Below are 63,359 nucleotides of genomic sequence, written 5' to 3' on the forward strand. Positions count from 1 at the left end.
CCTACCAGTGCGCTGCGCCCTGAGCCCTGGGCACCCCTCTCCATACCCAGGCCTCTTCCTCACCTCTTTCCTACCACAGCGAGCAGGCCTAGCGCTCTGAACGTACGGGGAGCACCCTCAGCTCCAGCCGTGCCTGGAGCGCCCCACCAAAATCTTCAGGCCCCTCTGCTCCTCAGTTCTTCTGTATGATCATCAACATCCCCAGAATGGAGCTCTGCGGACTCCGCACTCTCAAATCTGCAGCATCTGTTCCATTCTTGAACCCTGTCTCCCAAACACACCATGTCTGAAGCCCCCTCTCTCAGACCTCCATATCTGGACCTCATCTCTCCGAACCTCCATCTCTGAATCCCCATCTCACTAATCCTCATCTCTCTGGACCATCTCTACATCCTAGTCTCGCTGGATCCTCACGACTGCACCTCCATTTCCGACTCCCCACCTCACTAGCCCCCTCCATTGGACCCCCATATGTGGACCCCCATCTCTCTGAATCGCATCCCTCTTAATCACTTATCTCAGACCCCTCCCCCTCTGGATTCCCATTCCCCGGGCCCTCCCCATCCACAGACCCCGCCCCCCTTCCGCCGGGGCGAGACCTCCGCAGCATCTGGGGCGCGGCCGGCCCCGCCCCTACCCGCTGCTGACTCAGCGCCTCCGCCCCCCAACTTCTTTCCCGCCTGGGGCCCCGACGTGTGTTCCGCTACACGGTGCGACTTGCAGCCCCGGGAGTCCCGGGAGCCCCCGGGAGCCTCGGCTAACCCGGCGGAGGAGGGAGGGTGGAAGGGGAGGCGGCGGCCCCGCCCGGCCCCACCCGGCCAGCGGGCAGCTCAGGGTCCTCTGTGCGCAGGAGAAGCGGCGGCTACAAGAGGAGATACGCGCGGCGCGCCGCGAGCTGGAGGAAGAGAAACTCCGCGTGGAGCGGCTCAAGGTTGGGGGCGGGCGGGGGCGCCTGCTTAGCCCGGGCAATGAAGTGGGGGTGTCTATGAGAGTCAGTTCTGGGAACCAAAGGAGTCTCTCTTTAGACATGGGGTTGGGGGAGTTGGTTCCAGCTTCGGGGATGGGCGTCTTCCCCAGTTTGGAAAGAGTGGTTGTTCCACCTTTGGGAAGATCTTGGGAACGTGTTTGTTCCGCTTTGGGGTAGAAAGGGGCTAAGAGGGACGTTGATTTCCCCTTTGGGGGTGTCTGTCCCATTCTGGAAAAGTTGGGGAGATTGATGGGTGTTTCTTCCAGCGTGGGAAAGCTGTCGGCTGGGAACGGGGTGGCTTCCCACCTGGCATTATTAGGGCACGTATCCCAGCCTGAGGCAGAAATGTCTGTCCGTCCACATGCCCCTTCCCATGGCCAGAGGAAGTCTCTCCGGGAACGCTGGCTAATGGACGGGGCAGCTGAGGAGCCAGAGCGGCCCCAGGACCCCACCTCACAGGACCCCCAGTCGCCTGAAGACCAAGCTCAGGCCCGCATCCGGAACCTGGAAGACAGCTTGTTCACGTGAGTAGAGCCCCCTGCCTGGTGGCTTTGCCCCTCTGACTAGGCCGGGCCCCTCTGCCTACTTCACTGAGACTTCCGGTGGGGTGGCCCATTGAGCCTTGGGTCCAGGCTCCCAGCAGCCCCTTCTCTTCCCCAGACTCCAATCCCAGCTGCAGCTGCTGCAGAGTGCGTCCACAGGTGCCCAGCACAAGCCCTCAGGCAGGCCCACCTGGCGACGACAGGTGAGGAACTAGGGGATGTGACCAGCAGAGCTCAAAGCAATACCTCTCCAAGCACAGTTGTTGTGTTTTTTTGTGACCCTGCCATGTGGCTGTCTTAATTCCCTGACCAGGGATCGAACCTGTGCTTCCTGCAGTGGAAGTGCAGGTACTTAACCACTGGACCACCAAAGAAGTACCCAAGCACAGTTTAGATCCTGGGTACTCTTGTGGTCTTGGGCAAATTGCTTTCCATGCCTAAGCCTCAGTTTCCCCATCTCTAAAATGGGGATATATAACAATAGCACACCGCCTGGAAGAGGCGTGAGAGAAAGTCAATGAGATCATAGCTTGGTACCGGAAGCCGGCACAACGGAATGTTTTGATATGTTGTTGTGCTGTGTTAATCGCTCAGTCGTGTTCGACTCTTTGCGACCCTATGGACTGTAGCCTGCCAGGCTCCTCTGTTCATGGAATTCTCCAGGCAAGAATACTAGAGTTGCTATTTCCTTCTCCAGGGGATCTTCCTGATCCAGGGATTGAACTAGGATCTCCTGCATTGCAGGCAGATTTTTTATCATTTGAGCCACCAGGGAAGCCCTATTTTGATATTTGATTGCCAATATGACCTAAATGAGGAAAGTAGTCAGAAAATGTTGTGGGGCAGGGTTGGGGCTGGGGGGCTGGGGCTGGGAGTTTCCTGGCGGTTAGGACTTGGTGCTTTCACTATAGTGGTCTGGGTTCAATCCCTGGTTGGGATTACTAAAATGATCCCACAAGCCGCACAGTTTGGCCAAAAAAAAAAGAAAAGAAAATGTGGGGATGTGTTCTCAGAATTCAGCCCCCAAAATGGGAAAAGGATCCCCATGAGATGGTCTAATGATTTGAGGCATCTCCATGATTTGAGGGGTTTGGGATTTTGTTTTGGTAATGCCTCTATTAAGATATAATCCACATGCCGTACAACATATGGGTCTTTGAAAACTAAGATGACTTTAGTTAAAATCTGGCTCTCTGGGTTGTCCTTGAAGTCCATACCATAGATCCAGTAACATTATCCAGTATCCATAGATCCAGTAACTGATGCACCTGGCCACAGTAAGCTGTGGGTTTTCCACAGCCCCCACCTCTCCTTGATGCCTTACTTTGGCTCCCAGGTGCCTGTCTCAGGACAGAAGGGGAGAGGAGACCTTTGGACAGAGGAGGGTAGGATTGAGACCTATGAGGAGATCTGTGGGGTTTGGTTAAGGTGGTTGCATGGCCAGGTCCCCAGCTCCCCTCCCTGAGCTCATCTTTCCCTCCATCCCTTCCTCAGTCCACTCCAGCCACCCTGACCCTTTTCTATCCCTTGAACTTGCCTAATTCATTATAGTCCCAGGGCTTTGCACTTGCCTTTCCCCTCTTCCTGGAATGCCCTTTCCCACCTCTTGACTCAAGGCTGGCTCTTCTCACCTTTCAGGCCTTTCAGGTTTAATGTCACCACCTCCAAGAGGCCCTCCTGCATCTTTTTTTTAAATACTTATTTGGCTGCATCAGATCTTAGTTGCAGCATGTGGGATCTAGTTCCTGACCAGGGGTCAAACCGGTGCCCCTGCATTGGGAGCATGGAGTCTTAGCCACTGGACCACCAGGGAAGTCCCCCTCCTGCATTTTATACCTACAGGAGGCACCCCATAACCTCCCAGGCATTTCTTAGCCCTTTCCCCCTGCTATTACAGCCCTTTGCACTTCCTGAGTTATAGATTTGTATTTTATGTTTATTACCTGCTTCCTCCCACTGGAATTTAAGTTCTAATAGCAAAAGTCTTACGTATCCCTTAAGTGGGATTTCCTAGGTGACTCAGTTGTAAAGAATCCGCCTGCTGGTGCAGGAGATGTGAGTTTGATCCCTGGGTTGGGAAGATCCCCTGGAGTAGGAAATGGCAACCTGATCTCATATTCTTGCCTGGAAAATTCCATGGGCAGAGGAGCCTGGCAGGCTACAGTTCACGGGGTCGCAAAGAGTCAGACACGACTGAGCACGTATGCATGTCCCTTAAGTAACCTCAGTAGTTGGCAGAGTAGATCCCCAATAGAGGGAGTGGCTGCATGGACACAGGATTGACTGGGTACATACGATGTGCAAGGCAGTGCAGCAGAGGGAGATAAGACAGCTGAGGAAGACTCATGGTTTGGTCCGAAGTAATGGGGAGCCATCAGGGGAGTTTGAGCAGAGTAGGGGTGCTGGCATGCTGGAGGCTGGAAGTGAGATGTGGGCTGCCCTGACCTTGTTTCTGCCATCCCTGCAGGGTCACCGTCCTCTCTCCCAGCCCAACGTGGAGTCAGGTCCTGCAGGTGGGTGTTTTGAGGTCTGGGGATCACAAGAGGAAGGGCCTGAATCTCACTCTGTTGCCCCATCTCTCCTCTTCCCTGACTCCCCCAGGCCAGACCAATCTAAACAAGAGAGCCTCCTTACCAGCTGGACCGGTGGGCGCATACCCGGAGTCCCCCTCCGAGCCCAGAACTGAGGCTGCCGGGGTTCCAGCAGCCCCGAGGCGGGTCCCTGGGGCAGCAGGGACCTCCTCAGAAGCCAATGGCCCCTGCTCTGGATCCAGCCCCACCCTGGAGCAGGAGCCGAGTCAGGGGGTAGTAGCACCTGAGGGGGCAGTGAATGAGGCCAAAGGAGGAGGCATGGTGAAGGTGGTGTGGGAGGGGCTGAGGCCCACAGAGGACTGTGCCATCGGGGCCACAGGCCTGGAGCTGGAGGCTAAGGTGGAGGAGATGGTGCTGGAGGCCATTGGGGACAGACAGGAAGCCAGCTGTCCAGACCTCCCCTCGTGGGTCAAGGAGGACAGGGCCATTGCGGAGGTGGTCTGGGAGGGGGTGGGGGGCACAGAAGGCAGTGACTTGGAGGCCATGGCAGAGGCAGGCAGGGGCCCAGAGGCCGTGCAGACCAGCTCCCTGGGGCTCCGGGAGGGATCGAGGGGAGCAGCTCCTGGAGAAGGTGCCCCCAGGAGCAGCCCTGATGGTGATGGGCAGGGGGTCTTTGGAGAGGAGGGGTCCTTCATCTGGGTGGAGAGAGTGACCCTCAGTGAGGAATGGGAGGAGCTGGAGGTGGAGGGGTTAGAAGGGCCAAAGGCACTGGGAAGGGAGGAAGAGGATGAGAGTCCATTGGGGGCGGAGGGCAGAAGTGAGGAGGAAATGTGGGAGGCGGAGAGGAGGCGGGTAGAGGGACCTGAAGGCGCAGAGAAGAGAGGCAGTGAGGGGAAGGCAGGCACGGAGCCAGAAGGAGCAGAGACGTCACTGGCGCTAGAGAGGAAAGGAAGCCCGGACTCCGTGGAGCCAGAGAGAAGAGGTGAGGAACGCGTGGAAACAGAGATGGCAGGAGGTGACGAACCATTGTCAGACGAAAGAAAAGAAGTTAAGGGACCTCTAGGGGCAGAGAGGGGAAGAGATGAGAAGCCATTGGGAGTAGAGCAGAAAGGAGGTGAGGAAAAGCTAGAGGCAATCCAAGAACCATTGGCAGCAGAGAGAGAAGAAGGGGAGGAGTCACTGGCGGCAGAGAGAATAGGAAGTGAGAAGCCATTGGATGAAAAGGGAAAAGGAGATGAGAAATCACAGAGGGTAGAGAGAATGGGAGATGAGGAGCCCTTGGAAGCAGAGAAAACAGGAGACGAGAAACCACAGAAGGAAGAGGAAACAGGAGGTGAAGAGCCACTGGAGGCAGAGAAGACAAGAGATGAGAAACCACAGAAGGTAGAGAGAACTGGAGGTGAGGAGCCATCAGAGGTAGAGAAAAATGAAGACGAGGACTCACTGAAGGTAGAGAGAATGGGAGGTGAAGAGCCATTGCAGACAGAGAAGACTCGGGGGGTTGAGGAAGAGCAGAGAGAGTCAGAAGAAGAAAAGGAATGTCAGGCAGAGGACGTGAGTGAGGCAGGGGCTCCCCCAGAAGCCAAGGAGGCGCCAAGGCCGGAGGATGAAGGACAGCAGCCCCAGGAGAAGCAGGAAGGCTCCCCAGAAGCAGAAGTGGAAGCAGTGAAGCCCCAAACTCCTGCTGAGGGCCAGGACCCCACTGGAGATGCCACCCCACTCCTGGCAGAGACGTCAGCTCAGGATCAGCCCGCTGAGTGCCAGCCACTGCTGCAGATGGAGGGGCCCAGGGCCAACCCCAGTGCCCGCCCCGTGCCCACCTATGCGCCTGCCCGGCAGCCGGAGCCATCTGCCCCTCCAGAAGGTGAAGAGGCAAGCGGCCCTAAGCAGAAGACGTGCCAGTGTTGTGCGGTTATGTGAGCCCGTGCCCTCCACCCAACTCCCAGCTCCTCTCACAGCTACCTCGGCCTCTTGGCATCCAGCAGGCAGTCCCAGGCGCAGATGGGGCACCAAGGGACTGACCATGGCACCTGGGAGCCAGTTGGTCTACACGTCCACCTCCACCTGGGCTTCCGGACCCCTCACCCGCTGCCTGTGACCCTGGCCCTCTTCTGTGACAAAGCCTTTTATACTTGAAAATAAAAGTTAAGCATTCGGACAGTGTGAGTGTGTGTGTTGCCGGCCCACAACCACCTCACCGTCTGCTGGTGGGAAGTGGAGGGCTTGACTCTGCTAGAAGCAAAGATTGAGTCAGTGAGAGTTAAATAGATGTGGCTGCTGTAACAAAAAGATCTCAAGCTAGAGTAGCTATCAAAAGAAAAAAATTTATTTCTTTGGACACTTCTATGGGATCACTTGGAAACTCTTGTTTTCCTTCTGTTTCTTGCGCTGCCTTCAGCTTGGGTGTGCTCAAAGCCTCATCACAGGGCACACCAATGCTCCAGCTCATCGGAAAGGGAAGGGAATGTGGAAGAGCCCCCACCCAGGCCCAGCGTTGGCACATGTCACCTCTGCTTATGTTTCACCAGTGAGAACTCAGTCCATGGTTACACCTAGCTGCAAGGGAGGCTGGGAGTGCATCCGACTACAGTTCTATTATAGCAGCAGGACAGATCTGGGGAGTAGCTGCCACTCTGGATATCACGTATTTTTCATTTGCTCCCTCATCCATCCACATTTTCCCAGTAGGGCCAGGCCCTTCTCTGTAGGGGTCCTTTAGTCTCAGCTCTTCCTTGGCTGGGTGTCCTCAGGCAAGTGACTCAGCTCTGAGCCTCTATGTCTTCATTTGTCAAAGGAGCTCCCCTCTCCCCTCCTGAGGTCAGTTCAGGCCGTAGCCTGGAGCCTGCAGTGGGGCTCAGAAGGCCCAGCTCTTCAGGTGTGGGCAGGAAGTGTTTCTCATACCCAGAGTCCAGTGGTGCCAAGGGCTGGAGGGGCTCCTTAACTGGAACCTGCTCTATTTCCTCCACTTCCAGGATGGGTGAGTCACCAGGGGGCTGGGCCTGGGGCACCTCCTGGGGAGAGAAGAGACAGAGATTGTTCCCCTTGTACCTGTGAGTGTGCGTGCTAAGTTGCTTCAGTCGTGTCCGACTCTGCAACCCTATGGACCGCCAGGCTCCTCTGTCCATGGGATTCTCCAGGCAAGAATACTGGAGTGGGTTGCCATGCCCTCCTCCAGGGATCTTCCCAACCCAGGGATCAAACCCACGTCTCCTGCATTGGCAGATGGATTCTTTACCACTAAATCCTGGGAAGCCCCTTCCCCTCATACCCCCCACCCTAATTCTCAACTATTCCCCACTGTCCAGCTTTCCCCAACCCCCTAGAGGGCCCCAAGAAGCCAGGCTTTTCACTCACCTTCATGTGTGGCAGGCTGAAGTTGCTATTGGCAGGGTCAGGAATCTTCTCCCAGACCCAGTGGGGCAGTACCTTGTGCTGCAGGTGGACACACCTGGCAAGCAGGTTAAGAGTCAGGGCAGGGAAGCCAGGTGGCGAGATACCCATGCCCAGATGGCAAGGTCCAGGAATGTCACAGAGCTCTGAAGCATCATCTCCTTATCCCCAAAGCCCCTGCCCCCCCCCCCCCCCACCAAGCCAAGCTCAGCGATGCCCAGCTGCCCTCCCCACCTGGGCAGAGACCTGTGTGTCTGACAGCCTTACCTTCCGCAGGTGGCCAGGCTCACACCACAGCCGGTCAGGAGCAAACCCCACAGCAGAAAGACAACTGACAGAACTTTCCAATTCAGGGTGTTATCTGGAGGGCAAGGGGGAGGGGCAGAAGAGCATTTGGACACCAAGAAGGCCGGGACAGCTCAGGGAAGGCTCATGGGTGGGGCAGGGCACAGGTAAGGAAGCGGATAAATGGGCAGGGCTCATGAATGGGTGAGGGCTTCTCAAGTGGCCCAGTGGTAAAGAATCTGCCTGCCAATGCAGGAGATGCAGAAGACTCGGTTTCAATCCCTGGATTGAGAAGATCCCCTGGAGAAGGAAATGACAACCCACTCCAGTATTCTTGTTGGAGAATCCCACGGACAGAGGAGCCTGGTGGGCTACAGTCCATGGGGTCACGAAGAGTCAGACATGACTCAGCGACTGAGCCTGCACACATGAATCGGTAGGGGGAGTCTCAGAGTGGGAGTGGGACTTGTGAGAAGGTCAAGGTCAGGGATGGGTGAAAGGGTCAAAGACACACATTGCCTGTTAATCCACAGCAGTATTTAGCAGCATCAAAATGCATCATCGACATCCCCAAGTCAAAAGGTTGTCTACCCAATGAAGTTCAGTAAGGATTATGTAACCCCTTCCAGTGGAACAGGGCCCCTTCCCATAGCAGTCCCACCCCAGACCTCTACCTGGTAGGTGAAACTGGAGGCTTGGACCAGGTGGGCCCTGTCCTGCGATGGTGGAGGCAGTCATCCACAGCTTGCAGGGACCCCAGTGAAGGTCAGGCAGGGTGATGGTTCGGGTACTGCTAGTCACTGAAGGACATACCCAGAGAGGTGAGGGAGGCAGTCAAGTCCTGCCTCAGGACCTTTGCACATGCCATGCCGTCTGCAACACTGTCTCCCAGATATCCACATGGTTCCCTCCTCCCCTCCTTCAGCTCTTTGCTCACAGGTCACCTATTTAGTGAGAACTTTCCTGACTGCCCCCCCAACCCCAACCAATTAAAACAGCGCTTGCTTCTCCATTCATCTTCCTTGCTTTATTCCTCTACCCAGCACTTACCATCATCTGACACACTGCACAGATAGTATTTCCTTTATCTATGCCTGCACGTCCCCCATGAGAAGTTAGGGCCACGAGGGCCATATTCCTAGAGTCGTGTCCAACTCTAGTCAGTGCCTGGCACATAGAAAGCACTAAAAAATGATGTACAGTTGACCTTTGAACAAGGCAGGGGTTAGGGGTGTCGACTCTTAACTCTGTTAAAAATCCAAGTACAGTATAATTTGTAGTCTGCCCTCCTTATCTGTGCTACTGCTGCTGCTGAGTCAAGTCTGAATCTTTGCGACCCCATGGACTGGAGCCCACCTGGTTCCTCTGTCCATGGAATTCTCCAGGCAAGAATACTGGAGTGGGTAGCCATTTCCTCCTCCAGGGGATCTTCCCGACCCACAGATTGAACTCGAACCTCCTGCATCCCTTGCACTGGCAGGCAGGTTCTTTACCACTGAGTCACCAGGGATGCCCTCCTTATCTGTGGTTCCTCAATAGGGGCTTCCCTGGTGGCTCAGATGGTAAAGAATCTGCTTGCAATGCAGGAGACCTGGATTTGGTCTCTGGGTGGGGAAGATCCCCTAGAGAAGGGAATAGCTACCCACTCCAGTATTCTTCCCTGGAGAATTCCATGGACAGAGAAGCCTGGTGGGCTACAGTCCAGGGTCGCAAAGAGTCAGACACAACTGAGCAACTAACACACACTCTGTAATTCCTAGTTCTACATCAGCAGATTCAACCAACCATAGATAGTACTGTTAAAATTTACTATGGAAAAAAGTCATGTATAACTAGACCTGCACAGTTCAAACCTGTGTTGTTCAAGGGTCAAGTGTGTATTGGAACAAATAAAAGAATGCATGAATATCATATCCCTCAGGATGCACAGGATCCAGTGAAGGGAAATTTGCTTCAGACCCGGGGAAGACATCTGCACCTCCCAGAACTGTTTTTGTTTACTTCTTTGACCGTGCCTTACAGTTGTGGGATTTTCGTTCCCCTACCAGGGATTGAACCCAGACCTTCAGCTCTAAGGGTCCTAACCACCTGTCCATCAACTATTATCAGTCATTGATAAAGGGCTGCAACTGAAGGGCCTTGATTCCCCAGCACTTCATAGCTGTTGAGGCAGGCAAAATGTTTCAGACCAGAAAAAGCCCTCAGGCCAGGAATGCAGGTGCCAGAGACTGGGAGATAAACTCTGGCCCTGATGCCACCCATCACAGAAAATAAGGCTCCTGAAATCCTTTCTCAAAATCTGTGGTGCCAGATAGCCTTCCCCAACTGTGAATTTTCCAGAATTGGGGCTCATCTTCTTTTGTCTATATGTACTCATGGTCTTGGGACTCCATCCTTAATCTCTCACTCAATGCCTTTCTCAGGCTGTCTCAAGTTCTTTACACCAAGGACAGACTGCAGTGTTAAATCTCAGCCTGGAACTTATTGCTAGATCTGAAACTTGAGTACCTGAACATCTCATGGACAATCCCATTTGGATGAGCATGTCACATGCAACAAATCCAAATGGGTCCCCCAAATTCTTCTCTAAAGTCCTTTCCACTGGACCGCCAGGGAATACCCTGGCGGTGTATGCTTTTTAACTGAATATGCCACATAAAGCTATCCAAGCTAAAACATCAAGTAGAAAAAGACAGCTGTAAAACATTAGTCATAAGCTTTAGGGGCCTATAACATGGTTCTCTTTTAATAATAATAATAGGTACATGTACTCATAAAAGGAGAAAGGGGAGCAGAGGATGAGACGGTTAGATGGTATCACCCACTCAACAGACATGAATCTGCACAAACTCCGGGAAATATGAAGGACAGGGGAGCCTGGCATGCTGCAGTCCATGGGGTTGCAAAGAATCAGACATAATTTAGCAACTTCTGCTGCTGCTGCTAAGTTGCTTCAGTCGTGTCCGACTCTGTGTGACCCCATAGACGGCAGCCCACCAGGCTTCCCCATCCCTGGGATTCTCCAGGCAAGAACATTGGAGTGGGTTGCCATTTCCTTCTCCAATGCATGAAAGTGAAAAGTGAAAGTGAAGTTGCTCAGTCGTGTCTGACTCCCAGAGACCCCATGGACTGCAGCCTACCAGGCTCCTTCATCCATGGGATTCTCCAGGCAAGAGTACTGGAGTGGGGTGCCATTGCCTTCTCCATTTAGTAACTGAACAACACATAAATATATATGATTTTTAACCCAGTGATATCTATGTACTCATGCAAAGTGCAGTTATGGCAAAGTAACTATGTTTTAAAAAAATAGGCTTTATCAGTTAGAGACAAAGGCAGAAGTACCAAATTATTGAAGGGTGAAATGACACCAAAGACACACTAGGTAAAAAGCATGGGGGATACACTGAACAAGAATGATTAAATGCAGTTAACTATTGAAACCGGAAGGTGGGTACACAAGGGTTTGCTACACTGTTTTTCCTACTTTCGCTTGAAATTTTCTATAGTAAAAATGTTTAATATTTTCAAACACCACAACTCAAAAACAACACAAAAAAACACAACTCCCATCTTTGTGTTAATGTACACAGGGCAAAATATGGAAGCTGCATGATCAGTATCATTGAAGTGATGAGAACGCTGATATATTACCAGTCCATTCTAAAGGAGATCAGCCTGGGATTTCTTTGGAAGGAATGATGCTAAAGCTGAAACTACAGTACTTTGGCTACCTCATGCGAAGAGTTGACTCATTGGAAAAGACTCTGATGCTGGGAGGGATTGGGGGCAGGAGGAGAAGGGGACGACAGAGGATGAGATGGCTGGATGGCATCACTGACTCGATGGACGTGAGTCTGAGTGAACTCCAGGAGTTGGTAATGGACAGGGAGGCCTGGCGTGCTGCGATTCATGGGGTCGTGAAGAGTCGGACACGACTGAGTGACTGAACTGAACTGAACTTTAATGTGTCAGTTTTTAAAATACTTTCATTTTTTTATTTTTGGCTGTGCTGGGTCTTTGTTGCTGAGCAGGTTTTCTCTAGTTGTGGCGAGCAGGGGCTACTCTCTAGTTGTGGAGCACAGACTTCTCATTGTGGTGGCTTCTCTTGTTTCGGAGCATGGGCTCTAGGTAATCGGGCTTCAGTAGTTGCAGTACGTGGGCTCAGTAGTTGAGGTTCTCTGGTTCTAGAGGACAGGCTCATAGTTGTGGCACGCAGACTGCGATGCTCCGAGGCATGTAGGATCTTCCTGGATCAGGGATCGAACCCTTGCCTCCTGCGTTGGCAGGTGGATTCTTCACCACTGAGCCACTAGGGAAGCCCCAGTGTGTCAGTTTTTAAAACAAGAACAGATAACTTTTATAATCAGAAGAAAAGAATATTTTGAATTTTTATTACTTTTTAAACTTTTTATGGTATGTATTGGAGAAGGCAATGGCACCCCACTCCAGTACTCTTGCCTGGAAAATCCCATGGACGGAGGAACCTGGTAGGCTGCAGTCTATGGGGTCGCAAAGAGTCAGACACGGCTGAGCGACTTCACTTTCACTTTCCACTTTCATGCATTGGAGAAGGAAATGGCAAGCCACTCCAGTGTTCTTGCTTGGAGAAACCCAGGGAGGGGGAGCCTGGTGGGCTGCCCTCTATGGGGTCACACAGAGTCAGACACGACTGAAGCGACTTAGCAGCAGCAGCATGGTATGTATGTGAGATGATGGATGTTAACGAAATTTATATGGGGAATCATTTCACAATGTTTATAAGTCAAACCATTACAATGTACACCTTAAACATACACAGTGTGCTTGTCAATTATATCTCAACGTGACTGTGGGGGAAAGGGTAATAAAGATAATTTAGGGACTTCCCTGGTGATCCAGTGGTTAAGAATCTGCCTGCCAAAGCAGGGGACACAGGTTTGATCCCTGGTCCAGGAAGATGCCACATGCTGCAGAGCAACTAAGGCCATGCACCACAACGACCGAAGCCTGAGCACCTTAGAGCCCGTGCTCCACAACAAAAGGAGCCACTGCGATGAGAAGCCCGTGAACTGCCGCAACTAGAGAAAGCTAGCAAGCAGTGACGGAGACCCAGCGTAGCCAAAAAAAGAAAGGTACTTTTAAAAGGAATTTGTGCTCAGAGTAAAAATTTAGCCTATATCCAAAGGTATAAAAAAAGAAATAAAAATCATATGTAATTCTAAAATCCCTATTGATGCTGTGGAGGAATTTCTTTTCATAGTTGTGTCTCTGCTTTGCTCAGTGCTGGGTTTATTGTATAAAAGTGGAACCATCCCGCAAAGTTTTATAATCCTTTTATCTTTTTTCACTTAATAAAATATGACAGGCATCTTTCAATGTCAATAAATATAGATCGGACTCTTCATTTTAAATGGCCACATGACAGTCTATTACACTGATAGCCACCAGGGTTATTACCCACTGGGGAACCTAGGATATCAGGTTTTCTCGTAGGGGCTGAGAGGGAGCCAAAAGGTTCCTTGGGGGCAAGGGGAGGGGTGGACTGATAGGGGCTGGGGCAGAGGCAGTGGAGCTCACCGTTCTTGCAGACAGAAGGCCTGGTTCCACTCTGTGTACACAGGGTATAGTGGGTGAGATGGCCCCGAAGTTGCTGCCTTGGGACCTCTCCCCATGCTACAGCAGGGGTCCCTGAGGGGGCATCCTGGATTCTCCAAACCACTGGCCCCGATAACGGTACTGGCGAGAGAAAGTCAGTGGGTCAAGTTCTGCCAGTATTTCAGAACCCTCCATCCTCCAAGCCCACCACTTACCTAGCTCCTCTCTGAACTTCCAGACGGAGGGGGCCGGGGCCAAGCCCCACGGAGAGATCGCAGTCACCGTTATTCGGTAGGGGACCCCTTCCTTGAAATCCACTGAGTAGGGCAGGAGCAAAGACCAGTTAGAGCTGGCTCCCCTCCCCAATGCGTTTCTTATTTTGTAAGGAATCTTCATTTGTGTCTCCAGAGGGACACTCTGCTACAAGGGTTTTGAGGGAAAGTAATTTATCTGGGAGGTAACCATAGAAAACACCAACAGGGCAGTGGGGAAATGAAGTGGGGAAGGAAAGAAACCCAGGCAACTGTGCGTTAGAGAACAAGTTCCCAATACGACCAACCAAGGCTCAGTCCCACCGGTGCCCTCTGGGTGGCAGAAGAGCTGACAATCCTGAACTCCATCCCACCGAAGGAGGGAGGGAGTTGGGGTATTTATCCATCGACCATTATCAGTCATTGGTGAAGGGCTGCATCTGAGGGGCCTTGATTCCCAGGCACTTCATCTGACTAGGCAGGCAAGATGCTTCAGGCCAGAAAAAGCCCTCAGGCCAGGAATGCAGGTGCCAGAGACTGGGAGATAAACTCCGGGCTCTGAGTGGGGCCCTGACATCATCCATCATAGTAAATAAGGCTCCTGAAATCCCTTCTCAAAACCTGTGGTGCCATATAGCCTTCCTCAACCGGGAATTTTCCAAAACTGGGGCTCCTCTTCTTCTGTCCATATATACTTATAGTCTTGGGACTTTATCCTAAATCTCTCACTTGACACCGTCTCAGGCTATCCCAAATTCTTTACACCAAGGACAGACTCCCCAGTGTTAAATCTCAGCCTAGAACTTATTGCTATTGAGTATCTGACAGTGTTAAATCTCAGCCTAGAACTTATTGCTATTGAGTATTTGACAGTCCATGGGACTGTCCCACTTGGAGGAGCATGTCAGGTGCAACAAATCCAAATAAGTCCCCCAAATTCTGCTGTAAGACTCCCCAACAAGAACCTGCCTGCTTCTCTCCCTTCCTTTGTTCCCTCCCAGAAGGAGCAAACACAGACCTTTCTGAAAGGGAAAGTGTTACTTCCTCAGTCGTGTCCAACTCCTTACAACCCCATGGACTGTAACCTGCCAGGCTTCTCTGTCCACGGAATTCTCCAGGATAGAATACTGGAGTAGGTCGGCATTCCCTTCTCCAGGGAATCTTCCAGACCCAGAGACTAAAGCCAGGTCTCCTGCACTGCAGATTCTTCACTGTCTAAGCCACCAAGGAAGCCCACAGTCCTGGGTTTCTCAATTCCAGCCCTCACCCTCCCAGTCTGTTCCTCCCACTGCAGCCAGGGGGCACCTGTGAGCAACTGAGTCAGGACACACCCTTCCTTCCTCTGCTTACAACCCTGCGTGGCTCACGCCTCACCGGCAGAAAAAATCAAAGTCTTCTCCATGAGCCACAAGGCTTTGTACATTCTGCCCCGTCCCCCTCCCACTTTCCCCTTTGCTCATTCTACTCCAGCCACACCGGCCTCCCCGCTGTCACTCTAACACATAAGGCACATTTCTGCCTCAGAGCCTTTGCACTGTTTGTCTCCTCTTGTTTTTCCCTGAGACCATGGATCCTTCAGGTCTTAGCTTAAATGCCATTTTCCCAGAGAGACTTTTTCTTTTTTTTTCCCTAAAATAAATATCTTCCCTCCTCCCCCTTTACTTTGCCCCGATTACATTACAGGGGTTTCCCTGGTGGCTCAGCGATAAAGAACCCTCCTGCAATGCAGGAGACGCAAATTCGATCCCTGCGTCAGGAAGATCCCCTAGAGAAGGAAATGGCAACCCACACCAGTATTCTGGCCTGGAAAATCCCGTGGACAGAGGAGCCTGGCAGAGTCGGACACAACTTAGCAACTAAACAACAGACTGCATCACAGAGGTATTTGGTTTTTGTTCCGCTGGTTGCCGGCCCTACAAGATGAGGATGGAGATGTTGGGGGGGATGAGGGTAGGGATGCTGTTGAGAGGACAGTACAGTGATAGTTTAGGGTTTGGCTGCTACGGCTAAGTCGCTTCAGTCGTGTCCGACTCTGTGTGACCCCATAGACGGCAGCCCACCAGGCTCCCCCGTCCCTGGGATTCTCTAGGCAAGAAGACTGGAGTGGGTTGCCATTTCCTTCTCCAAGGAACCTGACTATGTGGTTCAAATCTTGGTTCCACCACATACTTGCTGTATGGCCTCAGGGGAGTTGCTTAACCTCTCTGAGCCTTTTTCTTTATCTTCATGATAATAGCAGAAACCTGCTTTATAAGGAAGATTGAATGGTTTCATGCTGATGGAAAGGCCAGTACACATCAGCTGCCATCACTCTGTTTGTTGTCGTTTAGTTGCTAAGTCGTGTCCAACTCTTGTGGCCCCACGGACTGTAGCTCTCCAGGCTCCTCTGTCCAGGGGATTTCCCAGGCAAGAATATTGGAGTGGGTAGCCATTGCACTGCATTGCACTGCCTCTCCCGCATTGCAGGCGGATTTTTTACTGCCGAGCCACCGGGGAAGCCCATCATTGTGTACCAGTCTCTAGAACAGGGCTTGGCACACAGTGGGTAGTCAACGAATATTTCTTGCATGAATTAATAATACTTGACCACTCCTCTGCAAATCCAGCCTCTCCTCTGTTCTCCAACAGCTGAAATGGGAACTCAGGTGCCCTTTGGCCTCACCTGGCAGCACTGCACTGAGGTTCCCAGGAGGAAGCCGGACCCAGTTGAGGTTCTCCACGGGGTCACCATCTCGAATCCAGTCCACCACATGCTCCTGCAGCTCCCCAGGCTCCTGTTGCCAAGTCACCAGCAGCTCTGTGTTTCCAGGGATGCTCCTGACCACCACGCCATGGGGGGCAAAGTCTGGACCTAGAGGATGGGGAGGTGAAATCTCAGCTGTCTACTTGGGAAGTCTCCACTTGCGCCTCCAGGGAATCTCACAAAGGAAGTTCACAGCCTCTTACCCAAGCAGGTCAAAGAGAGGTTGGTAGGAAGCTCCCATCTTGTGGCATTCACGGCAGACACCCCCACCCACTCCGCTTGGGTGGGGATGGAGAAGTTGCAGTAGGGGGTCTCCTCCTGGATCACCTCCTGATCTTTAACCTGGATCCAGACTCTGTAGGTCACCTGCATGCAGAGCCCTGAAGCCTGAAGGATGAGGGGAAGGAGGGGTGAATCTCTCTCCTTATCAGGCACATACTGTGCATCTCAGTTAGGTCACTGGATAAACGTATCAGTGAAACATTTTTGTTGGTTTCACTGTTGTTTAGTCCCAAAGTCATGTCTGATTCTTTTGTGACCCCATGGAGTGTAGCCCGCCAGGTTCCTCTGTCCATGCGATTTTTCCAGGCAAGAATACTGGAGTGGGTTGCCATTTCCTTCTCCAGGCCGATCCTCCTCACCCAGGGATTGAACCTGCATCTCCTGCACTGGCAGGTGGATTCTTTACCACTAAGTCACCATGGAAGCCCTGGTTTCACGGTACAGGTGAGGAAACCAAGCCTCAGAGGGGCTCAACAGCAGAAGTGAGATTAGAATACAGCTCATGAGCCAGAACTAGGGTGCAAAACAAGAAAGGATACAAAAATCCAATCAAGATAAATTATATTTTAATGCAATATTTTTAAAATTTATTTTTACTGAAGTATAGTTGATTTATGAAGCTGTGTTAATTGCTGCTATAAGCAAAGTGACCCCCCATATATATATATACACACACACATATATATATATACATACATATATATATATACACATTCTTTTTCATACTCTTTTTCATAATGGTTTATCACGGGATACTGAATATAGTTCTCTGTTCTACAGTAGGACCTTGTTGTAACATAGTATTTTAATCAATCAAAACTAAAAAAAAAAAAAAAAAAAACCATGACAAACAAATTATCAAGATTTTAAGTAAGGGATTTCCCTGGTGGTGGAGTGAATAAGAATCCGCCTGCCAATAGGGGGAACATGGATTCGATTCCTAGTCTGGGATAATTCCACACGCCGCGAAGCAACTAAACCCATGGGCCAAAACTACTGAAGCCTGCTCACCCTAGAGCCAGCAAGCTGCCAGCTGCTGAGCTCACGAGCTGCAGCTACTCAAGCTGTCTATAGCCTGTGCACCACCAGAAGAGAAGCCACTGCAGTGAGACGCTTATGCACCGCAAGTAGAGAGCAGCCCCTGCTCTCTGCAACTAGACAAAGCCCACATGCAGCAACGAAGACCCAGTGCAGCCAAAAATAAATTTTTAAAAAACAAGAGGAAATAAAGTGATTTCTAAAAAAATATTTTAAGTAAAGACAAAATCTGGCCACGCACTTATATAACCCTGCCTCACTCAGCTTACTCCATTCTGTCCTGTGTGGTTCTTAGGGACTGCAAAACTCCCACTGTTGTACAGAGGAGTGGTTATGTGTAGCAAAGAGGATGGTACCCTCCAGAGTCCTTTGGGGAAACTTGTGAGAATATCTGGTTGCCTCAATGATTGGTATTTGATGCTCAAGAGCCAGGGACACTACCCTCTCCTAGAAACAAAAAGTTGTCCCACCTCCATTGTGACTTTAGAATGTCATCCCAACTGGAAACTTCTGTAGATAAAAAAATCTAGCAATTTTAGCTGATCCTAAGATCAAACACCATTTGCTGTATAAATACAAAACCTCTGGGGACCTGGTTTTAATATTCACTGAATGTTAAAATATTCTGAACATATAGGGACTTTCCAGGCAGTTGTGATTATCGATTTCCAGCACGATCTGTGTTCTGATCAGAGAATTTCTCAACGTGTCTTGCATTGTCTCATCCCTTTGAAGTCCTGGGAAACTGGCTCAATAGTCTGGCATGTGGACGACTCTGGTAAATGTCCTGTTTGGTATGGAAAGAATGCATGTTCAGATGTTTCCTATGTGAGTCCACTTGAGTGTCTGCTACTCACATGTTCAGATCTTCTAGATCTTGACTTGTTTTCCATCTGCTTGTTATGAAATTACTTAGAGGAGCATGTTAAAAATCTCCCACAATGGTTATGAATTCATAGAGTTCTCCTTGTAGTTCTGCCAACTTTTACTTTATGTATTTTAAAGCTATGTTATGAGGTACATGGAGCTTCCCTGGTGGCTCAGACGGTAAAGAATCTGCCTGCAATGCAGGAGACCCGGATTCTATCCTTGGGTGAGAAGATACCCCAGAGGAGGGCATGGTAACCCATTTCAGTATTCTTGCCTGGAGAATACCATGGACAGAGAAGCCTGGCGGGCTACAGTCCATGGGCCCACCAAGAGTTGGATACCACTAAGAGACTAACACAACCCTGTCAGGGAGGTACAGATTTAGTACTCATGTCACACTGGTGAACTGAATACCTTGCCATTATGCAGTAGCCTTATTTCCCCTTTATTTCTACTGAATGTTGCAATACACTGTACACTGTATGTTACAACAGAATATACTGTATTTATACGTTTTTAAAAATATATATATATATATGGGTTATAAGAACTATATTTCTTTTTTATAACTTTACTTATGTATTATTTATTTGGGGCTGTAATGGAGCTTCATTGCTTCATGGGCTTTTCTCTAGTCGCAGAGAGTGGGGGCTACCAGCTGTGGTACTTGGGCTTCTCAGTGCGGTGGCTTCTCTTGTGGAGCACAGGCTCTAGACGCACGGGCTTCAGTACTTGCGGCACATGGGCTCAGTTGTGGCTCCCGAGCTCCAGAGTACAGGCTAAACAGTTGTGGCACACAGGCTTAGTTGCTCAGTTGCATGTGGGATCTTCCCGGACGGGGGATTGAATCCCTTTCTCCTGCACTGGCAGGCAGATTCTTTACCACTGAGCCACCAGGGAAGCCCTGAGCTGTGTACTTCATTTCAGTTTGGTAAAGGGGCATTATAAGGTATGTGTCATAAAACAGAGGCACTGAGGGACTTCGCTGGTGGTCCAGTGATTGACTCCATGTTTCCAATGCAAGGAAGCACAGGTTTGATCCTTGGTCAGGGAACTAAGACCCCACAGGCCCTGGAGCATGGCCAAAAAAAGTGAAAAAAAAATTAAATAAATAAAGTAAAGGTAGTGAAACTGTGAATTATGCTTTGAAAGCCAATAAACATCAGCTCTGCCGTGTACCAGTTGTGTGGTTTGGGGCAACCTCTCTGCATCTCATTTTCTCATCTGTAAAGTTTGTCAATATAAATAAGTGTGTAGGTGAGGACCGGGCACACAGTGAGAGCTCTAGAAATATTACGCATGGTTAAAGTCAGTGATGTTATTAGATGGTGTGGCCCAAGAAAGTGAGAGCCCTGTTATTTGGTTTCTCGCCATGTTTACTATGAGTCAGGGCCTTGCAATGCAAGGTGCTTAACAGACTTGGGTCAGTGAGAACTGTTTCATTCTTGTCTGTCATCTCACACGCCCTGTTTTTGTTTTGTTTTGTTTTTAAAAAAAATATTTATTTTTTTATTTGGCTGCACCAGGTCTTAGTTGAGGCACACGGAATCTTCAATTTTCATTGCAGTAAGTGGGGTCTTTTAGCATACAGGATCTAGTTCCCTGACCAGGGATCGAACCCAGGTGCCTTGCATTGGGAGCTCAGAGTCTTAGCCACTGGACCACCAGGAAATCCCTACAATGCCCCCTCCCCCCACCTTTTAAAATTATTTTTTTATTTTATTTTTGGCTGTTCTAGATCTTTGTTCCTGGACTCGGGCTTTTTCTAGTTGCTGCGAGCGGGGACTACTCTAGTTTTGATGCTCGGGTTCCTCACTGTGGCGGCTTCTCTTATTGCAGAGAACGGGATCAAGGGCACGAGGGCGTCAGTAGTTGTGACACCTGGGCTTAGCTGCCCCAGGGTATGTGGGACCTTCCCAGCCCAGGGACTGAACTTGTGTCCCCTGCATTGACAGATAGATTCTTAGCCACTGGATCATGAGAGAAGTCCCTACAATGCCCTTTTGATACTAACATCAAAGCCCTTAGCATACCTGGCTATACTTTGTGGAACTGAGCCTTGTATTGCTTCTAAATCTTTGCACCCAACGTCCCCCACTGCCTGGAACACTCGTACCCATCTTCAAGTCTCAGCTCAGATCCCCTACTTTCAGTCAACCCTGGTGGAGTCTTGCTCTGAGCCTCCCTGGAGTCTTGCTCTGAGCCTCCCTGATGATCCCCCTCCTTGAAGCCCTGAAGCAGCCTCAAGAGGGCAGCATAGTAGCCTCTGTTTTTTTTACATCATTGTTTTTTGGTTTGGGGGCGTTTTGATTTCCAGCAGTGGGCAGCTTGTGGGATCTTAGTTCCCTGACCAGGGATTGAACCCACGACCGTGGAAGTGAAAGCTCAGAGTCCTAACTGCTGGACCACTAAGTAAGTCCCTGCATCATTGTTATCTAGGGTTTCCTGACATGGGCAGAGAAATGGGTTTTCACAACTCACCTTCCACAGAAGCAGGGGTTCCTGTCCACCTGGTGCCCCGCAGATGTTCCCCATGATCCACACATCTTTTGGAGCTGGTGAGGATGGAAAAAGAAGAGACAAATGGGAATGGTGTGATGGCCTGACTTCCAGGAGAGGAAAAGATGGGAAGCCCAGAGATCCTCACCAGAGGGTGGTGTCTGGAAGGGCAGAATGGGGCTCCACTCGCCCCACAGATCCTCCTCTTTGTCCACTTGGCAGCGGCCGAACATCTCGTACCCAGTGGCCAGTTCCAGGTCCTGGATCTCAATGGGCATCAGAGGTATAGACTTCACTTCCGGTTCCAGCTGGGGGAGTGACATGTGAGTGATGAGGCTGAAGGCTGAATTGAAAGTTGACCTTTTATATGTCGATGTGTGTGCTCAGTCACTTCAGTCTGGTCCAACTCTTTGGGATCCCCTGGACCGTAGCCCACCAGGTTCCTCTGTTCATGTGATTTTTCTGGCAAGAATACTGGAGTGGGTTGCCATGCCCTTCTCCAGGGAATCTTCCTGACCTAGGGATAGAACCCATGTCTCTTGCATCTCCTGAATTACATGCACATTGGTTACCACTGAGCCAGCTTGGAAGCCCTTAGCTGCCAGCAGGATGACCAGTACTGTCTTGCTTTGCCTGGGAGACAGAGTGGGTTCTCAAGACACAGGGCTTTCAGTTTTAAAATTGGGACAATCCCTGGCAAAAAGAGACAATTTGATTATCCTCTGTGCCAGGTATAGCAGTAGGTGGGAAATTCTATTATTGTTCTCATTTTACAGATGAGGAAAACTAAGGTCATGTGAGGGAAAGTGACATACCCAAGGTCACAGAGCTGGTGAGTACTACAGCTGAGATTCATTCCCAGGCAGTAAGATTTCAAGGTCTGTATCTTAGCACTGTTCTGAACTGCATGAACATTCCCAATGAAAACAAGTCTACCCTACCCTGTGGTGCTTTGCACCCCAAGCCGTGACTGAGATAGTTGGTTATCCCCAATACCCCTTCTCGGCTGCTTCTTTTGGAAACCCTGAGTATCTGTCAGGACCATGTGTATCAAGAATAAAGACCACATTTCCCAGTCTCCCTTGCAATCAGGTGAGACCATGTGACTACGTTTTGACCAATGAGATATGAGATGAAAGATACATGCAACTTTGTGGTTGTGCTCTTAAAGTGTTTGGACAGGCTCCCCAACTCCTGGGGTCCCATTGCTCTGGAGCTTTCGTCCTTTTTTTTTGCTGTGTGTGAGCTTGGGAAAGTTGCTTAACCTCTCTGAGATTCAGTTTCCCCAACTACGAAACAGAGATCATAAAATAATCTATCTTAGGGAAGTCGGGAGTACAGTCCTCATTAAGGTCATCCATGCAGATTGCTTAACTTGGTACCTGATGCATGGCTGGTGCTTGGAAATATGAGCTTCTTTTATTATTAACACTTTCAAGTGTTTATTGAAAACCAGGCTCTGTTCCTCATCTGTAAAATGGGTAGGCACAAAACACATCTACCTCAAAGAGTTCTTGTAAGGATTTGATAAAGAGCCTCCAACAGTGTGTGGCACACAGCAGGCGCTAAGTAGTATCTGCTATAAACCTTTTTTTTTTTTTTAGTGTTCATTTATTTATTTGGCTGCACTGTGTCTTAGTTGCAACATGTGGGATCTAATTCCCCACCCAGAGATTGAACACTGCATCGGGAGCATGGAATCTTAGCCATTGGACCACCAGAGAAGTCCCCTGGTGTTAACCTCTTCCTTTAAGGTTCATGTAAGTTATTTGAGGAGACAGCAAGGAGATCAAACCAGTCAATCCTCAAGGAAATCAACCCTGAATACCCATTGGAAGGACTGATGCTGAAGCTGAAGCTCCAGTACTTGGGCCACCTGATGTGAAGAGCCAACCCATTGGAAAAGACCCTGATGCTGGGAAAGATTGAAGACAGGAGGAGAAGGGAATGACAGAGGATGAGATTGTTGGTTGGCATCATCGAGTCAATGGACATGAGTCTGAGCAAACTCTGGGAGATAGTGAAGGACAGGGAAACCTGGGGTGCTGCAGTCCATGGAGTCAAAAAGAGTTGGATACAACTTAGTGATTGAACAACAACAATTCATTAAATGGCAGTGTTTGAGGAAGTTTACTGAATTTCTCAAGAATTCCAAGTAAAGGGAATTAATTCCCCAGCTGTCCAATTGTTAGGACTCCACGCCTTCACTGCTGACGGCCGGGGTTCAATCCCTGTTCAGGGAACTAAGATTCTGCAACGTGCATGGCATGGCCAAACAAGAATAGAAAAAAATTCCAAGTGGGACTGCATGGATTTTATAGATTATCTTGGTGGGGGTACATTTTTTAGCTGAACAAGATGCATGTACAGACCTTTCATGAGGGATGTGGACAGACTCCAGGGGCAGGTGAGGAACGAGTTCTGGGCTAGGTCGCTGATTTGGGAATGATGTCCCAGGCCCCACCAGAGTAGGGTGGGGGGAAAGGTTCCCTGATACTCACCATCACCCAGGGCATCCGGCACCTTCGGTAGTAAAACCGGCAGACCAAGACCTTATGGGGTGGCCACGTAGGAGGGGACCACTGGACAACGGCCTCCAGGGGGTCATCTTCTGAGAAGTCCACGTCAGGGTATAGGTGGGGGGCATTTGGCTTTACTGAAGAAGGGGAAATCCATTGAGCAGGGGCCTCCAGGACCACCCACCCCACACACAGCGCATCCCCAACACTCCCGCCCATTACTTCGGGTTTCGAGGTTCACAAATACTGGGGACCAGAGAAGCTGGCCAGCCTTGGCCGCCCAGACAAGGAGTTCGTCAGACGTGGTGAGCTGTTCCCGTGGGATGGTCACCCAGTTCTGTCCGGTGGGCACCGCCACGGTCCAGGTTTTGTTGGAATGGCTGTGAGGAGAGATGGGGAAATCAGAGGCAATAGACAACAGGCCGGGCCCCGAGTCGTTATGATAACATCTGCTCTGCCTGGGTTCAAGTCCTAGTTCTGCTTAAGAACTGTGTGACCTTGAGCAAGCAACTTCACTTCTTTGCGCCTCAGTTTCTTGACCTACAAAATGAGGGTGATAAAAGCGCCTGCGAAAAGGCTGAATAGTGAGGGGAATCAATGCGATGAGGTATGAAATGCATTTAGAACAGCAAGCAGGACTTCCCCGATGGTCCATGCACGCGTGCTCAGTCGCTCAGTCCTGTCTGACTCTGCGACCCCGTGGACTGTAGCCTGCCAGGCTGCTCTGTCCATGGGATTTTCTGAACAAGAAGACAGGAGTGGCTTGCCATTTCTTCCTCCAGAGGAACTACCCAGGGATCAAACCTGAGTCTCCTGTGTCTTCTGCATTGGCAGGTGGATTCTTTACCACTGAGCCACCTGGGAAGCCCTTCCTGTGGTCCAGTGATTAAAAATCCACCTTGCAATGCAAGGGATGCAGGTTCCATCCTTGGATGGGGAGCTAAGATCCCAAGTGCTGTGGAGCAACTCAGCCCGAGCACAGCAACTATTGAGCTCTCGTGCCACAACTGGAGAGTCTATGCACAGCAATGAAGGTCCCTCATGCCACAACTAAGACCCTATGCAACCAAATTAAAACATTAAAGAAAATAATAGCAAGCATCTGGAGCATATACATGATATATAAGCATTGGTTATTTTATTTATTGAGCATCTATTATATATATCCACATTTACTTCTATATTTTCTTGGGGTCCAAAATCACTTCAGTGACTGCAGCTATGAAATTAAAAGATGCTTGCTTTTCGGAAGGAAAGAATGATAGCTATGATAAACCTAGACAGTGTTTAAAAAGCAGACATCACTTTGCCGACAAAGGTTCCTACAGTCAAAGCTACAGTTTTTCCAATATTAACATGTGCAGCTGTGAGTGTTGGACCATAAAGACGACGGAGTGCCAAAGAACTGATCCTTTCAAATTGTGGTGGTGAAGAAGAAGACTCTTCAGAGTCCTCTGGACAGCAAGGAGATCAAACCAGTCAATCCTAAAGGAACTCAACCCTAAATACCCATTGGAACGACTGGTGCTGAAGCTGAAGCCACAATATTCTGGCCACCTGATGCAAAGAGCCAACTCATTGGGAAAGACCCTGGTGCTGGGAAAAACTGAGGGCAAGAGAAGAAGAAGGCAGCAGAGGATGAGATGGTTAGATAGCATCACCTACTCAATAGACATGAATCTGAACAAACTCCAGGAGATAGTGGAAGACAGAGGAGCCTGGTGTCCATGGGGTCAACAAGCTTCAAACACATCTTAGTGACTGAATAACAACAAAAACAACTATTCAGTCACATATTGTGGGCCAGGCCCTGCTGTAGAAGCTGAGAATAGGACCGTGACCAAAGCAGGCAAGGATCCCCTCTCCAGAGCTGGTATTTCAGTGGAGGAGGCAGATGAAACACATAAATATATAATTGATGGTGGTAAAAGCAATATAAAGAACAATCAAGGGAGTTCCCTGCTGTCCAGCGGTTAGGACTCCACATTTCCACTGCAGGGGGCACGGGGTTCAATCCCTGATAGGGGAACTAAGATCCCACAAGCCTCCCAGTGAGGCCCAAAATACAGAAATAATTATTTTAAAAAAAGATCAAGCAGGATGAGGAAGATGAGGCGTGCTGAGATGAAGAGTGACAGTGGTATTTTAGTAAACGTGGTCAGGAAAGCTCTCTGGTGAGACATGTGAATAACGGCCTGAAGGAGGCGGGTGCACAGTTTGTGAAGGATCTTCCTAAATGAAGAGCACTTTAAGAAGGAACAGCAGCCAAGGCAAGGGTCCCGAGGCCAAACTGTGCCTGGTGCTTTTTCTTTTTTTTCTTTTATCATTTTATTTATTTATTTTTGGCTGTGCTGGGTCTTTGTTGCTGCACACGGGCTCTTCTCCAGTTGCAGCAAGTGGGGGCGACTCTCGAGTTGCGGTGTGCAGGTTTCTCATTGTCGTGGCTCCTCTTGTGGAGGACGGGCTCTAGGGGCACCGGCTTCAGTAGCTGTGGTGTGTGGGCTCAGTAGTTGCTCCAGAGCACAGGCTCAGTGGGGCTTCCCAGGTGGCGCTAGTGGTAAAGAACCTGCCTGCTAATGCAGGAGACATAAGAGATGCAGGTTTGATCCCTGGGTTGAGCAGATCCTCTGGAGAAGGGCATGGCAACCCACTCCAGTATTCTTGCCTGGAGAATCCCAAGGACAGAGGAGCCTGGCAGGCTACCATCCATGGAGTCGCAAAGAGTTGGACACGACTGAAGCAACTTAGCACACGCAAGCACAGGCTCAATAGTGTGGCACATGGGCCTAGCAGCTTTGTGGCATGTGGGATCTTCGCAGACCAGGGATCGAACCCGAGTCTCCTGCACTGGCAGGTGGATTCTTTAGCACTGAGCCACCAGGGAAGAGATGGTTAGATAACATCACCCACTTCTGACTCAATGGACATGGGTTTGAGCAAACTCTGGGAGATAGCGAAGGACAGGGAAGCCTGGCGTGCTGCAGTCCGTGGGGTCACAAAGAGCTGGACACGACTTAGCGACTGAACAACAATGACCCCAGGGAAGCCCCTGTGCCTGGTATTTTCTGAGAAACAGTGAGGAGGAGGCTTGCACCCTGGAATAGAGTGAGTAAGGCGGAGGTGGGAGGAGGCGAGGACAGGGAGGCGATAGCAGATTGTTCACATGACAGCAGGAAGGATTCTGGCTTTTACCCTGAGTGAGCAGGGAGCCCTGCAGTGCTGTGCGCAAGGGAGGGAAGTGCTCTGATGCAGAAGTTCACAGGCGCCCACTGGATGCCATGGTAGAGAAGAGACTGTGGGGCTGAGGATGGAAACCTGAGTCCTGGGAGGAGGTGACTGTGGGGTCCAGGCCAGCGATAATGGGGACAGGATCATGGAGGAGGTGCTCAGGAAGTAAGGAGTGCCAGATTCTAGATAATGTTGGCAAGGCCTGCTGATGGATGGAACGTGGGTTAGAGAGAGAGGAGTTGAGGATGTCCCAAAGGACTGGATTTCAAAGGTTCAAATCAAGGCCTTCATTAAAACAAAGACAAAAACACATATGCTGGCAAAGATATGGAGAAACTGGGGCCCTCTTACATTGCTGGTAGGAACATAAAACAGTGCAGCTGTTGCAGAAAACAGTTGGTTCCTCAAAAAGTTAAACAGAATTGCCATATGACCCAGCAGTTTTACTCCTAGGCATATACCCCCAAAGAACTGAAAAGAAGGACTCAATTCTCAGTAGCGCTAGTCACAACCACCCACAGCAATTGCTCAAGGGTGGAAACAGATGAGTAGATGAACGCAGTATATCCGTTACAGTAGAATACTGTTCAGCTACAAAAAAAGGAATGAAGTTCTAGTTTATGCTACAACATAATGAACCTGGAAAACATGCTAAGTGAATGTATATAGATATATCAAAGACCACATAAGGTATGATTCCACTTATGAGAAAGGTCCAGGACAGGCAAATCCAAGGGATGGAAAGTAGATCAGTAGTTGCCAAGAGACAGGGATTGACTGCTGTTAGGGATGAAACTTCCTTTTGGGGGTAATGGACATGTTCTGGAATGAAATAGAGGCACTGGTTGGACAACAGTGTGAAGTACTAACAGCTACTGAACTGTTCACTTGCAAATGGTTAATTTCACCTTATGTGAATTTCACCTCATTAAAAAAAGAAAAAAAAAAAGCTTTCCGAGGGGCAGGTCCTGGTGCTTGACGGCCAAGGCCATCTCCTGGGCCACCTGGCGGCCATCGTGGCCAAGCAGGTGCTTCTGGGCCGGAAGGGTGTGGTCGTGCGCTGTGAGGGCATCAACATTTCTGGCAATTTCTACAGAAATAAGTTCAAGTACCTGGCCTTTTTCCGCAAGCAGATGAACACCAACCCCTCCCATGACCCCTACCACCTCCGAGCCTCCAGCGGCATCTTCTGGCGGACAGTGTGAGACATGTTGCCCCACAAGACCAAGTGAGGTCAGGCTGCTCTGGAGCACCTCGAAGTGTTTGATGGGATCCCACCAACCTATAACAAGAGAAGGCGAATGGTGGTGCCCGCTGCCCTCAAGGTTGTGTGTCTGAAGCCTACTCAGAAGTTTGCCTACTTAGGGCGCCTGGCTCATGAGGTTGGCTGGACGGACCAGGCAGTAACAGCCACCCTGGACGAGAAGAGAAAGGAGAAAGCCCAGATCCACTATCGGAAAAAGCAGCTGCTTATGAGGCTACCAAAGCAGGCAGAAAAGAACATCGAGAAGAAAACTGACAAATTCACAGAGGTCCTCAAGACTCATGGATTCCTAGTCTGAGCCCAATAAAATTGACTGTTTATTCTTCAAAAACAAAACAAACAAAAAAAGAGAGACTTTCTTTTATTCCCTCATGCAAGCATGCATGCTAAGTTGATTTGCAGCCCTCTGTACTGCAGCCCGCCAGGCTCTTCTGTTCCTGGGACCCTCCAGGCAAGAATACGGGAGTGAAAGAATACTGGAGTGGGTTGCTATGCCCTCCTCCATGGGATCACCCCAACCCAGGGATGGAACCCATGTCTCTTACATCTCCTGCATTGGCACGTGGGTTCTTTACCACCAGCGCCACCTGGGAAGCCCTCTTACTTTCTCGTTCTCTACAAATTAAAACCCTTCTGGACATGGATGGTGGCGATGGCTGCAGAACAGTGTGACTGTACTTAATGCCACTGAACTGGACACTTAAAGATTGAGGGGACTTCCCTGGTGGTCCAGTGGTTAAGAATCTGCCTGTCAGAGCAGGGGATGCGGGATAGATTCCTGGTCAAGGAACTGGGATCCCACATGCCCTAGAGGCAACTAAGCCCATGCACCATAACTAGTGAGAATCCTTCAAGCCGCAACTAGAGAGTTGGAGCTGCGAAGAAAATCCAGCACAGCCAAAAGAAAAAGATTGAGGAAAAAAGCGGTAAATTTTATGTGTACTTTACCACCATTAAAAAAAAAAAAACCAACCTCCCATGCCAGTTCCTATCTTCAAATGCTCCTTTTCCTCTCCTCTCACAGCCAAATTTGAAATGAAGTTGAGTTTCCAAATGTGATTCATCATGAAGCAATATCAGTCACCCCCTCAGACTGTGGGCTCCATGAGGCTTTCTGTGTCTCTTTCACTGTTGCATCCCCAGCACCAGATCAAATGATCTTTCCCTGTTCTCAGAGAGGTTAAGCTACTTGCCTAAGGTCACACAGCAATAAAAAACAACTTCTAATCATTAAGCGTTTTCTCTTTCCCAAGTGCCTAAACTCACTGAATTCTCAGAACCAATGCTGGGAACCAGGTTCCATTATTATCAGCATTTGATAGAGGAAGAAACAGAGGCTCAGAGAGGGAAAGTGACTGGTTCATGGTAACACAGCAAGGAAATGCGGGAATGTGGAAATGAAGGGCTAGAGAGTGGGGTCGGGCTGGGAGGTGAGGGTGGGCAGGGCAAATGGGTCCTCTGAGAAGGCTAGAACCTGAGTGGCTTCAGTGTCCCCAAATTACCCCACTGTACTCACTATTTCTGGCTCTGCACATACAGCATGGAGGGGGCTCCCAGGTCCCCATGAGGCTCCCAGGAGCAGTTCAGGTCCCCCAAGGGTCCAACTCCATAGCACTGCAGTGGCCCCGGGCTGCCTGGAGAGGGAGGCAGGAGGGTTCCAAGGAAGGGGATCAGTTCCCCCAGCCTCGGGCACACCCCAGAACTTCTGACAACTGTGGAGGGCGATCCAGGGTCCCTTACTGAAGCGAGCAGCAGGAAGGGGGCGCTGGCCACCGCTCCCCAGGCTTTGGGCATAACTCCTCCCCTCCCACCAGCCACATCCTGTTAACTACCCCCCCACTCCCGACAAAAGCCCTTACCCTACCGCCGCCCCCCCCAACCCCGGCCTCAAGTTCCCACCTCGCTACCGCCCATTCCCCAACCTCTCGCATCGTCCGGCCCCTGCCCCCGGGCCGGGGAGAGCAAAGTGGCTTCTGGACCTCTGCCATTCATTCCGCAAACTTGAGGGTCACCCTGGAGGGTGATGGGCGCGTTCGCGAGCATGAGACACGAGCTCGCTCCAGAACTCACCCTGGGGCCGAGTCCGGCTGAACAGCAACAATAGAAGCAGCAGCAGCAGCAGCAGCATCGGCTTCGGCCGCGGTGGGAAGGGGGCGGCCGGGGCCCCCCGCATGGCACTCCCGCGGCCCCCCAGTCCGGCCCGGCCTTGCCCGGCCCAGCGCGGCCGCGCCGCCCGCCTCGCTCTCGGGCACCAACGCCTGAGCGGCGACGGGAAGCAGAGCCACCCCTCCCGGCCGCCTCCGCACCTTGCGCTGCGGGTCCCCGCCCCTTATCTGCACCGGAAAGTTCCCGGCAGAACTCGCAGGGGCTGGGGCGGGGGGAGACTGGGGAGCGGGTGGGGGCTGCGCTGAGGGCGTGGCCGAAGCTCCCTTGATACCTGCCCCTTCCCTCCCTAAACATCACACATTGCCAGGTCTTTTGCAACTTTTTATTTTGAGGGGCTGGAGAAGGTTCTGATCCGTTCCCACCACACACACACTGAGCTTTCCACCCCAGGATACGAAGAAAACCCAGGAGTCCTTCCACCAACCCTGGGGTCTACAGCTTTAGAACCTCCCCCCCTCCCCCAGCGGGCGGGGTTGGAGGGAGAGGGGCTGGCAGGCAGGAAGGCTGGAATGGGATGGGGGCATAATTTGGGCTGGCGAATGGCCACAGGTGGGACAGGAGAGAGTCACAGTTGGGACAGGAGAGAGTCGCAGCTTGGGCAAGGTCTGAGTGTGGCCAGTTTGGGTAAGTAGAGACAGGAGACAGAACAGGCCAGGAAAGGCATCGTATGGGCTGCTCAAACGTCAGGGTCCCCATCTGGCCAGGTTGCGGCATAGCTTGCTCAGGGGTGGGATGGACTGCTCAAAGATCAGGGTTGGGTGGAGGGAGTCTGAGCCCACAGTGCCGGACTTCTGTGACTTGCTGATGAATGAACGCGTGAGGGACCAGAAACAACTACCCAGCCGGACACCAGTCAGGTGGATGGCAGGGCTGGGTATTGACCCCGGTGCCCCCCTGCTGCCCAGTTTCGCTTCTAGCAGAGTCTGCCGATTTCGCTCTTGCTGCACCCCCGCTTGCAGCAGCTGCTCGACAAGCCAGCCAGGACGTCGCGTCTGCCCCTCAGAGACCATGGGGTTCCCTGCCAGTCCTGTCGGCCCCCATAGAAGGCCTGAGGGGACTTGGTCAGGGCCAGCCACTCGCTGGAGGCCACTGCCTCATCCAGCTCACTCTCCGAGTCAGTGTCCACCTCTGGGAAGGCATCTTCTGCAAAAGATGAGAAGAGTTAGTGCTCGGGACTGTGTCACACCCTGAGTCCCAGCTCTGGGCTGGCCCAGCTACTTCTCTGTTCTTGAGTGTGAATAAGCCTCGGGAGTATAGACTTTGATTCTGCTCAGACGTGGGTTCCCTTCTTTGATGAGCAGCTTAACCCCACTGAGCTTGACTTTCCTCTTCTGTCATAGGTTTTGCCCTGTGTGCCAAGTCATTTCAGTTGCGTCCGACTCTTTTCAAACTTATAGACCATAGCCCACCAGGCTCCTCAGTCCATGGAATTCCCCAGGCAAGAATACTGGAGTGGGTTACCGTGCCCTCCTCCAGAGGACATTCACGACCCAGGGATGGAACCCAGGGATCAAACCCGCGTCTTGTCAGGCAGGTTTGGATACCACTAGGGCCACCTGGGAAGCCCAGCTTTTCCCCTCCTACTTAGTTATTGAGGACCTGATGGTGAAAAACACGTGTCTGGGAGCTGAACTGACTGAGCCCTAGTCCAGTTATCATCCTTGAGCTTCAGCTTCCTTGCCTGCAAAGTGGGGATAGTAACTCCTGGGACTTCCCTGGTGGTCCAGTGGTAAGGCGTTGCCTTCCAATGCAGGAAATCCAGGCTTGATCCCTGGTCAGAAAGCTAAGATCCCACATGCTTCTTGAAACAGAAGCAGTATTGTAACAAATTCAATAAAGACTTTAAAAATGGTCTGCATCAAAAAATTTTAAAAAGCTTCTACCTTGTAGAGTTTTATACAGAGTAGATGACTTAACTGATATGCATTAAAAAAAAAAAAAAAACTTTAAATAGCATCTGATATAGGGTAAGCACTCAGTTTTGTCCTAATCAGTTTAGACTCAATTTTGCCACTTAACAAACGTGCAAGATACAGGAGCTGTGCCTCCTATTTGCAGATAAAGCTGATCAGGGAAGAAAAGCAACTTGGTAGGAGAGTCACCTATTAGGTGGTAAATCTAGCCTTGTCCTCACCATACTCCTCTTATTCCCTTCCCTGAGGCTTGGAAAACACTTTAGTTTTGGCTTCTGAATGGCACTGACCAGGGTTGGGCAAACAGCAGCCTTGCGTAACACAGGGCTCACACATAGCAAGTGTCCCAGACTTCTAGCTGGTTCAAATGGTTTGCCGCTCACCCCACCCCCCCACCCCCATCTCAGCTCTGCAGCTCTGCCAACCAGCTCCCTCAGCCTTGGCACAGCTTCAAGGGCCTGGCCCATCTCCCCAGCTGCATGTGGTGAAGGGAGGAACTTCCTGCCCCAGTCCCTCATCTCACCTCCATCTCTGGTTTCTGGAACCCACCTCATGAGCATCAATCCCCCGGCCACACACACTACCTCCCCAGCCTTACCCACAGCGTCGTGGGCACGTCTCCACCGGGAGCCCCCACAGGTGAAGATGACCGCTCGGATGAATTCACGGCCGCAGAGTTTCACTCCGTAGGGTGTTGCCCGGGCCTCGGTCCTCGGCAAGAGCTCCCCAGCCAGCACCCCCAGGGCCAGCAGCAGCAGGACCAGGTGTCTGACCATGCTGGACAGGGCTGCCTGAGAGGCGAGAATGGGCACGGCAAGGCAGCTTCCTGGTGATTGGTGCCTCTACTGCCTCCTGGCCCCTCATTTATACATCCTAGCTTCCCCCTCCTGTCCTGTAGGAGCTGAGTGACCTCCTTTATCTCCATCAGCAGAGGGGAGGTGGGCATGCCCCCCTCCAACCCTGACCTTTCCCGTTTCCTGGACCAAGTGATAACCTTTCGAAGGAATAGGGTGACGTGGCCCAGCTGTCATCACCAGCTGTCATCTCAACAGAGAGAGGTGAGAAGGCCTCCGCTCAGCAGAGACCAGTGAGGGAGTCAAGTCTTAGGTAGGTTGATAAGAAGTCCGGGGTCCCTAAGGAGGAGAAAGGGGTCTAGGAGTTCTTAAGGGTGAGATAGGGGTCTGGAGTTCTCAAGGAGGAGAAAAAGACAAATGTTTTTTTATCTTTAAGCCCTGAGCTGCTGCTGTTGCTGCTGCTAAGTCGCTTCAGTTGTGTCCGACTCTGTGCGACCCCATAGAAGGCAGCCAACCAGGCTCCTCTGTCCCTGGGATTCTCCAGGCAAGAATACTGGAGTGGGTTGCCATTTCCTTCTCCAGTGCATGCATGCATGCTAAGTTGCTTCAGTCATGTTTGACTCTGTGCGACTCCATAGACAGTAGCCCACCAGGCTCCTCTGTCCACGGGATTCTCCAGGCAAGAATACTGGAGTGGGTTGCCATTTCCTGAGCTGATGATTACACAGCAAAACAACTCATCTTGCTCAAGGATATGTTTTTCCTTAAATTCTGTACCAACGACTATATAACAACAATGTATCCTGCTTGAGGACGTGTTTCTCCTTCCTGAGAACCTTCTGACTAATCCTATCACTTTATAAAATGTATATTGTGGGAGTGGGTCTGTAAGACCTTTACAACCTTTAGACATTCTTTTGATTTACTGTTAATAACCAACTGAAAAGTATATAGCTCCTTGCTAAGACTAGTGAGTGGGGCACTCTCTGTCCCCCTTCTGATGTCTATATCAGAAGCTTTCTCTGTCTCTTTTTCACTTTAATAAAACTCTGCTATACAACAGCTCTTAGTGATCAAGCTGGTACCTGGTCCCAAAGATAAATCTTCTTCGGAGATCATGAATCTGACACCGTTCACCGTAAGCTATCAGCAGGAACCCAGACCCCCACCAGACTGGGAGGGAGGGCACGACCAGCCCCTCATTACCACCCTACTGCTAGGGTCCTGGGCCTCTTCTGTAATAACAATAGTGAGTGCTTACACTGTGTGGGCTATGGGGCCAGGCAATGCTCTAAATATTTCAGATATTGTTTAATCAATTTAATCCTCTCCATAACCTATGATAGTCGTGTCCAACTCTTTGCGACCCCATGGACTGCAGCCCACCAGGCTCCTCTGTCCATGGGATTCTCCAGGCAAGGAAACTGGAGTGGGTTGCCATTTTCTTCTCCAATAACCTATGATAATGGTTCTCAAAATCTGAGCCAGCCTCAGAATCTGGAGGGCTTGTTAAAATACAGATCGCTGGGCACCATTTGCAGAGCATCTGAGAATCTGTGTGTGTGCACGTGCTCAGTTGTGTCTGACTCTTTTGCGACTCCATGGACTGTAGCCGGCCAGGTTTCTCTGTCCATGGGATTCTTCAGGCAAGAATACTGGAGTGTGTAAGGAAAGGGAGTTAGAGAAGGCGAGGTTTGAGAAAAAAAACAAAAGACCGGCACTTTACAGGAACATATTACCTTTAATGAGGCGAGAAGAGGCAGCAGTCAGATTAGTGGGCTGCTCCACTAAGTGGAGAAGAGAGTAGGTATATATAGAAAACATATAAATGCAGAGATGCATCATTTTGAGGGGGTCTGTTTTTCCTCAGACAGAGGAGTGGGTTGCCATTTCCTTCTCCAATGCATGAAAGTGAAAAAGTGAAAGTGAAGTCGCTCAGTCGTGTCTGACTCTTCGCGACCCCATTTAAAAAATAATTTTTATATGTTTAACTAATATCATATATGGGCTTCCCTGGGGGCTCAGATGGTAAAGAATCTGCCTGCAACACAGGAGACCCAGATTTGAACCATGGGTCAGGAAGATACCCTGGAGAAGGGAAAGGCTACCCACTCCATTCAGAGACGAACTGTCATGTGTGGGGCAATGTTTAGCAGTGGGCTCTCCAGATACAAAGGAACTTATTTACAAAATGGAAATAGACACACAGAAATAGAAGACAAACTTATGGTCATCCAAGGAGTAGGGGAGAGATAAATTAGGAGGTTGGGATTAATATATACAGCCCGAATGCATGCATGCTAAGTCACTTCAGTCATGTCCGACTCTTTGCGACCCCATGGACTGAGGCCCACCAGGCTCCTCGGTCCATGGGATTCTCTAGGCAGGAATACTGGAGAGGGTTGCCATGCCCTCTTCCAGGGGAACATATATACACTGCTGCTGCTGCTGCTAAGTCGCTTCAGTCGTGTCCGACTCCGTGAGAAGTGGACTGCAGCCTACCAGGCTTCTCCGTCCATGGGATTCTCCAGGCAAGAACACTGGAGTGGGTTGCCATTTCCTTCTCCAAGGCACTGTACATAAAATAGATAACCAACAAGGACCTACTATATATAGGGAATTATGCTCAGTATTTTGTAATAACCTACAAGGGAAAAGAAACTGAAAAAGAATGTATATATATATGGGCTTCCCTGGTGGCTTAGATGGTAAAGAATCCGCTTCCAACGCTGGCGATCTGGGTTCGATCCCTGGGTCAGGAAGATTCCCTGGAAGAGGGCACGGCAACCCATTCCAGTGTTCTTGCCTGGAGAATCCCATGGACAGAGGAGCCTGGCAGGCTACAGTCCAAGGGGTCACAAAGGGTCGGACATGACTGAGCGACTAAGCACAGCACACATATGTATATGTATATGTGTATATATATGTCTGTACCCCTGAAATGAACACAACACTGTACATCAATTATAGTTCAATTTTAAAAATATGAAAAAACATGGCAAAAAAAAAAAGGAAAAAACAACTCAAGGGACTCTCCAGAAACAAAAAGGTCCTGATTTGTAGCAGTTACAGGTTTCTGGCCAATTTCAAGCTACCAGTATGATATTAGAGTGATATAGCCAATTTCCTGAAAAGTTATTAATCAGTTCTCATGTCAGGATAAACCGGCTCTAGGACACCACCAAAATATGAAAAAAGAAATCTCAATTTGTGCAATTAAAAAAATAATAATGATTCAAAGACTTTCCTGGTGGTCCAGTGGCTAGGACTCCAGGCTCCGGATGCAGAGGGCCTGGGTTCGATCCCCAGTCAGAAAAAGAGATCCCAGCTGTTGCAACTAAGAGGTCGCATGCTGAAATGAAAGATTCTGCATGCTGTGACTAAGACCTTGCACAACCAAATAAATGAATATATTATTTTAAGTAATGATTTTTTAACACTCGTGTCGTCATTACCCAGATCAGGAGGACAGTGCCAGCACCACCGATGTCCCCCCCACCCCCCATCACAAGTCCTTCTTCCATGCCCAGGTAACCATCATCCTGGCTTCAGCTGTCATCATTTCTCTGCTTTCCATTTGTTTTGTTTTCCCCTGGCTGCTGGCTTGTGGAATTTTCAATCCCCAACCAGGGACTGAACCCAGACCCTTGGCAGTGAGAGTACTAACCACTGGCCTGCCAGGGAATTCCCTGCTTTTCATTAGTTTATTTTTTTATTTTATTTTTGGCCATGCTGAGTCACCGTTGCTGCTCTTGGGCTTTCTCTAGTTGCAGCAAGTGGGGGCTACTCTCTAGTTGCGGTGCATGGCTCCTCATTGTGGTAGCTTTTCTTGTTGCAAAACAGGGGCTCAGTGGTTGTAGCCCATGGGCTAAGTTGCCCCTCAGCATGTAGAATCTTCCAGGACGAGGGATCTAACCTGTGTCCCCTACATTGGCATGAGGATTTTTAACCTCTGGACCACAGGGAAGTCCTGGTTTTCCTTAGTTTTTACACCAATAGGGCATCTCTGAAAAAGATAACTGAATCTCTGAATCAAAACTGAATCTATTTCTTTTTTTTTTTCCTTTTTTTCCCCTCCATTCCAGCAAGTTGCACTTTCTATCAAAGTGTGACATGCATACAGAAAAGTGTCCAGACCATCAGTGGATATCGGAAGGACTTTCACAAACAGAACATACTTCTGCGCCCATTACTCAGGTCCAGAAACAGAACATTCCCAGTCTTCACCCAGAGTGGGGGAGTTAAGCTCTACTGTCTTGAGGAGGAGTATGGTAGAATTTGTGGACATATGTTAAACAGAGGATGAGATGGTTAGATAGCATCACTGACTCAATGGACATGAATTCGAGCAAACTTTGGGAGAGGATGGACAGCAGAGCCTGGCGTGCTGCAGTCTGTGGGGTCACAAGGTGTCGGACACGACTTAGTGACTGAACATCTACCATGTCAAAACCATACTAGCCAATAAATACTTTAAGTGAGATGCTCTGAGGTGATGCGAAGATCCTGTTTCCCATTCCATCCACTGAGTTTAGCCTTCGTTGGTGGATTGTGTGTGCAGAAATTATTACTGTGCTATTTGTTTACTAGTAAGTTTCCATTTACCTCTCTCCTTCTGCATTTGTTATTATTTATTCTTTGGAATTCTTCTGTAAGGAAGAGCTGATTCATCTCCATTTATGTACTTGCGCCATCATTTATTTATACCAATATGGACTCACGAAGAGTCTTTTTATCCTTTGGGTGAAAAATCAAGTACTATTATTGCTTCTTTCTCCACCCAAATTGTTCCAGCTTTGGCTGGGAGCTCTTTCAGTTGGCCCCTGTTCTGAGCATTTTCTCTCAGGCCCTGGTCTTTTGACATGACTCCATATTTCTTTTTGAGTACTTCCTTACTTTCTGGCATCACACGATGTTCCAGGCTCATCTTACATTTTCCCTGCCCCAGTCCCAGAATCAGCCATTTTCCCAAAGATTTGGGAATTCCTTTCCCGGGTTTCCTTTACTGGAGAGTGGTGGCAAGATTGAGAAGTCAAGATCGGGATGTTGAGTCTGCTTGTGGCTACTAGGGGTAGAGGTTGACGTTGCTGCTTCTGGGCCCTCTCAGCTGATAGCATTACTTAAAAAAAAAAAAAAGAAATATTGGACTTCCTAGGTGGTCCAGTGGTTAAGAATTCACCTGCCAGTCAGGGGCCACAGATTTAATCCCTGGTCCTGGAAGATTGTGCATGCCATGGGACAGCTAAATCCATGTGCCACAACTGCTGAGCCTGTGCTCTAGAGCCCGGGAGCTGTAACTACTGAAGCCCACATGCCCTGGAGCCCGCAATGAGAGAAGCCCACACACAGAAACTAGAAAGTAGCCCCCACTCGTCACAAAGGGACAAAGCCCCCACAGCAGTGAGGACCCAGCATAGCCAAAAATAAATAGGCATTGAGGTACAATTCCTATGAAATAAAATGGACCACCTTTCACAAAAAATATTTATTTGGCTGCACTGAGTCTTAGTTGGAGCATTTGAGATCTTTGATCTTTGTCACGGCATCTGGGGTCTTTAGTTGCCACACGTGGTGTCTAGTTCCCTGACCAGCGATTGAACCCAGGCCCCCTGAAATGGGAGTATGGAGTCTTAGCCACTGGACCACTAAGGAAGTCCCCCCATTGACCATTTTAGAGTCACATGTACACACATGTTCAGAGTCTCACTAGTCACAACAGCCAAAGAGTGAAAACAACCCAGATTCCCATCACGAGATGAATGGATAAACAAAACGTGGTCCATCCCAAACAATGGAATATCACAGAGTCATAACAAGGAATGAAGCAATGACACACACTACGATGTGGCTGAACCTTAAGAACATAATGCTGCGTGAAAGAAGACAGATATCAGAGGTCACATCGTGTATGCTTCCATGGATAGAAAATGTCCAGAAGAGGCACACCCACAGAGGCAGAAGGCAGACTGTGGTTGCTGAGGGTTGGGAGGAGGCAGGAATCGAGAGTAATTGTTGCCAGGTATATCTTAGGATGATGAAACCATTTTGGAACTAGACAGAGGTGGTGGTTTCACAACATTAGGATTCTACTAAACACCACTGAATTGTTCCCTTTAACATTGTTAGTTTTCTATTATGGCAGTTTCCCCTCAATTTATTTATTTTTAATTTCACCTCTACTTAAAAAAAAATCATCCATAGGGGCTCTGGTGATGGGCAGAGCTGAGTTCGAATCCCATCTCTGCCTAGGTCCTGCTGTGTGACCTTTGACAAGTCACTTAACCTCTCTGGGCCTCAGTTTCCTCATCAGCAAAACGAGGAGGATTCAGTGAGTGCGTCAAATTCTTGTAAAAGTCTGTGGCATGCAGTAAGTGCTGCTTAATTAAATGTTATTTCTACTTGACACATCCCCTTTGGATTCTAACTTTATTCCTTTGTCCTTTCTTCATGACAAACTCCTGGCCTCAGTTGCCCCCAAAGCCAAAGGCAACACTCCAGAGGCAGGAGTCAGAGCTGATGGTACTGCTTCCAAAGGCCTGATGAATAATCCTCACCCCTCCTCTGCCTCTTCTTTTTCCGGCTACTCTCCAGGGCCACACCCTTCTGCCCTTTTCTCCATATCCCTGATCTTGGTCCAGGGGTTGCTGATGAACAAACACACCAGAAAATATTTGCTCTCTGACTGTTTGCCTTTAATGGACTGTCCCAAGACCAGAAGTCTCTTTCTGTGCCTCACACAGAATCAGAGTTTTGAGCCCAACAGTTCAGTTCAGTTCAGTTGCTCAGTGGTGTCCGACTCTTTGCGACCCCATTAACCGCAGCACACCAGGCCTCCCTGTCCATCACCAACTCCTGGAGTTCACTCAGACTCACGTCCATCGAGTCAGTGATGCCATCCAGCCATCTCATCCTCTGTCGTCCCCTTCTCCTCCTGCCCCCAATCCCTCCCAGCAGCAGAGTCTTTTCCAATGAGTCAACTCTTCGCATGAGGTGGCCAAAATACTGGAGTTTCAGCTTTAGCATCATTCCTTCCAAAGAAATCCCAGGGCTGATCTCCTTCAGAATGGACTGGTTGGATCTCCTTGCAGTCCAAGGGACTCTCAAGAGTCTTCTCCAACACCACTGTTCAACTCTCACATCCATACGTGACCACTGGAAAAACCATAGCCTTGACTAGACAAAGCTTTGTTGGTAAAGTAATGTCTCTGCTTTTCAATATGCTATGTAGGTTGATCATAACTTTTCTTCCAAGGAGTAAGCGTCTTTTAATTTCATGGCTGCAGTCACCATCTGCAGTGGTTTTGGAGCCCAAAAAAATAAAGTCTGACACGGTTTTCACTGTTTCCCCATCTATTTCCCATGAAGTGATGGGACCAGATGCCATGATCTTCATTTTCTGAATGTTGAGCTTTAAGCCAACTTTTTCACTCTCCTCTTTCACTTTCATCAAGAGGCTTTTGAGTTCCTCTTCACTTTCTGCCATAAGGGTGGTGTCATCTGCATATCTGAGGTTATTGATATTTCTCCCGGCAATCTTGATTCCAGCTTGTGCTTCTTCCAGTCCAGCGTTTCTCATGATGTACTCTGCATATCAGTTAAATAAGCAGGGTGACAATATACAGCCTTGACATACTCCTTTTCCTGGGTTCAAATCCCATATCCCATGAGCAAGGTATGGCGCCTCTATGAGTTCATTGGGAAGATGGAGATAATAAGCATATGTTACTTTATGGGGCTGTTTGAGGACTTGGGTGAAGTGATGTAAAATGCTTACCACTGGGCATAGCAACCAGTAAGGGAAGCAGGTTGAATGCTGAACTGCAGAAAGATATATCCACGTCCTAACCCCCAGGACTTGGAACATGAACTTATCTGGGAAAAAAGGGGTCTTTTAAAAAGTATTATTTATTTGGCTGTACCAGGTTGCAGTACGTGCGTGCGTGCTAAGTCAGTCGTAGCATGCCAGGCTTCTCTGTCCATAGAATTCTCCAGGCAGGAATACTGGAATGGGCTGCCATGCCCTCCTCCAGGGGATCTTCCTGACCCAGGGATCAAACCCTCGCCTCTTTGTTGTTGTTGTTCAATCGGTCAGTTGTGTCTAACTCTGTGACACCACGAACTGCAGCACACCAGGCTTCCCAGTCCTTCACTATCTCCCAGAATTTGCTCAAACTCCTGCCCATTGAGTCGGTGATACCATCCAACCAACTCATCCTTTGCTGCCCCTTCTCTTCTTGCCTTCGTTCTTTCTGAGCATCAGGGTCTTTACCCATGAGTCAGCTCCTTCCATCAGGTAGCCAAAGTATTGGAGCTTCAGTTTCAGCACCAGTCCTTCCAATGAATATTCAGGACTGATTTCCTTTAGGATTGACTGGTTTGATCTCTTCAACACCACAGTTTGAAAGCATCAATTCTTCGGCGCTCAGCCTTCTTTATGGTCCAACTCTCACATCCATACATGACTACTGGAAAAACCATAGCTTTGACTACACCGACCTTTGTTGGCAAAGTGATGTCTCTGCTTTTTAACACACTGTCTAGGTTTCTCACAGTTTTATGTCTCCTGAATTGGCAGGCGGGTTCTTTACCACTATCGCCACCTGGGAAGCTCAGTTGCATTACACAAGACCTTCAGTCTTCTTGCAGCACTCAGGATCTTCAGTTGCAGCATGTGTACTCTCAGCTGTGGCTTATGGAATCTGGTTCCCTGATCAGGGATGGAATCGGTGCTCCCTGCCTTGGGAGCTCGGAGTCTTAGCCACTGGGGGAAGTCCCAGGAAAAAAATGATCTTTACGGATGTAAAGGACTTTGAAATGACATCATCCTGGATTATCTAGGTGGGCCCTAAATCTGATGCCAAGTGTTAAAGACGCAGACAGAAGAGATTAGGCCAAGTAGAGCTAGAGGCAGAGATTGGAGTGATGTAGTCAAAAGAGGCCCAAGTCATGCCAGGAGCCACAGAAGCTGGAAGAGACAAGGAAGGATCCTCCCTAGGCCCTTTGGTCTTCCCTGGTGGCTTATCAGTAAAGAACTCACCTACCAGTGCAGGAAACCCAGGGTCGACCTGTGAGTCGGGAAGATCCCCTGGAGAAGGACATGGCAACCCGCTCCAGTATTCTTGCCTGCGAAATCCCGGAAACAGTCAGAAACAACTCAGTGACTAAAACGGCAAACGAAAGAGGCTTTGGAGGGAGCCAGGGCTCTGCTGACACCTTGCTGATTTTGGACTTCTGGCCTCCAGAGCTGTGAGGGAATAAATCTGCATCGTTGGAGGCATCCGATAATGATGAACAGTTACAGAAGCCATAGGAAACTATAGAAGAATTTCAAAAGGTAATCTGCTAGCAATCTCACTGTGGGCTTCCCTGGTGGCTCAACAGTAAAGAATCTGCCTGCAATGTGGGAGATCCAGGAGATGCGGGTTTGACCCCTGGGTTGGGAAGATCCCCTGGAGTAGGAAAGGGCAACCCACTCCAGGATTCTTGCCTGGAAAATCCCAAGGACAGAGGAGGCTGGTGGGCTATGGTGCATGGGGTTGCAAAAGAGTCGGACACGACTGAGAGACTGAGCATGCACACACCAATATCATTATTGTTATCACCATCCTCATTATCATGGTCAGCATAAAAATGCACTCAAATCTTTCCAATCCTGGGGCCTTCCCTAGTGGTCTGGTGGCTAAGACTCCACACTTCCAATGCAGGGGTCAAGGGTTCAATCCCTGGTCAGAATACTAAGATCTCACATGCCATGAGGATGTGAAGTAAAAAATAAATTAATAAAGTAAAACAGGGAGTGCCCTGGCGGTCCAGTGGATAAGATTTAGCCTTCCAAAGCGGTGGATACCTGAACAGGGAGATAGTGAAGGACACGGAAGCCTGGTGTGCTGCTGTCCAGGGGTCGCAGAGTCGCACACAACTGAGTCACTGAACAACAACAGGGAGCTAAGACCCCACATGCCTCGTGGCCAAAAAAATTAAAAAAAAAAAGAAAACTATTATAACAAATTCAAAAGACTTTTTAAAAATAAAATAAAATCTTACTAATCCTAAATAGAACCATTCTCCAGATTTGTAAACTAATTTTATTTTTGAACAGTTAACACATTCTCATGCTTCAACAAGCAAAGAGTGTAAGGTTATGTTGCAGGATAAGCCTTAGTTACCCTCCCTTCCCCCACAGGAACTCACTGCTCTTGATTTCCTGAGTATCTTTCCAGAATTTCTGGGCACATATAAAAAGAAATCCAAATTTGGGTCCTTATCCCCCCACCCACTCACACACACCTGCTTTTATTTATTTATTTGGTTGCTCCAGGTCTTAGTAGAGGCACTCAGAATCTTTGATCTTTGTTGCAAAGTGGGGTCTTCAGTTGCAGCAGGCATGTAGAATCTAGTTCCTCGACCAGGAATGGAACCCAGGCCCTTTGCATTGGAAAGGCAGAGTCTTAGCCACAGGACCACCAGGGAAGGCCCTCCCACACACCTGCTTTTATGTTAAAGGTAGCATTAAAAAGTTTCTTTTTATTGTGGTTATATATATATATAGGAGATCCAACCAGTCCATTCTGAAGGAGATCAGCCCTGGGATTTCTTTGGAAGGAATGATGCTAAAGCTGAAACTCCAGTACTTTGGCCACCTCATGCGAAGAGTTGACTCATTGGAAAAGACTCTGCTGCTGGGAGGGATTGGGGGCAGGAGGAGAAGCGGACGACAGAGGATGAGATGGCTGGATGGCATCACTGACTCGATGGACGTGAGTCTGAGTGAACTCCGGGAGTTGGTGATGGACAGGGAGGCCTGGCGTGCTGCGATTCATGGGGTCGCAAAGAGTCGGACACGACTGAGCGACTGATCTGATCTGATATATATAAAGCATAAAAATTTACCATTTTAGCCATTTTTAAGTATACAGTTCAGCGACATTAAGCACTTCTACATTGTCCTGTAACTATCACTATCATCCAACTCCAGAACTTTTTCACTTTCCCCAGCAGACACTCTGTACCCAATTAAACAGCGATTCCCTGCCCCCCATCTCCCGGTTTCTGGTCACCACCATTCTACTTTTTGTCTCTGTGAATTTACTTATTCTACGTACTTTACAAATTAAAACCAAACAGTATTTGCCCTTTTGTGTGTAGCTTCCTGCATTTAGCATAATAGTTCAAGGTTCACCCATGTGGTAGAATGTGTCAGAATTTCAGTTGAAGGTAGCAGGTTTTACATATTCTTCGACAGGTTCTTCCTCCCCCACCTCTCCACACACTTAACAACAAATGCTGGCCATCTCTCCTTTCCAAAGCTGTCTTGATGCACTCATCATTTTCTGTAACCACAAAGTATTCTGCCACTTAGATGGCCCATAGTTAATTTCATGGCTGGAGACAAACATATTTTCATCCGTTTGTTCTGAGGTTAACACTGAAAGTGAAGACTCTTATACAAACATCATTTCACACACGCGCGAGTGTAGCTATAGATAAATTCTGCCAAGTGAGATTTCTGGCTCGAAGATTATGTGCATTTGTAATTTTCACAGATATTACCAAATTTCCCTCTTTGAGGGTTAGGTTAATTCATACTCCCTCCAGCCACAGGTAAGAGTCCTGTTTCCCTTCAGCTTTACCAAGAAAGTATCATCAAACCTTGGATGTTTGCCAATAGGACCAGCGAAGAATGTTATCTCAGAACAGAGAACATTTGCATTTCCCTTACCACAAGCCAGGCAGAACATATTTTCATAGTTCCATGTAGTTAAGAGCTATTTATAGTTTTCTTTTGCCATTCTGGTCACCTTCCTCGCCCGTTATTCTTTGTTGATCTTTTCCTTCCTGATTTCTAGGAGGGTTTTTTTGTTGTTGTTGTTAAATTGTTGTTGTGCTGTTCATTTAAGAATGTCTTTTTGGCTGCTCCACGTGGCTTGCAGGATCTGAGCTCCTTCTCAGGGACTGAACCTGAGCCGTGACAGTGAAGGCTCGGAATCCCAACTGTTGAGGCAGTCTGAGCGCGGGTTGGAAAAGAATTTCCAGACACAGAGCATTTCAGAAGGGAGTGAGCTTTTATTAAGAACAGAGAGCAGAGAAAACATGTGCACTGCGAGCACAGAGGGCCAACCTCCTGACAAACCAGGGAGAGTTGACAGCTTTCATGAGTTAATAGACTCAAGGCAAAGAAAATTCCTGCTGGAAGGGTGGCGTTAGATGACTGGTCAGGGTGCTATAGGGTGTTAACTGCAGTGGGCATCTTTGCCTAACTGGTATCAGCTTGTTAGTGATATCGGGGGGCTTTTGGCAATGGTTACAAAGGGGCTCAATCAGCTTCAAAGGTGACCTCTGTTCTGGGCTCCGTTTCTACGGCCTTGGTGCAAGGCCTTGTACCTGTGGCCTTGGGGGCAGGACTCAACACTAACCACTGGACCACCTGGGAACTCCCCTAGGAGCTCTTTATATACTAAGGAAGCTTACCATATGGTTATGAAATGTGTAGTAAATATTTTTTCCCAGTTTGTCCTTCCTCCAAACTTTTAAATTACTGACCACTAACATTTATTGAGGATTTGCTGTAAGTCTGGTTTTGTCTTACATACTTTAAAGGCACTATCTCCCTTTTTTTCTTTTCTTTTTGAAAAATATTTATTTATTTGGCTGCATCAGGTCTTATTCATGGCACGTGGGAGCTAGTTCCCTGACCAGAGTTTGAACCCAGGCCCCCTACATTGGGAGTGTAAAATCCTAGCCTCTGGACCACCACGTGAGTCCCCACATCATCCCTTTTCAATCTTACTACCACTGTTTTTCATCTCTAAATACTACAACACAAAGTTCTGAAAATTTTCACACCTAATAGCAAAATATTCACTCATTTGTCAGTATCATCTAACACCAGAGCAAATATCAACATTTCCCCAAGTCTCTGAAATGTCTTTTTAGAGATACTTTAGAGCAATGATGGCCAATTGAACTTTCTCTGATAAGAATGTGTTTTGCAACACAGTAGCCTCTAGTTATTAATACATTTGGCTGTTGAGTGCTTTAAATGTATCCAGTGAGGGCTTCCCTGGTGGTCCAGTGGTTAAGAATCTGCCTTGTAAGGCAGGGATCGCTGATTCAACCCTGGGTCTAGGAAGATCCCACATGCTGCGGGCAACTAAGCCCCTGAGCCTACATGTCACAACTACTGAAGCCCACATGCCACACAGCACGCTCCACAACCAGAGAAGCCACCGCAACAAGAAGCCCTCGCACAACTACGGAGTAGCCCCTGCTCTCTGCAACGAGTGAACGCCCATGCACAGCAACGAAGACCCAGCACAGCCAAAAAAAAAAAAAAAATGTGTCCAGTGAGACTGAGGAACAGAATTCTTCATTGTATTTTATTTTAGTTTCTTTAAGTTTTAATAGCTACTTGGAAAATTACAGGCCAATATCCCAGATGAAGTTAAATGTGAAATGTAAACAAAATATTAGCAAATCAGGGACTTTGTGGTTAAGACTCTGGGTTTCCACTGCAGGCGGCTTGGGTTTGATCCCTGCCTGGGGAACTAAGATCCTACATGCACTGTGGCACAGTCAAAAAAAAATTAGCAAATCAAACTCAACAAGGAGTTAAAAGGATCACACACTGTGATCAAGTGGGATTTAGTCTAAGGATGCAAGCAAGCTCAACATCTGCAAATTAATCAATTTGATATACCACATTAATAAAATGATGGACAAAAATCATATCAAAAATCATATCAAAACAATCTTCCAATCATGATGAAAAATCAAGAACCTTGAAACCCTGCCCTTGATGGTCTACAGAAAATGCTGACTTTGTTTTTGTAATCCCCCACCCCCACCCAAAACCTTGCTAACTTTGATTAAAACACTGAAACCCGGAATAAGAGATCAACAGACGCAGAAAAAAACGCCTGACAAATTTCAACATCCTTTCATGATAAAAAAAAAAACTCAACAAACTGCTACTTAGAGGAAATGCACTTAATGTAACAAAGGCCACATGTGACATACCCACAGCTAATATATTCAACACTGAAAACTTTTCCTCTAAGATTAGGAGCAAGACAAGGGGGCCCACTCTTACTGCTTTTATTCAATATAGCACTGAAAGCCCTAGCCAGAGCAATTAAGCAGGAAAAAAGGAATAGTAGGCATTCCCTCCCTGTAAAAATAGCCACACAGGACTAGCAACTACCATATGAGACGATGCAGGTTTAGAATCTGACTTCCTCACCCAAATATATCTCAGCTGTATGCACTGTCTCCATTCGTCCCCTCCCATTTAGCCCGCAGCCTTTTGCAGTGTGGCAGCTGTGCCCCTGCCCCTACAAATGTCACTGAACCCAGGTCTCAGCCATCTCTGCCTCTTCCTAAACTCTGTCATACCTTCATCATGCAAAGCTCTTGCTAGTTTTATTTCTGCCTCCTCCATCCCAGAGGGCTTCCCCTGTGGCTCAGCTGGTAAAGACTCTCTGCAATGAGGGAGACCTGGGTTCGATCGCTGGGTTGGGAAGATCCCCTGGAGAAGGGAAAGGCTACCCACTCCAATATCCTGGCCTGGAGAATTCCATGGACTGAGCAAATTTCACTTCCATCCCAGATTCCCAGTTCCTTGCCCTTTCCAAACCACTGCCAGCATCTCTAAGGCGTTTGCTACATGTTCCTGAACTGGTAAATATTCTTAAATTAATAGGATGTATAAGTTTGTATGTTTCTACAGTTTATTTTGCATGTTTATACAAGTGTGTTGTAATTTGCACAGTGAAGCTGTGTACCAGATCTCCATCTGTATCTTTTTCAGTGATACACTGTGGTATTTTTTTGTTTATTTTGTTTTGTCTTTTTTTTTTTAAAGCACATAGAAAGCATTTTTTAACTTCTTTCCTTCAGCTTCCTCCCCACAAGAAGATGTATTTCTGCTGGAAGTGGGAGTGCAGAGGGGTGGGGATAGAGACACTGGCTCATGCAGATTTAGGGCATCGTCTCTTAGATCTAAGTTTTTATTTTCAAATCTCAGTCCATTTCACAGGTCTTCCTTCCTTTTAGTGCCTCCAGGAGTAGAATTACAAGATTGTCTTTGTGTATCAAAATCCTGCTTCCAATATGTTTCCCCAAACCTGATTAAGTGCATGTTCCTGACATTGGGCTTCCCTGATGACTCAGACACTCAAGAATCTGCCTGCAATGCGGGAGACCTGGGTTTGATCCCAGGTTGGGAAGATCCCCTGGAGAAGGAAACGGCAACCTACTCCAGTATTCTTGCCTGGAGAATTCCATGGATTGAGGAGCCTGACAGGCTAATAGTCCATGGGATCAAAAAGAGTCGGACACGACTGAGCAACTTTCACTGTTCACTGTTTCTGACATTAGACTCCATTGTATTCATGCATATGTCTGCACAGTGTTTACATATCAAATATATATATATATATGCTACTGCTGCTAAGTCGCTTCAGTCGTGTCCGACTCTGTGCGACCCCATAGACCGCAGCCCACCAGGCTCCCCCGTCCCTGGGATTCTCTAGGCAAGAACACTGGAGTGGGTTGCCATTTCTTTCTCCAATGCATGAAAGTGAAAAGTGAAAGTGAAGTCGCTCAGTCGTGTCCGACTCTTAGCGACCCCATGGACTGCAGCCCACCAGGCTCCTCTGTCCATGGGATTTTCCAGGCAAGAGTACTGGAGTGGGGTGCCATCGCCTTCTCATATATATATATATACACACACACACACACACACACACCTATTGTGTACATAGTTTGAAAAATTAGAAGAACCAGCTTGCTAATCATTCACTACACCTCATGTTTAACAAGCAGAAATGCACATGCTTTTGAGATGAATTTTCAGTGTAACAGAAGGACATCTTGTTTGTATTTCAATGTACCAAGTGGCAGTTTCTTATTTCATTATTGTTGGCACTTTAGTGGATGGCTCTTAATTGTTTTTTCCTCTCTCTCTTTTTTAGCAAAATTCGATGGAGACGTCTCACTCTTGCCACTTGGGTCAGGTGTTGCTTTATTTTAAAATGCTGTAGTGTCTGAGTTTCACCCCATCAGCACCACAATTTTAGAGAGCTACTTCATTGCTTTCAGTGTTGGCTTAGTATTCTGTATCCTGCAGTTCTTAGTTCATCTTTCTGGTCCCCTAGGGACGGACACCTTCATTGCTTCCAACTTCCTATTTCAGTGTGCATTCTTATCTGGTGCAAAACTCAGTAAATATAAAAACTTGGAACAATTTCTTTACCACTGAGCTTTCCTGGTGGCTCAGTGGTAAAGGACCCGCCTGCCAATTCAGGAGACATGGGTTCAATCCCTGGTCCAGGAAGATGCCACATGTGGGAAAGCAACTAAGCCTGTGCACCACAACTATTGAGCCTGTGCTCTAGAGCCGGGGAGTCACAACTGCTAAGCCCCTGTGCAGCAACTTCTGAAACCCACGTGCCCTAGAGCCTGTGCTCCGCAACAAGAGAAGCCACCGCAATGAGAAGCCTGTGCACTGCAACAAGAGAGTAGCCCCCGCTCACCGCAACTAGAGAAAAACCCTGCAGAGCCAAAAATAAAATAAAATAAAACTTGGAACAGAATTAGCCAAGTTGTAGTTCTCTCAGTTTAACAGGGATACAACAGCTAGTTTAAACGAGAGACTGTCTCTACTGGCAGACAGTCTAGCGATCCTGGGTCCTTTGGTAAGTTGCTCCACCATCCTCCAGGACTGCCTCTTCAAGGACACTTGCCTGTGTCTGGAGACACCTTTGGGGCTTCCCTGGTGGTGCTAGTGGTAAAGACCCTGTCTGCCAGTGCAGGAGATGTAAGAGACACGGGTGCGATCCCTGGATCGGGAGGATCCCCTGGAGGAGGAAATGGCAACCCACTCCAGTATTCTTGCCTGGAGAATCCCATGGACAGAGGCGCCTAGTGGGCTACGGTCCAAAGGGTCGAAAAGAGTTGGACACAACTGAAGTGACTTAGCACGCATGCACGCACGCACACCCAGAGACATCTTTGGTTGTCACACCTGGTGAATGGAGAAGGGTCGTGTACAGCTGGCAGTAGTGAGTGGTGGCCAGGAATGCTGCTCAGTTCTCCACAGTGCACAGAATGTACCCCGGGGGACAAAGAACAATTTGGCTTCAAATATAAATGACGTCACCCGCCCTAGAATAGTCCCCACTCCGTTTTGTCATGACTGACACGTGGAAGAGACTGGGACGGTTGTCCTGCAGCACACTCCACTCATCTGTTTCCTCATGTCGTTTAGCTTGTTGCTCTATGCTTCCTATTTCCTGCAAACTGGATGTTGGGTGGAAAGATTTGATCAGAGTCAAGCTTAATGTTTTGACAAGGGGTGTCCTGGGAGAAGCTATAAACTTCCTTTGGTATCGAATCAGGAGGCCCAGGAGGCCGGAGGGTCCCTCTCCTGTGAGCTTCACTGCAGCTAATGCTTTTGACAGTCTGGCCTCCGTGATGAAGTCTGCACCCGCACACCTGGTGAACCCTCTGAAACCCTGTGCATATCTCTCGCTCCACCATCTTCTCACCTGAGGCTTTTTAAAATTAATTTTTTCTTTTGCCTGTGCTGGGTCTTCACTGCTTGTGTGTGTGTGTGTTGCGGGGTAGGGGAGTGCTTTCTCCACTTTCTACTCTTCCTTGCAGTGAGCGGGTTTCTCATTGCAGTGACTTCTCTCCGTGCGGAGCACGGGCTCTAAGGTTCACGGGCTCCAGTAGCTGCAGCATGTGGGCTCACTAGTTGAGGCTCATAGGTCCCTAGAGCATGGGCTCAGTAGTTTTGGTGTACAGTCTCAGCTGCCCCAAAGGCATGTGGATCTTCCTGGACCAGGGATCAAACCCTTGTTCCCTGCACCAGGGAGGCAGATTGTACTCCACTGTGCCACCAGGAAAGTCCTCACCTGATATTTGGTAACACCCATTGATGATTACCCTCTAAATTAATTACTGCATTGGCTTTTGAAAAATGGTGGTTTTTTTTGTTTGTTTGTTTTTTTCTCCAATTCTCTCCTTCCTTCCACATTTTTTAGCTGGCATTCTTGGGCTCTTTGGCGATCAAGGAAAGCTACTACTGGGAAGGCCAGATCATGCTAATTCCTTACTTTTCATAAGTAACGTTTCCAGAAAGGAGTTAGTTAAGAGCTACTTCCAAAGGGTTAATGTGTGTCTGTTTTAACTTCCAAAGTGAAGTGCTCAGACTTTTTTCTTTTTTTGGCCCAGCAGCAGGATCTTAGTTTCCTGACCGGGGATTGAACTCAGCCTGGTGGTGAAAGTGTTGAGTCCTAACCACTGGACTGCCAGGGAATTCCCCAAGTGCACAGATCTTAAATAGAGAGCTCAGGGAATTTTGACATCTGTATACCTGTGCAACTGCCACCAGATAAAAATATAGAGCATTTCTAATCCCACACTGCCTTTCTTGCCAGTTTTTTTTTAATTGAAGGATATTTGCCAATTTTTTTTTCTCGTTGTTGTTGTGCTGGGTCTTCGTTGCTATGAGCAGCCTTTCTCTCGTTGCAGCAAGTAGGGGCTACTCTAGTTGCAATGTGCATGCTTCTTGTGGTGGCTTCACAAGTTGTGGAGCACAGGCTCTAGGTGCATGGGCTTCAGTAGTTGTAGCACGTGGGCTCAGTAGTTGTGACGCACAGGCTTAGTCGCTCCCTCGATGTGAGATCTTCCTGGATCAAGGACTGAACCCATGTCTCCTGCACCAGGAGGTGGATTCTTTACCACTGAGCCACCAGGGAAGCCCCCCCACCCCAACCCCTGCCCACTCCCATTAAGTTATATAATGAGTAGTTTTGATTGAAGAAATGATTTCCGGGTTTGGTTGGACCCAACTTGGGGTTCAAGGACTTCAGGAAGATGGGGAAATGGGTGGGAAGTAAAAATAGGGCTTCTTGTACCCCACCACTCAACATGGCTGGCTCTGACACCCAAAACTGTCTCACAGAATTAGCTGAACGGGTTGAGTGACTTGCTTTGCCAACCAGGACTTATTCTGGGCACTCCTTCCTGGAAGTCTCATTAATTCTTGGGGCTCAGTGAGCATTTCCAAGCAGACTGCTGCTTCTTGTCTTCCATCTAGGGTCACACTCAGGGGCAGCAAAGCACGCTGGGAAGTCCCAGAAAAGGAGACAGCCTGTCTGGGTGCTGCTGCCTTCCGTTACATGACCCCAGAGGATTCTCCTTTCCCTCCTGAGCCTTTGTTTGCTCACCTGGCAAGTGGGGGGAATATTCCACTTTGCTGGGTTCTTGGAAGGATTTCCGCAGAATCTAACTACCTTTATGTTTCTGAACTCACCTCCTGGTGCTTTCCTCTCTGCTCATCCCACTCCAGCCAGATGTGTGGTCCTGTCCTCAGATGTCTGCTCCTGCAGTTCCCTTCATCTCTGTTTTTTGGGGGCTTGCTTGCTTCTTCTCACCACTCAGGCTCGGTTCAAATGTAACCCATGTAACTCCTCAGGTTACATGGGTTCCAGCATCACTCTTATCACACATAGTCTTATGTTGCTCTCACAGCTTTTCATTTTTTTTAAGAGTCTCTGTTGCTGTTTTTTAAAGTATAGTTGATTGACAATGTTGTATTAGTTTCAGGTGTACAACAGAGTGATTCAGATATATCTATATATATTTTAGATCTCTCTCTCTCTCTCTATATATATATATGACTCTTTGCGACCCCATGGACTGTGGCCCGCCAGGCTTCTCTGTCCGTGGGATTTTTCCAGGCAAGAATACCAGTGGGTTGCCAGTTCCTCGTTCAGTAGATTTTCCTGACCGAGGGATTGAACTTGTGTCTCCTGCATTAGCAGGCAGATTCAGTACTACTCAGCCACCTACATATTCTTTCTCAGATTATTTCCCCTTATAGGTTATTACAAAATGTTGAATATAGTTCCTGTGTTATATAATCAGTCCTTGCTGATTATCTATTTTATAGTTAGTAGCACCTCACAGCTCTTATGAACCTTTTTTTAAGATTTTTTTTTTTAATGCGGACCATTTTTAAAGTTTTTATTGAATTGGTTATAATATTGTTTCTATCTTGTGTTTTGGGTTTTTTGCCAGAGGCATGTGGGATCTTGACCAGGGATGGAGTCTGTACCCCCTGCATTGGAAGGCAAAGACCTATCCATTGGAACACCAGGGAAGTCCCATCCTAGACTCTTAAGTGTTAATGTCACTGCTTACTGTATCATTTAGTAGGGAAGGGGGACTGCACTCCACACCCTGCAGGAAGTTATTTTAGTGCCCTTTGCAGAGATAGGCCCCAGGCAGTGGGAGCTCCGAGTCCTAACCACTGGACCACCAGGTAATTCTCTTATTAAGTCTCTTATTTGTGGTAGACCACAGATTCTAGGGACTTGTCTTCTTTTTTCACTTTTACTACCAGGGCCTTGCAGAAGAAAGTGTAATGTTGGCAGAACTAGGAAACAGCAGCTCAGAGAGGTGAAGCCACTTTCTCAGTGTCACACAGCAGATCTGAATTAGAACGTCAAGTTCTGAGTCTCTGCTTTCTTTTTCCTTTCTCCTTGGTCTCTAGTGGGAGTTGGAGCACAAAATTTAAAGTGTTAAAAACTGTCATCAAGATATTTTTAAAGGTCAAAACTCATGCCAAAAAAAAAAAAGAGTAAAAGGTAAGATTCTACCCTATACTTGAATGATTTCACTTCTCCCTAATCCCAGTCCTGACGGATTCTGTGTTTATTTAAAATTTTGCTATTTTGTTCACTATGGATTTATTCCCCCCCATTAAATATGATATTTAAAACATACTGCAATATTGCATTAGAATATTATTCATCTCGATGGTCGAATTTTTGTACCAAAGACGCTCACTCTAATACAGACCCCGCTTCTGTCTCTTCTCCTCCCCTAGAGAAACTGAGGCACGTAGGAGGGCGGGAGTGGGGCAGGAACGGGGGAGGGATGGGAGAGCCGCGTGGAGCCTGGTTGAGCAATCCGACCTGCCCCGGGATAGGGCTGGACGCTGACCTTTGCTTATCGCTCACAGTGGAAGCAGCTAATTAAGTCCCCCGCCTGTGGGAGACCTTTCGCAGGGCGGCCCGCACCTCCTGCGGGGCCGAGATAGCCGCAGTCGCCCCGGCAGCCGTGACCTTTCCCGGCCCGAGGCGGCGGGGAGGCGGGAGAGAGCCGGACGAGCCTAAGCGGAAGTGGTGGCTGGTGTCGCTCTGAGGCTGGGCCCCGGTATCGAACCCTGGTCTCGCATCCCCACCTTCATCCCACCGTCGTAGGGCAACGGCGTGGGGGGGGGAGGAAAAGAGCGCCCGGTGACGTCATCGAACCCGGAGCCCGGCCTCCGCCACCAACGTCACAGACAAGCAGCTCTGCGTCACCGTATTCCTTCCCTGACGTCAGCGCGCGAGACCAAGAACTGGCCCACAGAGGGAAAGGGAGAAGTCTGAAGGAAGAGATCTTTCCTTTCTCGCTCGTTACATTTGGTAAGGCGTTTAAAGTATGCAGGAACGGACTACCACTCCCAGGGGGCTTTGCGTGGCGCGCATGCGTATAGGCGCCAGCTAGAGCGCGCGGCAAACCTTTGGGTTAGATTGACATCCCTTTAGTCTAACCAGAAGACAGGCTTTAAGGCAGCAAACCAATCCCGACCTCACAGACCCCACCCCTTTATTCTTAGCCCGACGCTTTCTTGGGGGAGTGACGGGCTCCACTGCCTTTGAGGGCTCAGTTTCCTTTGATGGACATTAACACCGGTGAATCAGAGCGCCGGGAACTCGAGAGGGTGTTGAAAAGCGTGCCTTGGGGCCAATAGGTTAGCGGCAGGGCCTGGCGCCGTCCAATCACTTTTCCCGGTGTCGCCAATCACCCTGGACCCCGCCCCCCGAGCGTGACGTAAGTAGGGTGGGTAGCAACAGTTGCCCCGGTGAGGGAAACGGAGGCGCCATAGCCACGGTAGTCGTGGCGACCAAGCAACCCGGCAACGCGAGTCAACAACAACAACCGCCCGGCCGACCCCCACCCCCACCCCCCCGGCCCGGCCCGGGGACCCCGGCACGTTCTGTCCCCCTCCCAACATCGCCTCCGAGACCTCTGGAAAGCCCTTCCGCAGAAAGAAGTGGGAAGAAGCCGAGGTAACCCGGGCGGCCCCAGGGTGGCAGGCCGGGCCGGGGAGGGCGGCGGGGCCCGGGCGGCGGGTGTCGCTGTGGTCAGAGTCTTGGGGGAAGGGGCGGGCGATCAAAATGGCGGCGGCGACCGTCGGGGCCGTGGGGGAGGGGGCTGGGGCCAGGCTGGGGCGACACCACCCGCCCCCGGGCCCCGCGGCCCGGCCCCCGCGAGGGGCGGGAGTTCGCAAGCCGGCGGCGAGTGGAGGTCGGCCGGCCCGGGCGGGGGGCTTTTATATGTCGGGAGGTACAAGGGGGCGGGACTTGGAGGGTTGGGCCAATGGGAGTGAGGGAGGGGCGAGGCGGGATCTAGGTGGATGGGCGGGGCCAGGCTGTAAGGTGTGGTTGGGGGCCGGCCGGTGCCCCGGGAACGGGGTGGGGCAGCTGCCGCCTAGGCCTTCCTGCTCCCTAAAGCAATGGAGGCCACCTGTGCCTCGTCATTTTAGAACCTGCCAGTACTCAGTGCCTGCCACACCTAGGCCTCAGTTTTCCATCCTGTAAAGTGGGTTCAGTCATTGCCATCTCTCCTCTTTTTTTTGCATTTCAGGGCTCCTAATTCCTTTCAGACATTTCTCTAGGGCTCATCCTTGAATTTTTTACTCCTATCTACTGTTTCTGAAAGTGTTTTATAGATTAACTGTTGGTCTTGATGTCAACGTTGCTCTTCCCTCCCAAATCTACCTTCTCTTTGAGAGGAGGTGAGGGTGGAGAGTTTTTTGAAGCTGCAGGCTAGGGGTAATGACTTTAGTCTGGATGATTTGGTTTGCAGAGAGCAAAGGCCTTGGCTGAGAGACATGATCTTGGGTGGCTGAGTTAGAGGAACCGAAACTTGATTGCTTCTCTGTGGGCAGCTCTAAGATCTCCTTCCTGTTGTCCCTGGGCAGGGGGCTTATTCCTGGAGATGGGGCCATTCCTAGCTTTTCAGCCTATCCTGGGCTTCCTCTCTGGGCATGGGGAGTAAATGGCTCCTGAGGAAGTTTCTGAAGCGGCTTCTCTTGGTCAGACACATGTTTTTGTGTCAATCAAGTTGGTGTCAGCTGGATCACATGTCATTGAAGAGGTACCGGCCTCCAGAGCCACGTGGGGAGGGAGCGGGGACACTGAGGTCAGAGACAAGGGGAAGTGCTCTACTTTGTTAGAGGAGAATCTGAGTGACTGCTTTGCTGGGCAACAAGATCTGCCAGCTTGGGGAAGATTTTTTTAAATAGCCAGCCAAGCCAAGTCCACTGTGCTTATTCTCTGTTTTGCTTTGGAGCTTGGCATCGGCAGGGCTGAGGGCAGACTGCAGCCGTTTTCTTTTAAAATCAATCAATAAACTTCAAGGAGAAGAAATGTTCCAGGTTCTCCTAAAGCTTTCCCCCAGAAGTTTGAGATAAGGCTGGGAGAAGGGATGTCACTTCTCTAGGGACTTTTCCCAGGTCAGGGGTGGTAGAACCTCTTGAAATTTAAGAAAGGGAGAGATTTAATTTTTCAGTAAAAATCTAAAATAACCAGGTTGTCAGATCATCAGCACCTGTTAGAAAGGCAATTCTGAGGCAGAAAGCAGTGTTACTGATGATCTAGTCTCATTGACTGCTTCTTCCACTCTCTGTGACCCCCCTTCCCCACCCCACCCCCATATCTTAGGCATTTGAAAGGCCCAAGCCCAGTGCAGTTATTAGACTCCAGAAGGGAATACTGGCTTTGGTTGCTTGCCTTTGAAACAATCAACTGCTCTCTAGCTGTGTGCTCCTGGGCAAGTAAGTTAACTTCTCTGGGCCTTAGTTTCCTCCCATCTAAACTAGGGGCAGTGATCATCGGTCACGATTTTAATCTCATGTTACGGTACTGTGGATCCCATAAAAGAATACATGTTGAGCATCAGATACATAGTAATTGCTCAGACTATGTTGACTGCTACTGTTATTATGACAATTATCACTTCCTGCTCAGCCCTTGGAATTATACCACTCACATTTATTTTTATCATCTCAAATCGGGTGACAGCCTAGTGGGTTTAAAGCTTGACTCACTTGCTGGTCCATGTGGGCCGATGACAGGGATCCTGGGAAGCCGGGTCCTAGGACTCCAGTTTTTAGTCGGAAGGTGTCACTCTCCTAAGGCCCTTCTCCAGCCTTAGGAGAGGACCCAGAGAGTGGGTTTGTCCCTGGGCCCAGCCTCAGACGCAGCCTTCTGGGAAGCAGCTGGATAAGCTGGGGCACTGGGTGTCATGGGAAAAGTGGGGATCTGAGAAAGGCGTCCCTGGGGCTAAGCGGCTCACCCTCCCCTCCTGCCACACGCTCCAGCATCTTGGGGCTGAAAACAAGGGTTGGGCTAGACAGGACTCTTCCCCACTCCTCCACCTGCCAGGGACACCACCTCCAGAGAGCAACTGCTTGGTGCACAGTCTTCCTGGCCTAAGGGGCCTGTTCTGGATTCGGAGGCATCACCTGCCCCTGTAGCACAGCTGCAGGAGGCAGTAACTTTTCTGCAAGCCTCTCTCACCAGTTGGTAGATTTCAACCGGCTTTGACATTCACTAGCAGTGTGTTGTTCCCAGCATTGTGGACACTTACTTGGCAGTGAAAGTGGAGCGGAGTCCCAGCTGTGTGCTTGAAAGTGTTCTCGTAGCTGGGAATAAAGTGATGGGCACCCTTACCTTGTGGAGGGAAGAAGAAAATAACCAAACAGGATACAGGGCCAGGGAAAAAATGAAACAGGAGTATGTGCTCCAGAGGGCTTGTAAAGGGGGTGCTTGAGACCTGACAAGGTGACCTATGAGCTGAGATGTGAGTGATAAGGAGCCAGCAGGCAGAGGTGAGGAGAGCATGCCAGTAGATGGAAGAGCTGGGGCAAAAGTCCTGAGGCAGGGTGAGGCCCGGAGTGTTTGGGAAGGAGAGAGATTGTGGCTAGAACATTCAGAGTGAGAAAGGGGCCTGGAAGGGGCCAGAACCCTTGAGGCCCTGTAGGTCATGGGAGGGGCTCTGGTTTTTATTTATTCTCTGTTATGGAAAACATTGGAACCTTTTCAACAGAGGAGCGACACAATAGGATTTGTGTTTCAAAGACTCTTATAAAGGCAAGAGTGAAGCCAGGAGCCAGTGATGAGTGGGTCCAGGCAAGAGACGACGGTAACCATCAATACTAGCATGGTATTGATAAAGATGGAGGGAAAAGTCCAGCCTTAGGATCTGTTCTGGAGGAATTATTCAGTCAGTTCAGTTCAGTTCAGTCGCTCAGTTGTGTCCGACTCTTTGTGACCCCATGAATCGCAGCACGCCAGGCCTCCCTGTCCATTACCAACTCTCGGAGTTCACTCAGACTCACGTCCATCGAGTCAGTGATGCCATCCAGCCATCTCATCCTCTGTCGTCCCCTTCTCCTCCTGCCCCCAATCCCTCCCAGCATCAGAGTCTTTTCCAATGAGTCAACTCTTCGCATGAGGTGGCCAAAGTATTGGAGTTTCAGCTTTAGCATCATTCCTTCCAAAGAAATCCCAGGGCTGATCTCCTTCAGAATGGACTGGTTGGATCTCCTTGCAGTCCAAGGGACTCTCAAGAGTCTTCTCCAACACCACAGTTCAAAAGCATCAATGCTTCGGTGCTCAGCTTTCTTCACAGTCCAACTCTCACATCCATACATGCCCACTGGAAAAACCATAGCCTTGACTAGACGGACCTTTGTTGGCAAAGTAATGTCTCTGCTTTTGAATATGCTATCTAGGTTGGTCATAACTTTTCTTCCAAGGAGTAAGTGTCTTTTAATTTCATGGCTGCAGTCACCATCTGCAGTGATTTTGGAGCCCCCCAAAATTGATAAGTCTTAAAAACTAACTGGTGGGACTTTTCTGGTGGTCGAGTGGCCAAGACTCTGTGCTCCCAATGCCGGGGGCCCAGATTTGATCCCTGGTCAGGGAACTAGGTCCCACATGCTGCCAATCCTGTGTGCTGCAACTAAGACCCACACAGCCAAATAAATAAATAAACGTCTGGTGGTTAGGACTCTGTGCTTTCACTGCTGGGGCTCAGGTTCAACCCCTGGCTGGGGAACTAAGATCCTGCAAGCCACGTGGTGTGGCAAACAAACAAATAAAAACACCCCCCACACACACACCAAAAAAAAACCACCCAAACTGGATATAGAGGATGAGGGAAACTCACACTGTTATATTTAATTTCCCCATTCCCCCAAAAGTTCATTTTTGAAGCCAGTCTACAGGTGAGGAAAGTGAGGTTTTCTTTTCATTTCCTTTGGAGGGCCTTGTCCAAGATGTAAACCATTACAGCTAAACCTTCACCTGTTTTTTACGGTCTGTGATCTGAGAATGTTTTTACATTTTTAAGGACATTTTGTGACATGAATAATATATCATGATATGTGAAAATTATGTAAAATTCAAATCTCAGTGTCTAGAAATAAACTTTTATTGGCACACAGCCACGCAACTGCTTGTTTACATATTGTCATGGCTGTTTTCACAGTCCAGTGGCAGAGCTGAGTCACTGGAATAGACTTGTCTGTCCTTGGAGTCAAAAATCTTGACTTCTGGCTGGCCCTTCACAGAAATATGCCAGCCCCTGTCCTAAAGAATGGATTCAAACATTCTCCAAAAAACAGGTGTTGGCTTTGAAGATAGGTGCAGCCCCTGGTGCATTTTTTGGCAGTTTCATTGCTAAGGAACAGATTTGCTGAGTCATGCTCAAATAGATGGGGAGCGCACCTCATCCTGTATAGGTATTTGTGACTTATTCCTCTCCAGGGAACACCCTACCTAACTCTGCTTAACCTAGCCTTCCACAATTGGAAAAAATAAAAAAAGGGAGGTTCCCTGGTGAAATAATGATGGGAAATTTGGCATTCTGTATCATTCTTCCTGGAGACGAACAGTGACAATGCTGAGAAGGTCTCCAGTAGAGAAGCTGGCTTAGCTGTTTTATCCATCTCCCCTTCCCCGTTTTGAGCTCAGTTGTGTCAGTGCCACCTCCCCCTGTCCTTGAGTGGAAACAAGGAGGCCTGCAGGGTTTGCACCTTGAAGGGGAGAAAGCACCAGCAAGTGCGGAGGTTTTAAAGCCCTTTTATGGTGGGAGGGGACCACAAGGGGCCACTCTCCTAAGGCTGGGAAAGTCCAGGCCAGGGCTTCTCAGTGTCCTGTACAACCTGCCCCAGAATTATCCTGGCGACTAGCTCAAACAGCAGACTCCAGGGTCATCCCAGACTCTGTCAGTGGGCCTAGGAGTCTGCATTTAACTGACTCCCCAGGTGAGGCTGATGAACACCAGAGTCAGAATCTCCGCTTGGTGCCTGTTTCCAAGAGCTTGAGGATTGCATCTCTCTCCTTTCCCCTCCAACTCCATGGATGCTTGTTGAGTGAATAATGATAATAGCAACTTCTACTTCTCAGTGCTTATTTGGTGCTCTGCTGATCACATTGGATCTTTGCAACAGCCCTATGAATCAGGTGTTATCATCCCCACACGAAAGATGGGGAAACTGAGGCCCAGAGGAAAATCAGTTACATGTTTTAAGAGACATGAATTAAGAGACAGGCCAGGGTTCAAGTGGAAGTGAGTCTGATACTGGTAGACAGGCGCTGATCAGCAGCAGTGACTTGAGCATCCGATCTGGACCAGGGTTTGGACCCAGTACTGCGAGGAGGTCTGAGGAGGTGGGCCCCTCTAATACTGGCAGGAAAGAGTTTGGGGAGGGCAGGGGCTGGTGGAAGATGTTTTCCCTGTGTGCTTGGCAGGCAGTAGCCTCTCCCTCTCCACATGAGCAAGTTCTCCCTGCTACCTGAGTCCCTGGCAGGCCACCTTTCCATCCTGCCCAGTGGGCAAGCCCACAACCACTCCCTCAGACCTGGACCAGGGCCCTTGTCACTGTCCCTCTCTCTGTAATGACCAGGCTTGGCAGGGAGGGTGGCCTCAGGGCTCTGCCAGCTCTGTTCACACCAGCCATCGGAGCCTGGCATACTCAAGCCTGCCAAGCCCACCTGAGTGCAGACAGCAACCCTTGTTTCCTTTGTACTTAGCAGCCCAAAGCACGGAGGCAGGGCCTGGAGGCTTATAGTCTTGCCTAGAGCCTTGCTCAAGGGCCCTGGGCAATGAGGGGAACCAGAGCCATTTCTTAAGTGTTCAGGCTGCACCAGGAGCTTGGCCAAACACTGCCCACACCATCAGACAGAGCTCTGCAGCAGCCTTGCACTGTAGGCCTGCTACCCTCCCATTGCACAGATGGGGCAGTTGAGGCCCAGGGAGGGGACACCCTCCTCGCAAGTCACACAGTGGGGAGGGACACCTTCCTCGCAAGTCACACAGCGGAGAGGTAGTCAATTTCAAGTTGTGCACAGGCCCATCCAGGGTTTGTGACTCACCTGCTTTGCCCCCTGCTGACCTGGATTCGTCTTGGGTTTGGCATCCAAGGGCAGAGTCCAGATCCGCAGAGAGCGAGGTACAGGGAAGTGTGAAGAACACAGGCACCACAGTGCTGGCTGGCCTGCGGTCTCCCTCGGGCTGCTCTGGTGGGCTCCCTGCCCCTGAGTTCTGCTGTTCCAACCAGGCCTTGGGTAGGTGGCATTACCTTTGTGGGTGGGCCTTAGGTGTCTCCATCTGAAAAACAGGAAAGATGCCATCTACCGACTGTGAGCCCTGGGCCTGGCTCCCTGAGTAGGGCTGTGGGCTAACAGCACATATCTGGGGGTCAGAGAGACCTGGCTTCAAATCCTTTTTCTTGCTGGTTGCCGCCGCAGGCCTGTGCAGAGGTCACTCCTGAGCCTTGTTTTGTTCATGTGTGAAATGGGCACAGTGGCTCCTCCCTTGCCAGCCTGCTGTGAGGAGGTAATCACAGTGATTACCTGGGGTTTCTGATCACCAAGTAGCAGTTATTTTTCTCTTCCCCTTGAAAATCTCTTTTAGTCCCCCTGCAGCTGGCTGGCCATGGCACACAGGTGCTCGAGGATTATTGCAGAAGAGCCTCTGGCTCAGCCCTGCAGTGTCATGCTGCTGAAGGCCACAGGTCACCGCGACCCCGCAGGCAAAGCTCTTACACTGAGATACGTCTAGGGCCATCAGGGACCACGTAACTGTGAGGGGTGGAGCTTCTCTTAACCGCTCGTGCATTTGTTCCACTGTCCCTAGAAGCTCCTTAGTGAAGGAGTCAGGAAACCGGTGGCCCACTCCCTGCTGAGGTGGGGCTTAGCGAGGGGCGGGGCCTATACTGAGGCTTTGCCTCACCCACAGTACTTGCCTCACACCCAGCGCCCGAGAGAGGCACCACAGACAGTTAGCAGCCAGAAAAGCTGCCTCTGCGTGGTCAGGTGGGCCCCGTTCTGAAGTCAGCGGGGCCTAGCAGGCCTGCTCTGTGGCCAGGGCCTGCTCCCAGCCCAGTCGCCCGAGGCCCTAGAAGGCCACTGTTCAGGGAGGAGCTCACATCTGGCATCACCACCTACAAATGCCCTCATTTCTATGGCCGCAAGCAGCTCAGGGGGCTTTTTGGACTCAAAACACCTTCTCCGTGTCTGGCATTCCGCACCCCCCCCCCAACCTCGGGGAATGGCACTCAGCCAAGAATCCAAGCCCAGATGGCAGGCAAGGAGGGGACTGGAAGAGGCTGGCTGGGGGACAGCTTTCCCCATGACCTTCCTTCCCAGCAGTTAGCCCACTAGTCCAGTGCTCAGAGTGCCCAGGGTTCAGACTCAGTCCCACCTCTTCCCTGCTGTGCGGCCTGGGGCAAGCTCCTTAACCTCTCTGAGTCTCAAGCATGGATGCGATTGTTGCAGAGTTTTAAATTAAGTAATGTAGAAACTCGGAGAAGGCAATGGCACCCCACTCCAGTACTCTTGCCTGGAAAATCCCATGGACGGAGGAGCCTGGTAGGCTGCAGTCCATGGGGTCGCTAGGAGTCGGACACGACTGAGCGACTTCACTTTCACTTTCCACTTTCATGCATTGGAGAAGGAAATGGCAAGCCACTCCAGTGTTCTTGCCTGGAGAATCCCAGGGACGGGGGAGCCTGGTGGACTGCCGTCTATGGGGTCGCACAGAGTCGGACACGACTGAAGCGACTTAGCAGCAGCAGCAGCGGCAGAGACTAGATTCTGTGTGCTTCCACTGCCTGGAGTAGGGGTTTGATCCCTGGCCGGGGAACTAAGATCCCACATGTCATCCAGCATGGCCAAAAAATTAAAAAATTAAAGTTAATTGTAAAGAAAGTACACAAGACAGTGCCTGCAGGCACTCTCAGGAGAACTGTATTATTTGTTTCTGGGCAAAAGTCAGAGGTCTCCCAGCCCAGGGGTCCACCAGGCGCCGGAGCCTGCGAAGGAAGAAGGCAGGAATCCTGGGTCAGGGTGAGTGGAAGAGGCATAGAC

The 63,359-nt window shown here is 49.4% G+C and overlaps 4 protein-coding genes across 5 annotated transcripts; 2 read left to right on the forward strand and 2 right to left on the reverse strand.

The window, feature by feature from the left end:
* The first annotated feature begins 596 nt into the window (after positions 1–596).
* Positions 597–6,198, forward strand: PALM3 (paralemmin 3). Of its 2 annotated transcripts, XM_055543126.1 has the most exons (6): positions 597–710; positions 851–931; positions 1,349–1,491; positions 1,628–1,712; positions 3,977–4,022; positions 4,111–6,198. In XM_055543126.1, the coding sequence occupies exons 3-6, from the start codon at positions 1,376–1,378 to the stop codon at positions 5,958–5,960; spliced, it is 2,097 nt and encodes a 698-aa protein (XP_055399101.1). In that variant the 5' UTR covers positions 597–710; positions 851–931; positions 1,349–1,375; the 3' UTR covers positions 5,961–6,198. The 2 variants fall into 2 exon arrangements, with proteins under 2 accessions (XP_055399101.1, XP_055399095.1); XM_055543120.1 differs by lacking the exons at positions 597–710; positions 851–931 and having other exon boundaries at positions 980–1,491.
* Positions 6,199–6,293: 95 nt separating this feature from the next.
* On the reverse strand, positions 6,294–30,309 carry IL27RA (interleukin 27 receptor subunit alpha). The gene is made up of 14 exons (XM_055543127.1): positions 30,057–30,309; positions 29,503–29,620; positions 23,717–23,874; positions 23,477–23,631; positions 21,124–21,283; positions 20,958–21,031; positions 16,490–16,673; positions 16,206–16,394; positions 13,508–13,609; positions 13,275–13,433; positions 8,390–8,515; positions 7,698–7,791; positions 7,395–7,488; positions 6,294–7,051 (listed from the first exon to the last, which is right to left on the reverse strand). The coding sequence occupies exons 1-14, from the start codon at positions 30,157–30,159 to the stop codon at positions 6,800–6,802; spliced, it is 1,968 nt and encodes a 655-aa protein (XP_055399102.1). The 5' UTR covers positions 30,160–30,309; the 3' UTR covers positions 6,294–6,799.
* LOC129641241 (60S ribosomal protein L13a-like) lies at positions 27,534–28,299 on the forward strand. Its single transcript, XM_055565978.1, is given in 2 exon segments — positions 27,534–27,566; positions 27,661–28,299. Coding segments are annotated over 2 exon segments (657 nt in total). The 3' UTR covers positions 28,285–28,299.
* Positions 30,310–31,065: 756 nt separating the features above from the next.
* Positions 31,066–32,841, reverse strand: RLN3 (relaxin 3). The gene is made up of 2 exons (XM_055543128.1): positions 32,664–32,841; positions 31,066–31,295 (listed from the first exon to the last, which is right to left on the reverse strand). Exons 1-2 carry the CDS (start codon positions 32,839–32,841, stop codon positions 31,066–31,068), a joined length of 408 nt encoding a protein of 135 aa, XP_055399103.1.
* Positions 32,842–63,359: the final 30,518 nt, after the last annotated feature.

Source organism: Bubalus kerabau, chromosome 1 (assembly GCF_029407905.1).
Source record: "Bubalus kerabau isolate K-KA32 ecotype Philippines breed swamp buffalo chromosome 1, PCC_UOA_SB_1v2, whole genome shotgun sequence".
In the NCBI taxonomy this organism is placed as follows: Eukaryota; Metazoa; Chordata; class Mammalia; order Artiodactyla; family Bovidae; genus Bubalus; species Bubalus kerabau.

Excerpts from the sequence above, each read along its gene's own strand:
- RLN3 (XM_055543128.1), bottom strand. The coding sequence starts at position 32,841 with ATGGTCAGACACCTGGTCCTGCTGCTGCTGGCCCTGGGGGTGCTGGCT. Across the intron at positions 31,296-32,663 it reads ACGTGCCCACGACGCTGTGG|AAGATGCCTTCCCAGAGGTG; the intron begins GTAAGGCTGGGG and ends CATCTTTTGCAG.
- PALM3 (XM_055543120.1), top strand. The coding sequence starts at position 1,217 with ATGGGTGTTTCTTCCAGCGTGGGAAAGCTGTCGGCTGGGAACGGGGTG. Across the intron at positions 1,713-3,976 it reads GGCCCACCTGGCGACGACAG|GGTCACCGTCCTCTCTCCCA; the intron begins GTGAGGAACTAG and ends CCATCCCTGCAG. Across the intron at positions 4,023-4,110 it reads CGTGGAGTCAGGTCCTGCAG|GCCAGACCAATCTAAACAAG; the intron begins GTGGGTGTTTTG and ends TGACTCCCCCAG.
- IL27RA (XM_055543127.1), bottom strand. The coding sequence starts at position 30,159 with ATGCGGGGGGCCCCGGCCGCCCCCTTCCCACCGCGGCCGAAGCCGATG. Across the intron at positions 23,875-29,502 it reads TATGTGCAGAGCCAGAAATA|CCATTCCAACAAAACCTGGA; the intron begins GTGAGTACAGTG and ends CTCTCCTCACAG. Across the intron at positions 16,395-16,489 it reads CCTCTCTTTGACCTGCTTGG|GTCCAGACTTTGCCCCCCAT; the intron begins GTAAGAGGCTGT and ends CCCATCCTCTAG.